At 49.6% G+C, this 69,203-nt stretch overlaps 3 protein-coding genes across 4 annotated transcripts; 1 reads left to right on the top strand and 2 right to left on the bottom strand.

Moving 5' to 3' along the window:
* The first annotated feature begins 1,815 nt into the window (after positions 1-1,815).
* On the top strand, positions 1,816-18,814 carry Spryd3 (SPRY domain containing 3). The gene is made up of 11 exons (XM_032884810.1): positions 1,816-1,913; positions 4,040-4,186; positions 5,785-5,860; positions 6,895-7,019; positions 7,274-7,409; positions 8,749-8,934; positions 15,726-15,875; positions 16,311-16,368; positions 16,822-16,941; positions 17,020-17,192; positions 17,609-18,814. The coding sequence occupies exons 1-11, from the start codon at positions 1,891-1,893 to the stop codon at positions 17,741-17,743; spliced, it is 1,329 nt and encodes a 442-aa protein (XP_032740701.1). The 5' UTR covers positions 1,816-1,890; the 3' UTR covers positions 17,744-18,814.
* Positions 18,815-18,915: 101 nt separating this feature from the next.
* Tns2 (tensin 2) lies at positions 18,916-32,989 on the bottom strand. Its single transcript, XM_032884818.1, has 29 exons — positions 32,202-32,989; positions 30,659-30,767; positions 30,202-30,239; positions 29,306-29,344; positions 28,980-29,018; positions 28,767-28,816; positions 28,378-28,549; positions 28,033-28,083; positions 27,622-27,744; positions 27,471-27,535; positions 26,397-26,480; positions 25,895-26,007; positions 25,755-25,815; positions 25,531-25,606; positions 24,869-24,998; positions 24,718-24,783; positions 24,527-24,640; positions 23,216-24,427; positions 22,929-23,076; positions 22,277-22,842; positions 22,085-22,174; positions 21,669-21,794; positions 21,368-21,460; positions 21,173-21,250; positions 21,007-21,084; positions 20,401-20,569; positions 19,676-19,744; positions 19,546-19,575; positions 18,916-19,454 (listed from the first exon to the last, which is right to left on the bottom strand). The coding sequence occupies exons 1-29, from the start codon at positions 32,274-32,276 to the stop codon at positions 19,316-19,318; spliced, it is 4,203 nt and encodes a 1,400-aa protein (XP_032740709.1). The 5' UTR covers positions 32,277-32,989; the 3' UTR covers positions 18,916-19,315.
* Positions 32,990-38,239: 5,250 nt separating this feature from the next.
* Eif4b (eukaryotic translation initiation factor 4B) lies at positions 38,240-59,261 on the bottom strand. 2 transcript variants are annotated; one of them, XM_032884798.1, is made up of 15 exons: positions 59,142-59,261; positions 52,738-52,875; positions 50,402-50,610; positions 50,019-50,135; positions 48,994-49,048; positions 48,410-48,544; positions 46,751-46,888; positions 46,481-46,654; positions 45,421-45,649; positions 43,984-44,081; positions 42,505-42,718; positions 41,994-42,049; positions 40,740-40,845; positions 40,477-40,549; positions 38,240-40,155 (listed from the first exon to the last, which is right to left on the bottom strand). In XM_032884798.1, the coding sequence occupies exons 1-15, from the start codon at positions 59,152-59,154 to the stop codon at positions 40,075-40,077; spliced, it is 1,836 nt and encodes a 611-aa protein (XP_032740689.1). In that variant the 5' UTR covers positions 59,155-59,261; the 3' UTR covers positions 38,240-40,074. The 2 variants fall into 2 exon arrangements, with proteins under 2 accessions (XP_032740689.1, XP_032740680.1); XM_032884789.1 differs by having other exon boundaries at positions 46,481-46,666.
* Between the last annotated feature and the right edge of the window lie 9,942 nt (positions 59,262-69,203).

Below are 69,203 nucleotides of genomic sequence, written 5' to 3' on the forward strand. Positions count from 1 at the left end.
GTAACTCCTTAACAAGAAAGGTGCTGGTCACCACACCTGACGTTACAAAGTAACTAAACGGGGCACTGCACAAGAGTATTGTGGCTAGGCTGTGTTTGCTCTAAGTTATCCTATATTGTGTAAAACAGGGGCTTTCAGGCTGTTTCAGTCAGGCCTTGCGTGACTCCTACAAGTAGTATTTGGCTCTACTTGGAGCTGGACTCTACACATACACCGCTAGCACCACACATGGGTCCTAGACTGGTAACTAAAAGTGAAACGGTGATCTGGAGAGACGGCTCAGCTGTCTGACTGTTCTTTCAGAGGACCCAGGATCAATTCCCAGAATCCATGTGGCAGCTCACTGTCTGTGTGTGTGTGTGTGTGTGTGTGTGTGTGTGTGTGTACAGGGCAACGCACTAAAATAGTTAATTTAAAAAGTGAAAGGTAACACCTTATAAATGTATCCAAATACAACTGATTGAGAACATATGCTCAGTAGGTGTAAAAAAATCACTTAAGTCTCATCAGGTTCAAGAGTGTATTAAACATACTCAGTCCAAGAAGAGGGTGCCACCCTCAGTTGGACTCCATAATGTTGAAGGTGCCTCCATAATGTTGAGGACACCTGGCTCCACCAACCACACTGTGCGTGCCTCAAAGAACAACAGAGAAATCCTGATCGTCTCTGGGGCTTAGCCTAACACGTGTCCACGACTGATGGAACCTACTCAGATTATCGGTTGCCCACACATTCATCCACATCCAGTCTTGCATTTTGCCTCTGAAGCTGGGAATCAGTCCAGAGACTCTAGTAAGGCCTCTGAAGTCCTGAATTATGCTGAGGCTTCTTTTACCCTTTTGTAGCCATGCTGTTGCCCCACATAAGTACACACGTGATGTGTAATCTGTGACCCAAGAGTTAGTAATTAAAATAAAAGTACATGTTCTTGCTAAGGGCCCCGTTATCAATGTAAATCAGGACTAATTGGCAAAATGCTGCCAACGAAGCCGACATAGCTTGTTAATGTACTGATATCAGTAGATTCAGACGTGGAGAGACACAAATATGTTCGTTTATGTTTCTGACACGGGATGAGTCTTTCTGGAGAGAATATTCCGTCTTAGGAGCAAAACATGGAAGTCGTCCAAGGATCCCAATTCCTTCCAAGGGCAATCACACCCTTTATAGGAGGTGCACGATAAACGTTAGTATCCTTTCCAGTACATTCTGACCCGAGCTAACTTTCCTACCAAGCCCACTGTTCCCAAACAGCACCGGGTTTCATCACTGTGCCTTTTGCATCTGAAGTTCTCTCCTGTTCTGGAACGTCCGTCCTGGAATGAATGAACGAACGTGATGCAAAGTGATGCTCCGGAGAGAAGAAAGCATATGGTACCAGACGAGGGAGGGCTGCCGATGTGGAGATCGGCCTCTGGCTCCTCCCCCGTAAGAAGGAGATAATATTAAGAATTTTTTTCCCCGAAGGCCGTTAAGTGGCTCCAAAGGACATTCCAGCGAGGCTTGTAGCATCACTTCTGGCTCTGGAAATGCGACGCTCACGCAGGCACAGGGGCCTGTTCTGCCCCAAGGGAGCCGCCCCTTGACCGCCTCCCTGAGCTCCTGGCGCCCGAGGTGGCGTCCAGGACGCCACGTCGCCTCCCCCACCCTCCCGACACCAGGGTTCCTACGACGCCGCCGAGTGTTAGGTACCCGGCTCACCGGGCCGCGCCCCGCACCGCCTGAGCCCTGCGATTGGATGCTGAAAGCGCCTGTCTTCAGAGAGCGCTGAGGATTGGTCGGATTCGGCGGTGAGGGGCGGACCTCACGGAGCAGAGGAAGGGCGGGGACCCGGATGTGTGTGGTGGCGGCGGCCGAAGAGCTACAGCGCGGAGCTGAGAGGCCTATGGATGAGGAGGACGCGGCGGCCCCGGTAGGCGGGGATCGGGGGCGGGGTCCCGGAGGCCTCAGTCTCAGCAGATCTCGAGGCGGGGGTCCTGGGCGACGGCTGCGGGCTCAGGGCGGGGTCAGGGTTTCCGGTCGCTGGCGTTCCTCCCGCCGCGCACCCTTCCCCAGTGCAGCAGGGCCTGTGGCGACGGGGCGTAGCCGCATTGACAGGTTAAGGCCGGGTGGCCCCGGTGTCACCTGAGAGAACCGGCGGTGCCGAGGCAGCGCCGGGACCCAGTGCGGTTGCTGCTACCTGGTGCTGAGGCTGTCGGGTTCTCGAAGATCCGATGATGCCTTCAAGTCTGGGGCTCCGGCATCTACCTGGGTTCGAGTCCTGGCCCAGGGCCCAGGGGGGTTGGATTCCACTGCTGCGCCGCAAGTGTCTACTCTTGTGGAGCATGTGCTGATCTGTAACTCCCGCAGAAGAGTCCCAATGTGCCCATTGGAATCGAACTCAGTTTAGCCCAGGCTTGCTAAGCACCTACTGTGTGTAGGGCACTGTGCCAAGTGTTTGGGGAGCGGGGATATTTCTTATCCATTTTTCCACCTTTGGATCTCTGGAAATTTTTACTCATTCATTCATTTACTAGCCTTGCAGGTTGCCGAATACTAAGAGAAGCCCACTGTTTTTCTGCTGTTTTAGGGGCTGTCATCCTCTGAGCTCTGTTACAACATGCCCTTGGAGTTAAGATCTGATAAGTTATTTTTTTCTTTTGTTTGAGACAGGGCCTCACTGTGCAGCCCTGTTTATCCTGGTGTTCACTATGTAGAACAGGCTGTTGTAGAGCTCAGAAATCCATTTACCTCTGCGGACTAAAAGCGCTGAGGTTGTGGCAGGAGAGAAAGGCTCAGTGCTTTGAACAGCATGGGCTTCAGTCAGGGTGGTGGTGGTACACACCGTTAATCCTAGCACCCAGGAGGCAGAGGCAGGGTGATCCCTGAGTTCAAGGCTAAGTTCCAGGACAGCCAGAGGTACACAGAGAAACCCTATCTCGGACAAACAAACAAATTATACCATTTCTTGTTTAAAATCCCCTAGAAGTTTCTCATTACCCTTGAAATAAAATTTAAAAGTCCCGACTGTGCCCTATTGCTTTTGTTTTTCGAGACAGGGTTTCTCTGTCTAAACCTTGCTGTCTTCTGGAATTTGCTTTGAGACCAGGCTGGCCTCATTCTCCTAGATAACCACCTGTCACTGCCTCTAGAGTGTTGGTATTAGGGGTGTGTGTTCCACACCTGGCTACCGTTTTTTTTTTTTTTTTTTTTTTTTTCTTTTTTTTTTTTTTTTCAGAGCTGGGGACCGAACCCAGGGCCTTAGCGCTTGCTGGCAAGCGCTCTACCACTGAGCTAAATCCCCAACCCCTTGTTTTTTTTTAAAGATTTATTTTTTATTTATTTTAATGTATATGAGTACACTGTTGCTGTCTTCAGACACACCAGAAGGGGGCACTGGATCCCATTACAGATGATTGTGAGCCACCATGTGGTTGCTGGGATTTGAGGTCAGGACCCCTGGAAGAACAGTCAGTGCTCTTAACCACTGAGCCATCTCTCCAACAAAACCAACACCACCACCCCCGTCTTACCTATTCTTACTCACTTTCCCTACATACAGTGGCCCTGGCCATCTGTCTTTCTCTGCCATGACACCTTTCTTCTTACCCATGGACCTGCGCCTTGATCGTTCCTTCTGTCTGGAATGATTTTTGTTATACTGTCATATTGCCTACCTCCCTTTAAATTCACAGACAACACCTCAGAGACTGTTCCTGGCCATTATTTTGTTACATCTCTTTTTTTTTTTTTTCTTCCACCAGTTAAAATGGCCATCTGTTTATCATCTGCCAGGCTCCCCCATGCCCACGTGCACTGAAACTCTATGAGAACAAGAACCCCATATACCTTGCTCATAGCTTTGTTCCTAGCGCTGATAACAGTGCACATGTTAAAAGCCCAATAACTTACCTATTGCCTGAGTGGGTGAGGCTGGGGCTTCTGATGCATTTCCATATCCAGCCTCAAGTCCGGGGCTCTTTGTACACTCAAGGTTGAGCAGGCTGAGGCACTCGGTGCTGAGCCCTGCTTCCTTCTCAGCCATTTCTCTTCTCATAGGTTTGTTCTCATGAACAAGATGGATGACCTCAACTTGCACTACCGGTTTCTGAACTGGCGAAGGAGGATTCGGGAGATCCGAGAGGTCCGGGCTTTCCGATATCAGGAGAGGTTCAAGCATATCCTTGTAGATGGTGACACTTTGAGGTGAGCATAGGAAAATGGTTCCACCCTGTCCCTGTCAGCTCCTTTTCCAGGTCTCAGACAGAGGTGTTTTAGAGGGTGAGGATTTTACACCCCACTTCGAGGGGCACCCCAGTTCCTTTGCACATTCCTTTCTGCCACTTGTCATGGGGCCTGTTGATGTTTTAATTTGTTTATTTAGTGTGGCATGGGGAGATGGCTGTTAAAGGACAGCGTGAGGAGGTTGATTCTCCTTAGGTCATGGGGACCTGGGGACCCAACTCTGGTCATTAGGCAAGTGCTTCTATACACTGGGCCATCCCACTGGTCTTTATTTTGTTTACGAGACAGCCAGGCTGTCCTAAGACTTACAGTCCTTCTCCTCAGCTCCCCCAGAGCTGAGATTACAGGCAGGTACCACCTCAGCCATCTTGACTCACTTTCTTCTGGTGACTTAGAAATTCCGAGCTGTAAGAGGCTGCCAAACTCTGCCTTGACTGTGAGTCTGTGTGACCTGCACCCCCCACCCCCTTCTTTTTTCTTTTTTTTCTGGAGCTGGGGACTGAACCCAGGGCCTTGGCTCAAGCTCAAGCGCTCTACCGCTGAGCTAAATCCCCAACCCCGGCCTGCATCCCCTTAAACTTGCATCTCAAAGACTGGGCTCAGCAGGGAGGGGCCCTCTGTAAGGCCGCAGGCCCTGTCTAGGGAGTGCCAGTTGTGTAGTATCACTAGTACTAACTACATAGTCACAAATACTACCTGAGGGAGTAGGGTAGTCACCCACTCCACATCTTTCTAGCCCTCCAGTTTGCATTTTTATGTTTTTTGCCTGGAGCCTTCCCTGACTCCTTCCTTCCTGCATCAGGTAGTTATCATGTAAAGGGAGAAGGAATGAGCATTATTTAGCCTGAGGGGAAGAAAGCTGAAATGTAGGAGACTGAATGACTCTTTCAGTCTGGAGAATTTAGACAGAGGGTAGAGGTCAGCTGTTCCCTCGCTCCGTGAGGCAAGGGCCAAAGTTGCAGCAGGAAGAATTGAGGTTAGCTAACACTGTGGCACCCCTAACAAGCAATTAGGGGAGGTTGTGCATTTTTTTTTTCTTCTGAAAATGAAGAAACTAGGCTGCACTGACCTAGTGTGGGTTGGACCCTGGCTGGAAACAGTGGGAAGAGGACATAAGGTACCTTTAGTCCCGTGTTTGTGTTCGTGTGTGCATGTGTGCGTGTGTGCGTGCATTCGTGCGTGCGTGCGTGTGTGTGCGTGTGTGCGTGTGTGTGTGTGTGTGTGTGTGTGTGTGTGTGTGTGTGTGTGTGAGAGAGAGAGAGAGAGAGAGAGAGAGGGAGAACGTGATGTTTTTCCTCTCTTTTTTTTTCAAGACATAGTTTCTCTGTGTAACCCTGGCTATCCTGGAGCTGACTCTGTAGACCAAGCTGGCTCCAAACTCAGAGATCCTCCTGCCACTGCCTCCTGAGTGCTGCCGTGCCTGGCTATCCGCAGATTTCCAGAAGTGTGCCCTGATGAGCTCTTTGTGCTAGCCCTCACAAGGTTGGGGTTTGGAATATTAGGACTTCCTCCCAACACCTGGGCTTATCTGCTAATAGAACCTTTCTATATTCCTTTAGTTACCATGGAAATTCTGGTGAAGTTGGCTGCTACGTGGCTTCTCGACCCCTGACCAAGGACAGCAATTATTTTGAGGTGATCAAGCAGTAGGTGGGCAGAGTTGGGGGGCTGGGGTGTGTTGGTGGGGTTGGTGATGAGGAGTGAATTCATGAAGCTCCTCCTCTATGACCCGGCCTTTTACATCTTTCACCAGGGTTGTTCTTTTGGGAGGAGGTGCAGGCCAGCATGTCTCTGAGAGACAGGTGCCCTGGAGTCTCCTCACTCTTGCCCTTCTGCTCCGCTGTCCCCTTGCCTAAGTAGACTTTGACCCTTGTCTCTCTTTCCTAACTCCTAATACATTGGTTCTCAGCCTTCCTAACACTGCAACCCTGAACACAGTTCCTCACATTGTGGTGACCCCAACCATAAAGTTAAGATTGTTGCCACTTCATAACTATAATTTTGCTACTGTTATGATTTGTCATGTAAATCCCAATGGTCCCAAGTGACCACTCTAAAAGGGTTATTTGACTCCGAAGGGGTCATGCCCACAGGTTAGGGCTATTGTCCTAATAGAAGGCCAGAGTTAATTCTGTGCTTAGCTTTTTAGTATTATTCTCATTAACTGTTTACTATAAATGTCTGTGTATGGGTACGTGCATGCGGTCATAGCACCAATGGGGACTGGGGACTAGAAGTTAGATCTCCAAGGAGTTGGGGTTACAGGTGGTTGTGAACTTCCTGATGTGGGTCATGGGAAGCAAACTTAAATCAGCATGTACTCTTAACTGCTCCCGATCCCTACTTTTTTTGTTTGTTTTTGTTTTCAAGACAGAATTTTTAGCTCTGGCTATCTCGGAACTGTGTAGACCAGGCTAGCCTGGAGCTATCACTTGCCTCTGCCACCCGAGTGCTGGCACTAAAGGCATGAGCCTTCATGCCCAGCTAAAAAGCACAGGATGGTGGTCTGAGTGACCACAATAAAGGGCCCTGGCTCCCCTGTGCTCCCTGTCAGGTCCTGCCCGCTCGTCCCCAGGTCTCTTTGAGCCGAAGCCCACTTTTTCCTGTCTTTTTCCGTAAGTTCATTCAGCTTTCTGTTCCTGTTCCTGTGTCCTATTCTTGTCCCTCAGGTATCTATTGTGGACAGCGGCGTTCGGGGCACCATTGCTGTGGGGCTGGTCCCTCAGTACTACAGCTTGGATCACCAGCCTGGCTGGTTGCCTGACTCCGTAGCCTACCATGCTGATGATGGCAAGTGAGTGGTCCTGCTGTGGGGTGGAAGTCTGGATGTGAGGAAAAAGCTACCTCTGAGTGCTTTTCTCCTCTACTTCCTGTCTTGGGTTTCCTCATAAGCTACCCCTGCTGGTGTGAGGACGGCAGAGAGGGTGACGTGACTAGTAGGACACAGGTGGATGCTGCCCAGAGAGGAGCTACTGAGAGGGGCTGGGGAGGCATAAGAGCAGGTACCACACATAGTTCTATCTATGACTTGTGCCACTATCTCCATAGGCTATACAATGGCCGCGCCAAGGGACGCCAGTTTGGGTCAAAGTGCAACTCTGGGGACCGGATTGGCTGTGGCATTGAGCCTGTGTCCTTCGATGTGCAGACTGCCCAGATCTTCTTCACCAAAAACGGGAAGCGGGTGAGTGGGCAACCCCGGGAGGGTTCCAGTGGCCGGAATCTGCCTGAGGATTTGTGGGGTGACCAGGAAGAGTCTGATGGTTTTGTTCCTATCTCCTTTCTGGACCCTTCCCTGCCCTGGGCAGTTGGGATATGATCCAGATCAGAGGCTTAGAGCGTCCAGTGACTCCAACCAGCAGAGGCAGAGACCTGTGACTGGAAGGAGAGGGAAAGCTCAGGTGATAGCCAGGAGGCTTGGCTGCCATGCCTGAAGCTCTGTGTTCAGTCCCCAGCAATACATACGCAGGGTGCTGCGGCCCTCAGGAGAGCCAGAAGGGCAAAGTCATTTTTACTACACAGTGAGTTGGGTCACATGGGCCACTATGTGTAAAAAGAGTTTTCTTTCAGGATGTGGCCCTGAGAGCCTGCTCACACTCAACACTGAGTCGACTCAGTGGGTTTAAACAAGGACCACGTGAAGTTAGGTGGGATCCATGGTGATGCTGGAGAGAAGGAATTGGAGCAGAGGAATGGGTTTGATCAAAGCACATTATATGCATATGAAATTCTCAAACAATAAAAAGATAAAGAGAGATGGTTCAGCAGTTAAGAGCACTGGCTGCTCTTCCAGAGGACCCAGGTCTGGTTCCCAGCACCCTCATTGCTTAGCAGCTCACACCTGTCTGTAACTCCAGCTCCAAGGGGATCTGACATCCTCACACAGACATACGTGCCGGCAAAACACCAGTGCACATGAAATAAAAATAAACCGTTTTTTAAAATGTGAAAGGGGAAGGATTATGGTGTGGCTGTATTAGGTGGAGGCTCCAGGGGCTTGATTTGATATTTTGGGGGATATGTCCTTTGGCTTTTTTCTTTTACTTCTTGAGCCCTTTTCTCTTCAGAGATGGTTGTAGCAGAAAGAGGGGGGCGGGGGACTGACTTAAAACTCTCTGCCTCACCTCTCTCCTCCCAGTCTGCTGGGGAAAGATTGTTTCTCAAGCTAGGCAAGAGGTCAGCTCCCTGTGTAGCCTTAGCGCTGTGCCTGTGTGCCTGGCGCTGCGGTGCTCACGCCCAAGTTTGCAGATCACTCGGCAGGAAGTCTGGAGGCTGAGGCTTGCCTTCCAGCTCCATGGAACTTGCAGGGGAATGAATACTTAGATCTTAAACCTCTACTGAGCCTCAGTCTGTGAGTGTGTACGTGGTAATTACTGGTCGTATCATCTTGCAAATGCCCTTTTGAGAATGGATGAGTTTTGGAAAAGTGAACCACACGATAGAGCTCTCTCTCTCTCTCTCTCTCTCTCTCTCTCTCTCTCTCTCTCTCTCTCTCTCTCTCTTTCTCTCTCTCTCTGCTGCAGGTGGGCTCCACCATCATGCCCATGTCCCCAGATGGGCTCTTCCCAGCAGTTGGTATGCATTCCCTGGGTGAGGAGGTGAGGCTGCACCTCAATGCCGAGCTGGGCCGTGAGGATGACAGCGTCATGATGGTGGACAGTTATGAAGATGAATGGGGCCGGCTGCATGATGTCAGAGTCTGTGGGACGGTAAGTAGAAGGCGCTGGATTAACGGGCTGGGAAGAACACACTAGACATGTAAGCACATTGGTGTTGCTTAGAATGAGGAGGAAGGACAGTGTATGTGCATGCGTGTGTGTGTGTGTGTGTGTGTGTGTGTGTGTGTGTGTGTGTGCCTCCATTCTTTCTTTGAGACAGGATCTCATTGTGCCTCAAAGTCTGGGCTGGCCTGGAACTCAAACTTGTCTCCTGCGTGCTGGGATTAAAGGCATGTCACTAAGCTTGGCTTTTTCTTCTCTTTATCTTGATATATCTCAGGAATGTTGCTTAGGCTGGCCTTGAATTTGCATTCTGCCCACCTTGGCCTCTTGACAGTCCTGTGACACTGTACCCGTACAGTGGCTTTTGTGTGGCTTTGGGAAGTGGGAGTTAGGGCCTTGATTTGGTTCTTGGAGTCCAGAGCTGTATTCTGAGAATAATTCCTTCTTTTCCCTTCACTTGGGAGCTCAGGTTGAATAAGTGGAATCAGCTTTCTCTTTCTTCAGTGTTTGAGGGCTGGTGTGGAAGCCCAGTGCATATGCTTCTGTTTTGCCTTGATTCAGGTCAGCTGGGCTTAACTTGAACTGCAAATTAACTTCTGGCTTCCAGAGGTTATAGAACTGAGGACAGAGGTGAGCGAGGGTTATTCTAAGAGGTTGTCATTGGTGGTGGTAGAGTGTGTGTGTGTGTGTGTGTGTGTGTGTGTCTCGCTGGGTATTAAACATACCCTTTCACATGCTAAAAGAGTCTTCTGCCACTGAGCTGTATCTATAGCTCTTCTCTTCTTTCTTTCTTTTTATTTTTGTGACCCGGCCTTGCTAAGCTGCCCTGCTGGTTCTGAACTCGGTTTGTAACCCAGGCAGGTCTTGAATCCACATGCCTCTGCCTCCAAGTAGTAGGGATTACAGGCCTGCATCCAGGCCCAGTTTTGGGATCTTGAATAAACATAAGTGTCAGTATCTTCTGACTTTTTGGATGACAAGGCAGTTGGTGACGAGTGGGGGGATCTCGAAGCCTCTGCACTGAGAACTCTCACTGCCCCCTCCTGGTTCCCAGCCTGTCCTCTTTCTCCACCGTTTGACTTTCTCACCTCAACACAGGCAGCTTCAAAAGTAGCTGTGGGGCTTGGGGATTTAGCTCAGTGGTTGAGCGCTTGCCTAGCAAGCGCAAAGCCCTGGGTTCGGTCCTCAGCTCCGGAAAAAAAAAAAAAAAAAAGTGGCTGTGATAGAAAAACAGGAGCAGTGGGGGAGAAGTGGGCTTAGGAGCAAGGCCTTGCCTCATGGAGTTCAGGGTAAATGAGCTCAGAGAAAGTGGCAGAAAGTCAGCCCTGTAAGGGCTATGGTGATGGCTGCTTCCCTGCTGGCCCTGGGGGTGAGGGCTGTGGTGGTTGTGAGCCAAGGCCTCAGATGCCCCTTCTCCCTCAATGCCCCTCCCCCCTCGATGCCCCTCCTCCTTAGGCTCACCGCTGCTTTCTCCCATCCGTTTTGACGACATCCACAGAGTTGGGCTTGGAACTGAGCCGGGCTGTGTTCCAGCCCTCATCTTTGACCTCTCCTCAATTTTCCTGGCGTCCTTTCCCTGCCTGGACTTGCCCCCTCTACCCCAGCTCCTCCCAGGCAGCTTTTCTGAGTGAGGTGGAATCCTGCAGACATTATAAATAGACTTCCTTCCTCCCTCCCCTCAGCATCCTCAGTCCACTCGGGTAGGAATAACCCCTTAAGCATAGTTGCAGAAGTTGGCTGTCTTAAACCCTCACCTCAGCCCAGAGGGCTGGCGGGGGGGGGGGTGTCCACTGCACTGCGATCTCAGGCTCCTGTTCCCTGCACTTGTGCGCTCTGTGCTTGTTTCTCACACTTTAGTCAGAGTACTGAGATGACAGATGTGAGGTACCATGCCTGAGTAGGCTAGGCAAGAGTTAGCCTCTTTCTCCAGCTGTCTAGTGCACCTTTATTCATTTATTACATTTATTTAATTTATTGTGTGTGTGCATGTGGACGTCAGAGGACAGACGTGGGAGCTGATTCTCTCCCTCTGTCACGGGGGTTCCAGGGATGGAATTTTGGTGCTCAGGCTTGGCAGCAGGTGCCCCCACGGAGCCACCCCTGTGGGCTGAGGAACAAGTCTCTTGAAGGACGTATGCCCTTTTAGTTTTGCCAACAGTCCCATCTTTCAAATGAGGATAACTTGCCCGGTCTCTGTCCTCTGTTCTTTTGTACTATCCACTGTATTTACAATCGGAGCTGTGTTGTCCTAGAAGGACCCAGGAGAGTGTATTCCTCTAAAGATGGCTAGCATACATTTTATTCTTTACTCTTGCTGTTGGGGACCTGCCATTGGATCCACAACCTTCTTCCAGCCAAGATGGTGGTCTCAGTAGGGCACCCCAGAAGCCTGGAGACCTGGGAAGGTCTCAAATCTGTCTTAGCCTAAGGTGTCTCAAAAGGACATAACTGGTATTTCAGTTAGGACAGTTGTTTATTATTTATGTGTGTGCCTGCGCATGGGCACATACCATGGCATGCGTGTGGAGTGGAGACCAGGGTTAATTTGCAGGAATCGGCTGCTTCCCCACCCTGTGGGTCCTGAGGGCCCGACTCAGCTCATCAGGCTGGGCAGCCAAACCTTCGCCTGCTGAGCCACCTCGGTGGGCAGCGCAGGGTGACTGACGGTCAGCGCCGTTAGGTTCCAGACACAGGTTATCACTGCTGTGACAGCCCGGCAGGCACCACGCTTTCATTCTCTGCTTCTGTAGAGAAGAGAGAAGGGACTTGCTTCAATTGTCACACAGCCATGAACAGGGAAAATAGGCCCAGGTAGTCATTCCCTGACCCATCTGTGCCCTTTTTGACAGTTCAATACCGATGGTCCCTGACTTAAGGTTTTTCATTTATGATGGTGTGAAAACTACATAGTTCAATAAAAGCCATACTTGAGATTTTATTATTATTTAGACATGGTCTCACTCCGTAGCCCTGGGTGGCCTGGAGCTCTCTATGTAGACCAGGATGGCTACATAGATGGCTCACAAGGGTCTTCCAGCTTCTGTAAATGTCACCCTGCTAGGCCATATTTCAGATTCTGAATTTTGAGCATTTTAGTGGTCAGACTCTTACCTCACATGCATGAAGCCCTTAGTTCATCCACCCCCTAGTAGTGCAGAGGGCACAGAAGTAGGTGTGGATTGTGATCTTTTCCCCAGGTTGTGGCATTGGACACTGACTGCAGCTTCCTCCCACCTGCTAACACAGAGGAATCAGCTGGCACACTGAGCAAAACACTGCGTGTTGTCAGCTCCAGGCAGTGCACTTTGTTTTGGTTTTGGTTTTTTGAGACAGGGTTTCTCCGTGTAGCCCTGGCTGTTCTGGAACTCACTTTGTAGACAGAGATCTGCCTGCCTCTGTCCTTGAGCACTGGATTAAAGGCATGCGCTCACCCGTGGCTTAGCCACCCATGACTTAGCCAGTGCTTGCTCTTATTCCTTTCTTTTTCTTCTTCTTTCCTGTCTGGCAGTAGTGTCTCATGTAACTCAGGCTAGCCTTGACTAATCCTCCTACCTCCACTTCCTGAGTGCTGGGACTATGACCACACCTGCTTTGTGTGGATGGCCGGGGATCAAACCCAGGGTTTCCTGAGGGCTAGGCAGATACTGCCAACTAAGCTACAGTGCCTGTCTGCCTGCCTGCCTGTCTGTATATCTGTCTCCTGTTTCTGTCTGTCTGTCTACCTCCTGCCTGCTTGCCTGCCTGCCTGCCTGCCTTCCTTCCTTCCTTCCTTCCTTCCTTCCTTCCTTCCTTCCTTCCTTCCTTCCTTGCTGTTTTGCCTGTGTATATATTTGTACCATGTGGGTATCTGCTGCCTTTAGAGGCCAGAAAAGGCAATGAATTCCCTGGAACTGGAGATGGTTGTGAACCAACATGTGGGTGCTGGGAACTTAACCTGTGTTGTTTGGGAAAGCAATAAGTGCTTTTAATCACTGGGCCATCTCTCTAGCCCAGAATTAGCTCTGTTTGAGTAAATTCTTCCCTTACCTGTGGCCTCAGTTTACCCTCCTTTTAAAGAAGCCCTAAGTTCCCTTGCCCCGGAGGACTGAGGGTGGTGAAGAATTGCTGTTGCCCCCAGGGCCTGCAAAGTGAGGTAATATGTGCAGAGGGTTGTGGGGTCTGTCTGTACTAATCTTATCTTTGTTCACTGTTCATGGCTTTCGACACTCCTTACAGTGGCAGCTTTGGTACACAAAAAGAGGGGATTCTCCCCAGACTAAACTCAGGAGGAGACTGTGTTGGGGCCTGAGCTGGGAGCTTGTATATGATTCCTGTTTCAGCCACTTCTGGGCTTTCTGGGCTTGCTCCTTCTGAGAAGACTTAGGTTTTGTTCTGGCCAGTGGTAGGAGAGTGGGAATCAGCAAGACAGAGGAGTGCAGGAGGGCATGGAGTGAGTGCAGACTAAATTCTGATGTGCAGCTTCAGTGAAACACTAGGTGGTCTGCAGTAACGTTGCTGCTGCTGCTGCTGCTGCTGCTGCTGCTGGAGGTGGAGGTGGCGTGGGTGGTGGTGGAGGAGGTGGTGCTGCTGCTGGTGGTGCTATACTAGAAGGTCCTTTGTCCTCAGCTAGGATGCACAGGAGGGAGGGATCATTGCAGCTGTAGCTAGTTCAGTGGTAGAATATTCAACCCTCCTGCACAGAGTCCTGGGTTTGATACCCAGTACTACAAACATCCATCCTGGTTTGCCTAAGGATTGGCCTAGTGGGAGGTACAGGCTGAAAGGTCATGTCCATTGGGATTGGTAGTTGCAGTAGAACCAATCCCCATTTCCTGACAGATTGTGTGTCTCATCAGCTGGGCTGTCAGGCTCCATTGACACTCTGATCACTCACTCACTTCATTTTATCTTTCTACCTAATTTTGATAACTCCATTTCACTGATGAAGCAATTAAGGCTTACAGAGGTGAACATGCAATGTTCAAGCTTAGTGCAACTAAGCAATATTAGTTAGAGTTTGAACTGGGTCTTTCAAACTAAGAGGCAACTGAGGCTTAGACTGAAGGACCAAGCCCGCAGACCTTGGCAACTGTAACTCTAGACCTAAATTCCCAAGTGTGGTGCCCAGAAAGGATCTGTCAGGGAGTGACTCCTGCTCTGGCCTCTGCTGAAGGTCCAGGAAGGCTTGCTGAGAGCAGAAGAGCAGCCTGTGTTTGGGGTGTCTGCCCTGGGTTGGGCTGGTTCCACTCTTGAAGACGACCTGGTGCTCAGGGCCAGGGTGTCAGCACACGGCCTCCGTGCTTGTCAGGAGCTGGTGGGTGTGGGTTGAAGTCCCAGGTCAGGGCAAGTCATCCTCATGGCCTCTTGCCCTTAGGAAGCATCCCCACCCTGTCAGAACCGAAGCAGCTGCCTTCTGTGGGCTGAGGCTGAAGGAACGTTTGGGCGGGCCTTTCCCAAGAAGCATGATCTGGATGGGCTGTCTTTTGGCCATGGAGCTAGAGAACACCCTGTTTCCAACCTAGAGAGGCCAGTGAATAGAATGGGTCAAGGGTAGCTGTGGGTTCCTCGTCCAGCTCTGCAGTAATGGGCGGAAGTGGACCGTAGGGTGCTTGATAGATGAGGCTCATAAGTGTCAGGGCACACTTCTCCAGGCTGTGGGGGCTGGGGAGCACTCTCAGTGCTACAGACGAGTACAGGGGTGGGTCTGGCTTCTCCCCATCTGTCCCCACTTGTCTGTAGAGTATGGGAGGGTAAATTTGGAGGCTCTGGAGCTGAGTGAAATGAGATCTTCTCTTCCACTCTGAAAGCGGACGAGTAGGGTTGGCTTCTGCAGGAGATGCCCCGGGCCCTCCCAGTGGTGCAGGCTGAGGCAGGAACATCAGTGGGGTGAGGCCATTGTCTTAAGGCTTGCTAGGGATTAGTGGAGAAGGCCCCAGTAAGGGTGCTTTTTGTAGGGCTGCAGGGCTGGGAGGGTAAAGTTGAGGGCAGTTGGGTTAATTAAAAGGGAATTAAGGAATCTTAGGTAATGGTGGGTGGGTGAGAGAGGAGATGGACTGAGGCACAGCCCCAGTGTTACCATGCATCCCATAAGATCTGCATTGGGGGATGCTACCCGCTGTGTGGGACCTGAAGAGTCCAGCCTGCCAATCATCTCTCCTCTGACCTTCACACCCCATGCCAGCCTGAGTGAGGGTTGGGAACAGAGGGCCTGCCATCTGTCTCTACCGTGACTTTTGCCTGTGTGACAGGATAGGTGGAGTTGCTGTCCCTGGGCTCTTGGCTCCCTGGGGCAATGAATGACCCAGCAATGAATAGGTCTGTTCAGAGCCAAGTAGAACAGATCTTGAGAAACTATGTCAGTCCCATCTGTGCATAATGAGCTTCTGAGCCTGTCCTCTCCCCTCAAATATCTGGGCTTGGCTCCTGAGTTCTATACATCCCTGTTCTTAGGCGGCGTCCTGGAAAGGCCTGGGAGGCTGGCTTGGGGGTTGCTCAGGGAATGGATGTTCCAGCCTAAGGACCCCCAGAGAGCTTCCTGGTAGTGCACCTGGAGATGTGCGTGCAGTTTTCCAGTGTCCTGACAGTGGCTCTGAAGGAGCAGACAGACGCATCCCACACCAAACACCTGTGTCTGTTGCCCTTGTCCTTCTCTGCCTGCCTAGAACTTGGAGTCCACTTTGCTTTTAGAATCCTTTCTCATTTACCAGGGGATATGGGCAGACCCAGAACACTGGTACCCAAGTTACTTTGGACCCAGTGTCCAGGGCAGTATCACCTGACGCCTGACTCTTACCCCACAGCTGCTGGAGTATTTGGGGAAGGGCAAGAGCATCGTGGACGTGGGGCTGGCTCAGGCTCGGCACCCACTCAGCACCCGCAGCCATTACTTTGAGGTGGAGATTGTGGACCCCGGAGAAAAGTGCTATATCGCCTTGGGGCTGGCCCGGAAGGTGGGTAGGCATGCGTTTCTCCCTGTGGATTGATTGCTCAGTGTGGGGCTGTAGGGAAACCTGCTCATTGAGCCTGTAGAGGAAAGTTCTGAGCTGAGGCAGAGCACAGTTCTTTTTTTTTTTTTTTTTTTTTTTTTTTTTCCGGGGCTGGGGACCAACCCAGGACCTTGCGCTTCCCTAGGTAAGGCGCTCTACCACTGAGCCAAATCCCCAACCCCTAGAGCACAGTTCTAAGTGTTCAGTGGACAGTCGTCGTAGCAGTGTCCTGAGCATCCCCCACCCTGGTCCTGAAACTGAGGCCCTTCCTGTCCTCCTTGCTCCTGTAGTCCCTAATTCTTGGCCGTGGGCTGCCAGCCATCTGGGTTGTCAGATACTGCTGACATCTGTCCTCTGTCCTGTGTGACGTCACAGATTCCTTTTGTCCTCCTGCTGCAGGATTACCCCAAGAACAGACACCCTGGCTGGAGTAGAGGGTCTGTGGCCTACCATGCAGGTGAGTGGAAGCTGCTGGAATGGACTGGAAGACAGGGAGGCAGGGTTGCTCACACGCGTGTGGTCTCACTACCCTCTTCAGGCAGCTCAGGCACAGAGGCACAGGACTGGGGCAGGAGAACTGGGCCTAAAGTGGACATTCCAGGCCTCTGACCTGGCTCCTCTGTGCCCTTCCTGAAGATTTACAGATCCCTTAGTTTCTTCTTTTTGGTCTGATTTCCTGTAGAGCTTTCTTGAATACTGAGCCTTGGTTCCTGGACCCTCCCTTCAGCCCCTTCTCTGCCTGATCATCCATGCTAGGGACCCTCTCCTTTCTTTTGACCAGTTCTTCAATCAAATGGACATTGTGTTCTTTTTAAAAGCCCAGTGTTTTTCCTGCATCTCCCTCTCACCCTTGTCTCTGAGGATTGTAGAGTCAGCCTTTCAAGTGTGTCCTTTTCCCTCTCTCCAACAGATGATGGGAAGATATTCCATGGCAGTGGTGTGGGGGACCCCTTTGGGCCACGCTGCTACAAAGGGGACATTATGGGCTGTGGAATCATGTTCCCCCGGGACTACATTCTGGACAGTGAGGGTGAGTGAGGTTGGGCAGCAGCCAGACTGCTCAGGGCAGGGGACAGTACCACAGGAGCTCATGTTTCCTGTCTCCTAGGGGATAGTGATGACAGTTGTGACACAGTGATCTTGTCCCCAACTGCCCGGGCTGTCCGGAATGTCCGAAATGTCATGTACCTGCACCAGGAAGGGGAAGAGGAAGAGGAGGAAGAAGAGGAGGAGGAAGATGGGGAAGAGATAGAGCAGGAGCATGAGGGCAAGAAGGTGGTGGTAAGTAGGGAGGTTTGGGCTCCTTCTGGGGTCCTGGGGCCAACTGCCACTGGGAATAAAACCAACGGTGGGTCTGGGGAGGGTGGGGAATGTGGTGGGTCTGGGGAGGGCGGGGAATGTGGTGGGGCTGGGGAGGCGGGTCTGGAGCACACGGGCTGCCGCTCACTGTGCTGACAGATCTCAGGCGCCCAGGCTATAGCTCTGGCCTATTTTCCAGCCTCAGCACACCCCTTGTGGTTGCTTCCCGTATCACCTCAAGTGACTCCTAAAGCCCTGCTGGAAGTTGTGGGTGTTGGGCTTCATGCCTGAGTCACTCAGGTATCCCCAGAGAAGGGGCCAGAGGCTACCCTCTTCTCCCCACCCCCAGGGCAGGAGCCAGGCCCACCCTCACCCTCCTCTCCCCACCCCACTCCCAGGTCTTCTTCACCCGGAATGGCAAGATCATTGGGAAGAAGGATGCTGTTGTACCGTCTGGAGGCTTCTTTCCTACCATTGGCATGCTCAGTTGTGGGGAGAAAGTGAAAGTAGACCTGCACCCCTTGAGTGGCTAGCAGGGCTCCCTGCACATCTGCTCTCTCCGTCTGCATCTTCCCTCCAGGCCTCCCCCAGGATTTGTTCACAGCAGGCCCTGGGAGGGCATCCCCCTGTTTCTGTCAGCTCAGGCTACACCTCTCTGTCCCTGGGCCTGAGAGCAGCGGTAGGAATGGGCCCAGAGGACAGTGTTGACATGCATGGGAGGGTCCCCGTGACTGGGTTAGTGGGCACCTGGATCTCCTTTACCTCGCTGGGCCCTGAGCCAGTTGGAAGGGATAAGCCCACCTGCTTACGTGGTGGGCATGGTGCTCTGCCGAGGGTAGAGTAGAGGCAGCCTGTCCCTACTTACCACATAGCTCCCTGAATTCTCTTCATTCCCTCTCCTCGTGTGAACCAGTTGCTGCTGTCTCCCCCTGGCTGGGCTAGGGGGCCTATCTTGGCCATCTCTCCTTTCACTGGCTGCTGTCCTAAAATACATCTAGGGTCTCCGTTGTTTCCTGAGAGATGGTCCCACCCACAACCCACCACAGAAAGCCTGAGCCTGGCGTACTGCCTGCTCACATGCAGATGCTGAGTCTGTGTGAGAGAGAGGCTGTGTGGCAGTGTGGGACTGCAGCCTTAGCTGCCATCTCCTTGTCTGCACTCTTCTTCAAGGCACCTCTAGCCCTGGCTCGAGATGGAGCCAAGGCATTAACTAGGGCATGTGTTGTATTGTGCTGTTTGCCCAGAGCAGCAGCTCAGCCCCTTGTTTCTCCTCACCTGCCCACCCCCACCCTGTGCCCCAGCTTGCTGCCTGTGCCAGTTGACTGTTTTTGCTTCAGTGTTTGACTCTAGTGTCTCCATAGACCCCCCCCAACCAGCCCTCCTCTTCCCGTTTCCTGAGCTCCTCCACCCCATGAACGGGGGACGAAGACGCCGGAGCTCTTGGTCTCAGTTTGCACAGTGGGGACTGGGGAGGGATTCGTTGTCATGCTGCTGGGGCTCCCCTTGCCCCTCCTTTCGGGCCCTGCACTATGATATATGAAATGTATGTACAGACAGAGATGTTTATACAACCAATAAAGACGGAGTTTCCGTATTTATCAGGACACACAGAAGGGGAGTCCTTCCCAGTACAGAGGGCCAGTGAGGCCAGCAAGGGATGTCTCTGAGAGATTTTTCTTCTTCCTATGAAGAAGGCATCAACTCCTCAAGAGTTTATAGAAATTCTTTATTATTACACAAAAATAGACTCTCTCTTCCCTCTGTTTATGTGACCCCACTCTGGTCTCTGTTTAGAGGGGAGGCAGGAAGCTCCCAAGCCTCTCCCCTCTCCCTCCATGATGGGCCCTACAAGCTGGGTGGAGCTGGCAGGGTCATTCCCCTCCAGGGCTCCACTTACTGATGCCTCCTCACCCCTCACACCTGTCTCTGCCATCCGCTCACGTGCCAGGTCATCTCAGGGGCCCACTCATTAGCTTAGCAGGCAAAGGGCAGGAAAGAGCAGTGGCCCCACTGCTGCCACTCTCTCTCATAGGGGCCAGGCCAGGGTAGTGAGGGCTGTGATGCTGGGAGGGTGCAGTGTTGATGTGGACTTGGAGCTGGTGGCTTCATTTTCTCTGGCCCAGTAGAACTTTGGTGATGAAGGTGACAATGGCACTTGCAGGTTGGTCTGGGTCAAGCTCCGCAAAGAGGTGACACACATTTTCCCAGGGACTTCCTGGCTTCTTGGCCACGAAACCAAAGATCCTGCAGGGACAAAGCCAGGGACAGGAGGGCCTTGTAAGCTATGCATGGTGGCTTGTGCCAGGCCAGGGCTGGGCTCAGCAGCAAGACTTACTTGGAGGTGGTCCCGTCTGGGTTGGTCCATCTGTAAAGAGAGAGAACATGATAGAGTGAAACCTGGGGTACAGCTGAACGGGGAGCTGAGGCTGGCAGGACCCCAGGAAAGGGGTCTGAGGAAGGCTCACCTGCGGTCCTGGGGGTCAGTGCTAGAGAAAGTGATGCTGTTCACTGGGTAATGGCGGCGAAAGAAGACCCTGTGAGGGCAAGGTAGGGAAGGAAAGTCACACTCAGAAATCTAAGATTTTGGGCTGGGGAGGTAGCTCAGAGCTTAACCATCCACACAAGCAAGAGAAGCAGCTTGAGAACCCAGATCCCAGAACCCGTGTTAAATGCTGGGTACGAGAGGTGGCCAAGATAGAATTCCAGTCTCAGAAAGCAAAGACAATCCCAGGAGTAAGCCGGCTGGCAAGACTAGATCTCTGAGCTCTGGGTTTGATTGAGAGACCTGCCTCAAAAGGGTGAACACGCAACCCGGAAGATTCTTAATTCTCCAACTGGAGCCCACACACATAGATGCAAACATGTATGTACACACACACACACATCACACACCCACACACATCACACACACACCCCCACACACACCACACACACACCACACACATACACACACCACACACACACACACACACCCACACACACCACACACACACACACACACACACACACACCACACACACCACACACCACACACACCCCACACACACACACAGACACCACACACACACCACACACATACCACACACACACACACACACACACACACGAAAAGAAAGCCCAAAGCCCCGCCTTTGCTCCCTGTGGTCTTTCCCGGAGACTCCAAAGAGACAGGACCTGTGCCCAGGCTTACTTTCTCTGGTTGTCTGTCAGTGTGATGCCTTGAGCTGAGACCTTGAAATGGACAATGGCTGGCACTGGGACAGGGCTGCAGCTCAGAGCTGCAGAGCTGGCCCTGGCCACAGCTTGAGGGCCAGTCAATGACTCCGTCTCCACCGAGGTCAGGTAGAGCACACTGCAGGCTAAAGAGAGGAGGTAGGTTAATGAGCTACATGCTTTTGCCAGGACCTGGATCTGTCACCCATTAGCTGCTTATCCCACCATCTTGGGCACTTCCCTGACCAGTGCTGCCTGAATGCACTGGAATCACACACTGACAAATTAGAAAGGCAACTTCCAGACTCCAAGGGAGCCACAGCCAGTAACACTGGGGGGAGGACTGAGGAGACACACTTTAAGTTCTTGCCTGTTGCCGCTGTGATTCCTGTATCATAAACCCTGAGAACTTGGTCAGTGACCCCCTTCCTCACCTCCTGAAAACACGGGGCTCCTCTGCCTTTGCAGGTTAAATATACCTGCTGGGTCTGCCACCCATAGCCCTTTCAGTGCCCCTCCCTGTACCTGGAGTCCATGGTATCCTCTTAACTACCAGGGAGAGGAAGGGGAAAGCAAGCTCTACCTGCTCCCTGTCGTAGGAGGTCTGCTGCCGTGCTCATGTTGGTGGGCACTGGGGCCTCTGAGGTTTCTTCCAGAGGATCTGAGGAGACGAAGGCCACCAAGGAACGTCAAGAGGGAGAGGCTTTCCAAGCCACCCTGAAGTAAGGTGGAGGAGACGGATCACTCACCTTTACTAGGAATTCGCAGACAGCAGGGCAGGGAGATGGGAGAAATGGAGTGCTGTGAGACCAGGGCAGACAGGCTTCCTGTAAGGGGTTGGGGGGAAACATCATAGGGGTCCACAGTCAGGGCTTTCTCTTCCTTTCTTGAGGTCTCTCCTTCAACCATCCACCCTGGAACCCCCTCAGACTCTTGGTTCTCACCAAAATAGGGCTCAGTGGGGCAACCCTTGATCTTCACGCCTTTGGGCCCAGTCTCAATGAGGAAATGACGGACCAGCTGTTCTGAGGGGTCCCCTGAGAGGAATGAGGGGTTGTAAAAGTAAAGCTTTATGGGACTCCAGGATCTCAGTTTCTCCCCACAGGACTCTTTCCCAGGCAGCCGCAGGCTTGCCTCAACCCTTCCCCACATGGAGATGTGCTGTGCACCTCCTCACTCCCACTATCCCAGTCCTGCAAATTCTCCCCTCTCCATATCTGCACCTTCAGCTTGAGAGCTCTGTACCTTTCCATGGCTGGGTGCTGGGTGGGGGTGTGGCCACTTTGAGGGCTAACCCATAGGCTCCCTGGAAAGAGTGACTGTCTCTGATCAGGAAGGCCCCAGGATCCTTGTCTTTCAGCAGGGCAATGGCTGCAGGGCAGAAGTTTAGAGATGGCTGTCAGCCTCACACAGTCCCACTAGCAGGTTCCCAAGTTTCTCACTCTGACAGCCGTGGGGGCTGCGGGAGTCTGGGGCCTTGGGTCATAGGACTTTGAATAATATTTAGTCTGAGGCCCAAATTTAGAATCTCTTTTGGGGAGTAACCCAGCCAAGAGCAGAGACAGAAGGAACCAAAAGCCCTACCAGGATGACAGACTTACAGCCAAGATGGGCCTGGGAAGTGGACTGGGATGGGCACATGATGTTTTCTGGCTTCTTACCTTGGTCTCGGGAAAGGTGAGGCTTGTACCAGAACTTTGATGTATCCTGGACAAACTTGACACTGCTTTGGTTCTCTTGTAAAGGGTGCTCTAGAAGAGGGAGGCACTGATTCAGACACCAGGGCTTCCCATGGTCTCTCTCTGGACGGTGAGATTCTTTAAAGGACACCCGGTCCTCCTAGAGCTTTATACCTGGGGGTTGGGTGACATCTGGGAGAGGAGATGCAAAGGTGACATGCTGATTGGTGCCTCTGGCTGGTGGCGATGACTGCTGCCCAGACCCCGGCAGGTGTCGTTTTTCAGGAAGTGGAGGCTGAGTGGGACCATTGGCCTCGTAGGAGGTAGCCAGGGGGAACGCAGGGGTGGGTGAGCTCTGAGGTGGTTCTGGGCTGCCCACAAGCCAGGGCATCTGGGTAGGCACAGGAGTAAGAGGGGAGCCATCTGGGCTATCCGAGGGGCCCTGAGGGCCCTGCCATGGGGCATGGCGGAGTCCGGGCAGGGTGGTTGGCACAGGGCTCCGAGGACTGGCACTGTTGGTGTGGCCCCCTGGGCTCCTTTCTTGAGGCCAGCCATTGGGTGAGCTGGGTGCAGTGGTCTGGGAAAAGGGGCTAGGGTCCAGTGGCTCAGGCCTGCTGCTTGCCAACAGCTCAGGAGTCTTTTCAGTGACTCCCTGTACAACAGAGGGCAAGGCCTCGCCAGGACTCAGTCTCTGAGTGGGTGCCAAGGAGGGAGACCTGGTGGTGTCTTGCCGTCGGGTGCTGCAGGGAAAAGTAAGTGCTCAGCCCCCGTTTTGGGCTGCGGACACCCATACAACATACCCAAGTAGCCTTGGCCCTCCGTGTACCTCTCCTTGCCCTGAACTGGGCTGCTGGTGTGCAAGGGTGTGGAGGGACCGGACAGCTCTGAAGAGGCACTGCACTGGGCATCTCGGGGAGAACGAGGCAGTGTGCTGTGTCCACTGGAGCCGTCCCTCCAGGATGGTTCAGGGGACTCTGAGATAGTAGGGAAGAGCTCTGTGAACAGGAGCCTGCTTTTCTGTCTGGTTCAGCTCCCCCCACTCCCCGCCCATGGCATCCCCAGCAGCATTTAGAACCCTCTCCACTCTGGACATTCCCACTCGAGGTTCCTCACCTGTAGAAGCCAGGGGTCCTGCTGAGGCCAGGGGCCCAGGAAGTGAGTACTTGTCTCTCCCATCCTCCGCAGGAGCCTCATAACCCAGCTTCCTGGATTGCAGGTAGGGTGGACTTCCCGGGGACACAGAACCAGCCTGTGGTGAGTGGGCACCAGGGCTGGGGTACCCTCTGCCTTCACTTGGGGACCCACAACTGTGAGGCGCCCGGCCATATGCTGGGCAGTAGCTGGGAACTGCTCCTCCGTAGCCATAGGTTACCAGGGCAGGGTACCCTGGATGCCCGTACCTGCCTTCAGGGCACACGGCATAGGAGCAGCCCTCATGCCCTTCCTCACCCACCTTGGGTGGCTTCAGGCAGCCATAGTCAGGCACTGGAGCATGGTGGTGCCCACAGGCAGGCACCAGCAGAGGCAATGGGTGTCCAGGCCTCACTGGGTGCAGGAGAGGCTTGCCAACCTCACTGGACCACCCCTCTCCAGCCTCTCTCTCTAGTCGCAGTCCATACAGGGCTGCGGTGGGCAGTGCCATCTTCTCCTCACAGGCAGGGCATGAGCATAAAGCAGGCACTCCGGGGTCCTCCAGGATCACCACCTCCCGGTAGCCTGCTGGGCGGTAGCCAAAGTCTCCATTGGCTGGTTTCCCCAGCTCAGGTGCATAGGGGTACGGTCCTTCTGACAGTGACCTGCAGAGACGCCTCTTCTCCACAGAGGCTTCTGTGTAGCCCTGGGGGTGTCCCTCATAGCCCCCATAGGGTGGTCTTCGTCTCTCTAGGGTTCCCTCAGGTCGGTAGTAGCCCCCATTGGGGACCCCACAAGGCTCCCGGAAGCCCTGACGGCAGGAGCAGCGGCGACTGAGGCCAGGCCTGTGGCCCGGATACATCCCAAGGTGCAGGCCTCCACCCACAGAGGGCTGCTCTTCATCATCTAGGATGGCTGTCTCTCGCCCAGCACCACGGCCCGCACCGGCCACTCCACAGCCTCCCAGCAGACGATCCAGCTCCTGTCTCTCAGCAGCAGTGGGGGGCGGCCGGCCAGGGGATTCTGCTGTGTGTTCTGTGGTGAGTGTGGATGAGTGGCCGGAGTCACTGCTGACAGAGAGCATCGGGGGTGGGGGAAGCTCTGGAGAAGGTGCCGGTGGTGTCTGTCGGGGGACCCGCTGCACCTGGGCATAAGGACTGCCATCCAGGGGGCCCCTTGTGTGGGCCAAGGAGCCTGAGCAGAGAGGAATTTGTGAGTGGGGACAGTACTGACACTCAGGGTGCCTCTCCCCACTAGCCACACAGTTCCCACCTGCCCTGCCACCCCACACACCGTCCACGCTGTCCTCATGGTGCTGGTTGAAGTTTTCATAGGAGTCCCAGCGTACAGCAGGCTCTGTCATGTTGTAATCCACTGAGACAGAGGGATCGTTCCGTGGGGTGTTGCCTGGGGAAAGCCATGGGGTTACTGAGGAGTAGGGGACCCCCCCCAACACCTTCAACACACCCAGCTCCCACTCTTACCTTTGACCTTCTCAGGGCTGGAGGAGAAGACAAACTCCACCGAGGCTTGGAAAGGGAACCGCTCATCTGTAGAGGGGGTGGAGATGAGGAGCCATGCCTTGCTGGCTTTCCTTACCCTACCCACCTGCCACTTCCTTGGCCTCTGACTCACCAGCCCAGGCCTCATCTAGCTGGTCCTTGGGGAAGTTGAGCCGTGGCCCATGGATGGTGCACGTGTGGAACTGAACGCGGAACACAAGGGTCCGGTCTGTCCCCTGACCACCCTTGTGGTAGCAGGTCACCTGAAGGAGGGCAGGAGGCTGGGGTCAGGCCGTCATTTCCGATTTGCCTTACCTACACTTTTACCCCAAGGGCCACCTAGTCACTGGCCACTGCTTCTGTTGTGCCCCAGCCTCAACATGAACTCTCCTGGGATAGCAGGGGTGGGGTTTTCTTTTGGCCCTCCGCTCTGGCTTACAGGCTGTGATGGTGTATATATGCTTGGCCCAGGGAGTGGCACTATTTGGAGGTGTGGCCTTGTTGGAGTAGGTGTGTCACTGTGGGTGTGGGCTTTAAGACCCTACTCCTAGCTGCCTGGAAGGGAGTCTTCCACTAGCAACTTTCAGATGATCCCGCCTTGATGATGATGGACTGAACCTCTGAACCTGTAAGCCCAGTCACAATTAAATGTTGATCTTATAAGAGTTGCCTTGGTCATGGTATCTGGTCACAGCAGTAAAACCCTAACTCAGACACAGGCCTTGCCAGTTGCCTACATGGCTAGAAGCCTCCCACTCCGTTGCAATCCCCACTCAGTGTTACAAGCCCCCTCACCATGACGTCGCCTTTGAGGAGAAGGGCCGGCTCCAGGCTGATGCAAAGCTGCCGGGGCCCTGGACCTGCGATGTGGCTTTGGGTAGAGAGAAGGCAGAAGTCAGAGGCATCCAGGGAGGGCACAAAGCTAGACACTGTCAGCCTCTCCGGCTGGAACCAGAAGGTTGGGCCTGGAAAGACTGGGCAAGCAAGCTGATGTCAGGGCCTGGGAGCAGGGCACTCACTAGACTCCAGATGTGTAGACCAGCTGCATAGACTGGTAGATCTTGAGGAAGGGCTGGAAGCCTGGAGGGGTGGAAGAGGCCATGAGGGGTGTGGGGTAGGAGGTGGCTATCCCTATGGGATACAGCCCGGGGGGACTCACCTGTGTTGGGCTCAAAGGCTGGCAGCACGGGTACAAACACATAGTGCAGGAAGAGAGGGCTGCTGTTCATTCTGATGGAGCCAGACAGCAGCCCGCTGAAATAGCCGACATAGCTGGCGAGGGGGTGGGGGGTGGGGAGTGCCAAGAAAACATCAGTGTCTTCCTCTAGAGGGCGCCTCACACCAACCTGGCAGCTCTTGAGAGACCTAGAAGGCTCTTCTAAACTTCAAGGAGGCAAGCCCTGCGCATCCTGTGGAGTCTTACAAGCCTCTGCTTTATTCCTGTCACAGACCTTACTGTCAGCCAGAACGATCTAGTCTGTTTACGCATGGCTTCTTGCCTTCTACTCTACTAGCATATAAATACCACGAGAGCCTGACCTTGTTTGTTCTGACTTCCCAGAACTTGGCACAGGGCCTGGCTCACTGGGCTCCCGTACACTGTGGGATTCAGGTGTGCTACCTGAGAGGGAGAGTCAGCCCTTCCCCACTGGGGTGCTCACCGGTGCTGGGAGGGCTGCAGTTCCATGGCCGCCTTGTCCTCACAGAATTTCCTCATGGTGAGGGTTGCCAGCGCTTGGTCTGCCCTGGGGAGAGCAGGGGAGGTCGGGGGTTAAGGACCAGTCCCATTCCTGCCTTCCATTCTTTTTTTTTTTTTAAAGTTTTAAAAAAAAGTTTAAATTGCCTTATCTTGTATTCCCATGAATCACTTGAACAATTACAAACTAAGCGCATATATATACATATATATGTGTGTGTGTGTATGTATATATATATGTATATATCGCCTTTATGCTATTGCTTGTCACTCATACACTTCTAGGAAGATCGCCTGCCTTCCATTCTTAAACCCCAGGAAAGGAGGAACCACCACGAGATCGAGATCCTCTCTGTACAGAGGAACTCCCAGTGGTGGTGAGGAGAGCTAGAGACCCTCCAGCATAGCCCAGTTGTTGGGCCTTGGGCAACTGAACCTGGCTTTCCTCACTTGTAAAAGGGGGCAGTTAGACAACCTGATGGGTTGAACTGTATCCCTCCCCCAGAGAAATGTACCTCAAATGTGACCTTATTTAGAAACAGGGTCTTTGCGGATGTGGTTAGATAGGTTAAGATGAGATCATACAGGAGCAAGGTGGGTCCTTAATTAGGGTGATTGGTCCTTAGAAGAGGAGAGACAGAAACAGGCGCGCAAAGAGAACACCACGTGATGACGGAAGCAGGGGTGGAGGGATGCCGCTGCCAGCCAAGAACTGCCAAGGACTGTCAGGCACCACCAGAAGCTGGAAAGAGGCAAGGAAGGAGTCCGCCTAGAGTACCAGAGAGAGAGCATGGCCCCACTGACACTGACTTTGGACTTTTACTATCTCAGAACAGTAAGACAACTGAGCTATATTATTTTAAGCTAGTCTATGGCACTTAGCTGGTGGCCCTAAGAAACTAGCCCAGCTCCTCTGCTGTGGTGTGCTGGGCCCACAGCTGGAGATAGACAGTACCGTACCAAGTGTATAGTCTGACTAAGGAGAGAAAAGCTCAGACAGGGCTGGACGAGGAGGGGTCACTGAAGCAGAGCAACTCACCCTGCAGAGATCTTGCTATAGTGCATATAGGCAGAGACGATGACTCCAAGCTTGCCTTTGCTACCCTAAGAGATAAAGAGATGGAGATGGAGAACCTGCAACTTTTAGGCTGAGGTTGTCCTAGCTTTGTTACCCCAAGGTCCTGGCTCACCTTGCAGTATAACACGACCACATGCTGAGGGTCGGCACTGAGCCACGTCTCCATGGCTTTGCAGATGGAACACAACTTGTCCAGAGGTGGGGCATGTAATTCCGGCCAGCCAAAGTCATGTACCTGGGGAAGTACAAGTACAAGTGTGTGTGTGTGTGTGTGTGTGTGTGTGTGTGTGTGTGTAACAAAGGGAGGAAGATGTGAATACAATACAGGGACCTGGGGGCAAGGCGCAAACTTAGTAGTTGTCCACAGTAGCTTGGATACTTTTTTCCGCCATACTGTGAGCTGATAACCCCAGCACCTCGTTTTATCTTAAGTAGTGTGAGAAAAGTGGATGTCAACAAGGAGGCAGAGCCTTTTCACAAGGTTGGCTCGGAATAAACGGCAGACAGACCATTTCCCTCCTACCTTGGGGTTCAGGCGGGTCAAGTCATGCCGTTTCTCTGAAAGGTTGAAGAGCTGAAATAAAGGGCAGAGTTAGATGACGGTGACTTGAGACGCAGGTGCTGGAGGTGAACCCTCATCGAGCATCTTGCTCTAAAAATAGTAAGATTGTAATCCGCTGGAGCTGAATCCTCTGCACCCTGCGGTGACTGGCTAACCTCCGGCTCCGCCCCGCCCCGCCCCGCCCCTACTCGCGAACACCGCCCCCTCGCCAGGCCCATCTCAGGTATTGATGGGGAAACAGTAGCCTCGCCCCATTTGAATCTCCCAGCCCTCTCATTGGTTGGATCTGGCCCACCCGCTTCTCACCAGGTACTTGTCTCGGTGCTTGGATTGAAGCACATGGGCCAGCTCTCGCAAGTGGCCTCGGTGTCGCTGCTCGTCTGGTCGTGCAGGAAAAGCTGCGGCCAGGATCCGCTCTGTTACATAGGTGAGGTCCAAGTCCCAGCGACGCTCCATGAGCGGATCCAGGCTGAAGCTCCTGGGAGAGGACGCAAAGCCGGATTTAGAGAACAGAGAAGCGCGGCGGCCCAGGGGCTAAGGATCCTGGGGAGCTCTGGGCGACCTATTAGGTCCTTAGGGTGGGTGGCCCGGAGGAGGAGTACTGTCCTGGGGGCTTTATTGGCGGCCACTGCCATAACCTGAGTAGCGGTCCAGTGGAAAGTGCCTACCTGGGATCACCGGGCGTCCTCACTCACCTGGGTAGAGTACTGCGTTGCTTTGAGTGGTTCAGAGACTTGGTGGACCCCTGGTGGATGAGAAACCGTATGCCGACAACTGTTTGGATGCATCGCTTCTAGGCTTCCGGGTCAAAAGTTCTACAAACCGTGGTCTTCTGCAAATGTAGGTCCCTACTCCAAGAGCTACCCACATGCCCGCCCCTCCCCTCTCAGGCTCCTAGCATCCCTTACCAGGTGTTCTATGCGCCGGACTGGGGCTGTGTTTCTCCGCTAGAGTGAGGAGGTGGGGGAGGAAATGGGAGTGGTTAGGCAGGGGCAAGGACCAGTCTGGACCTGGGGGCGGGGTGGGAGCGCATGTCAGTGTCCACTCCCTGGGGACAGGACTCTAGCCCCCAACCAGCCCTAGAAGACAGTCACAACGAAGGGCTCGAGGATAACTGACCAATAAACCACAGCACTCAGTTCTACATAACCTGGCGACCCACTTTGAGACCACCAGACCCCGGGATATTAGTCAGGTTCCTTGCCTTCCCTGCCCCATCCTTGAGCACACTCACCAGCTCCGCGGGGGGCAAGGCCTGACAGGATGAAGTCACCTGGAAAGAGGTGGGAGTTTAAGGCTGAGCTGGTGAAATGGGGTGCTCAGCCTCAGGGAGGAAGATGCAGGGGCTGTCACCTGATGAGCACAAGCTCTAGCTGAGGTTCCTCTATTTAAGGGAGCCTTGTTTCTGCCTCTCGGTCTCCCACCCCTCAGGCCCCCTGCTTGTTGCTCTTGGCTCTCAGCCCCCTGCCCACACAGACCCCCATTCATCCAGCTGCAGGACAGGAGTTATATATAGAGCCAGCCAGCCAGGCAATGGCCAGGGGTGGACACTAGCCTCTTTCACCGTTGAGACCCCACCCATGGGGCACATAGCTCCCCCAAGCTAGCTTGAGGCCCTGGGACTATCCCCTGCACTGATGGAGGACCAGGAACGTTCCTCAGGGATGGGGGGCTGCCTCAGGGTCTCAGTGGACAGTGGGTACCACCTACAGGGTATACCCAAACAGGCTCAGCCTTCACCACCCAGGATAAGACCAACTCAGGCATCCTGAGGACCCTTCCTCAGAGGGAAGGCACGGCCCATCCGGGTGCCTGGTCTCTGAAATCCTGCTCCCTCTCTATCCACCCCGCCCTTCCTCCCCCACAACTCACCCCCCCCCATCCTCTCGCCAGCTGCAGCCCGGGCACAGCACCAAGACAAACGCTGTCTCACTGTCCACCCTCCTGGGCCAACCCTCCAGGGGTGGAGTAGGGTGGTTCTTAAAGAGCCCAACACAACACCTTTGCCACCCAGGAAGGGGTCTCCAGGAGTGACAGGGGACTGGGTGGAAGACGATGCCAGTGTGGCTGAAGAAACCTGTTTGGGCAGGGAAAGACACCGTCCCCCATTAGCTAGGACTGGATACCCACCTTTGCTTCACATTTTCTGTGTGTGGCCACCTTGCAGACTAGAGAAAGGAAGGGGAGGATAGAGGTTAGCAGAGGCTATGGGAACAGTCAAAGTAGCTGTCCTCTAGTCCTCCAGGCCTTGGAAGCCAACCCTGGGACCCTAGTACACTGGGTCACTGGAGTCGAAGAACAGAGCTGGTTATCAGCAGGGAAGAGGGCCAGAGGTTGGGGTCTAGGATGAATAGAGGTGAGGAGGAGGAAGAGGAGCAGGAGGAGGAGGAAGAGGAGGAGGAAGGGAAGCCCCTAGTCACAAAAGGATGGGAAGGTGGTCACAAATCTCCTGGGCGGTGGCAAGGTGGGTGCCAAAGGGACTGAGGGCATTTGTTTCTGAATTTGCCCGTCTCTAGAGCTAGAGTCACACAGCACAGAAGTGCTTACTGGAGGGCTCAGCACCATAAGAACAGCAAGAGCCCCTCACCTCGGCACGAGACACCGGTCCCATCGATGGTCACCTTACACACTGCACACACTGGAGCCTTCTTCCGGAAAACCTTCTCCCGGAAGCTGTGCGGTTCTGCTTTCCTAGGCTGCGAGCGGGATGACAGACAAATAGGGTTATGAGTTCCTAGAGGGCCCATCTCCAAGGCTGGGCAGGGACCTTTCCTTAGAGCGACTGCATCCCTCTCTTCCAGCCAAAAGTCTCTGAACTCTAAGGCACACTTGGCCACAGCTGTTCCAGGGTAGTCATGAGGCCTGTCCTCTACAGGGCTTGGAATGTGACCCCTTGCGTCACCTTGGTTGGGTTAACTCCTCCCTGAGGGTTCACTCAGGCCTCCTCACGTGGAGGAGCTATGTGATGTCCTTGTCACCCCCACTTCAAATGCTAGGGCTTTCCGAGAATCTCGGCTGAGTGAGGGGGTCTGACTCTCCTCCCATCTTGCCCTCCCCACATGAGGCTCATATTCTGTGAGCTGACAGGCCGGCCCAGACACACAAGCGCTGTCCCATAACACCCAGACTGACTGCAGCCAGTCCTGAGCCCCTGACTCTCAAGGTCTCTAAGCTCCCGGCAGCTGATTCGGCCCCCTCCCCCACAGTCAGAACAACATGTTTACTCCTTGTGCATGGAGACGGCAGGCTGCAATTGTCTAAGACTCGGGTGGCAATGCTGGAAGGAAGAATGGCAGCGGGGACAGACGTGCAGCAGCTGTCTCACTGCCTCTGCATGTTATGACAGGGGCGGCCAGGTTCTCTGGATGCCCGAGCCCCCCCACCCCAGGTAGTGAAGTCAGTGACTGGCTGGGATGCCACAGGTTGTCCAGGTCCCCCCTCAGTCCTCACTCACTAAAAGTTCTCTCTGCTACTCTGACCCCTCCCACCCCAATTCATCTCTCCTGTCCTCCAGTGTCTGTGGACAATCTCCCTCATGCCACAGTGGGGGGGGGGGCTCTTCTGCACAGTCTTCATCCCTGTGTTCAAGCTCCTGCTGTTCCCTCCTCTCCCTGGATCTGCCCACCACAGTGTGGAGAGGAAAAGAAGGGGGAAGGGGGGTTAGACAAGGTTGGACAACAACATGGGAGCAGCTTTGGTCCGGTAACTGTCCTAGAACTCCTCTGGACTGGAGGTGAGACCCACCAGGACACTTGGACACACTTGTGGATGATGTCATGTGCAGATTACATCAGTAGAAGGCAAACTCCCTGCCTTTCATTGCTTTCTTCCCCTACCTTTCCCCTCAAGCTTCCCGGGAGGTCAGGGCTTCAGCTCTTAGCTGAACCCTCGGGGCCTATTCAGGCTCAAGCCAGTAAACACATAGAAGAAGCAAGACAGATGGTATATCACACTGCTACCCTAGCCACCCACATAGGGAGCCAGGGGAAAGAGGAGGGGGTGCTGAGGCAGGGGAAGGGGTGGGAGAAGAGGCTGAAACTAGGAAGAGGGTCTGGCCTGAATCCTGGCCCTCCTGCCTTGTCCGCACCTCCACCCTGTCCCACCTTTGCCCAGCTGGTGGGCATTCCTACCCTGCTGGTGGCCCGGCTGCTGTCCCTCCTCCCCAGGGCTCTGAGCAACCTTTCCACAGGGCCGCTGGACTTCATGGTGTCTGGCTGGCTGGGCTCTTGGTTGCTGGGCCTGAACAATGCTGGGGCCTGGCCCGGGGCTTCCTGGAAGCAGCCTCGCCGAGGCAGCCGCTTCCCTTGGGTGGAGGGGAGGCTGTCTGGCTGGTGTGTGGAGAAGCCTGGCCCTGGAAGTGGAGGGAAGTGCAGGCGGGAAGGGGGCAGGTCGCTGCTCCAGGAAGTGGGGTGGGGGAGGATGTGGGGGAGGCCAGGAGATCAGATTCCCAGGATCTACCCTGCTGGGAGTGTCAGCCTAAGATCTTTGGCTCTCCCGAGCTCTGGTGCTGCCTCCCACCCAGTGGGCCACCGCATGCAGGGGTCTGTGGTCCTGAGATCCAGCCCTGGTATCAGCCAGTGGCGCAGGGTGGGAATTCAGGTCTCAGGGCAGGGCTCAAGGGCCAGTGGAGAACACTGTGTCCCCAGCCAGTTTCTAGCCTGAACCCTCATGGTCCCTTGGGACTTCCTGTGGGAAGGGAGTGTTGCTGGGAACCAGTACTCCTGATAGCCCAGCACTCCATATCCTCAGGGTGAAAGAAACTTAGGGATGAAGGTTAACTTCCCTGTCAGATGGAAAAGGATCTTGGAGTACTCTCCTCTACGCCAAGTTCCAGCCAGGAGAGCTAACCGCTTGCAGGAGTGGTCCATCTTGCTGTAACCCAGAGCACTGGAGGCTCCTCCTGAAGACCTCAGCAGCTACTCCCCCCCAGATACAACCCACAGTTCCAGGCTCAGTTCCCAGACCCTGCACCTGAGGCTCTACCGGGGACCCCACCCACCCATCGAAAGCTGAGCACTACCTTCATGGCTCTTCTGGCCTGTCTCTCCTTCCTCTGTGGCTGTCACTGGACCCGAGGACTGGACAGGAGGCCCCCTCCCAACACATACTCCACCCCCCTCTAGGGCCTCCTGCTTCCCTCCTGGGAATAGGGCCAACTTCCTGTCCCAGGAGTCAAGGGAAGGAGGTGGATGATGGGGCCTTGGAAAGGATGGAACAACCTTCCTAAAACAAGGGTCAACGGCCTGGGGGTTCTCAGCCCAAGCCCTTGACAGCAGCCTTTGGAATGCCGTAGCTGTCACTTGAAAGAATGTCACCCTCATGTGCATGGTATTTACTGAATGTCTCCGTGGTAACTCCTCTGGCTCTGGCTTCTCTTGCAGGGTTCCACAGGAGTCTCCCCCTCTGCCTCATGCCCACCTGACAGATGAAGGGCGGGTCTAATCCTCCCATGGACACTAAAGAAAACCTGTTAGACTGAAAAGTCCGATGCCTCTCCCTGCATGCTCCAATTCTCTAGGAAGCCTGTTACCAGCGTACCCTGGCTAGAATGTAGCATGAGTGGCAAGGGGTGGGGCCCTGTCCTGTAACTGGAGAGGGCCCCTGGCTCTGCAGTCCCCACCTGAGTTCTGGCTGTGTCCCAGGACATTCCAGGCTGATGGCCAGGTGGGCGACTGGCTGTCCTGATTCAGCACCCAGCCCTGCTGGGGGAGATGGGTCACTGCAGTGCCTTCCCCGATCCATTTTTTCCCTTCTGCTCCTATACAGAACACAGGCCTACTTCTGCAGCCTCTGGTAGGACTGTCAGTCTCTTCCTCTGGAACAGGTCCCCAAACATCCTCTACCCTCATTGAACTTACACTGCCCACCCAGATCTAGAAAATAAGTGTCCACTTGGCTCCGCGTGTCCCTGCCGCAGGGAGTGTGGAGTATTTCTGAAAGGAGCTGAGAGCAAATTATGCCTGAGGGACGTAGGGCGGCATTACCAGATCCCATGGATCCTCACCTCCCACCTCCTGCCTGGAATATTCCAGAGCTTTTTTTGCTTCTCCCCAGCAGGGCCCCCTCTCACTCTGAAGCCTTGGGTTTGTTTGGAGAAACCCCTCCACCCACCCACACACCCCTCCTTCCTGGAAATAGCTGTGGTTGGATGAGAAGCTGGGAGCTGGGCCACAGAGGAGTGAGGCCCAGGAAAGGAGGGAGGGAAAGGGAGGTAGGATTCAAGGGTGTGTCCAGAGGGACCTAGGGGGTATCTAGGCAGGGCAGAAGTAGAAAAGGGCTAATAGGGTTTCATCTGTGTCTGCATTCTGCCTTAGCGTCCCCAGATAGAGAAAATGAGAGGAAAAGGCTTGCATGCCAGGCCAGGGCCACAACATTGCTGCCAGCTGCCTCGGGCATCTTGTGTTCAAGTGCGCTTGTGGCTCCAGCTAGAGAGGTACGCAGAGTGGCCTGAGCCAACAGTAGTGCACAGTGGGACGCAGGAAGGCGTGGCGGCCTTAGCTAGGACCACAGCCGTGCCCCGCCCCCTGGTCACCTTTAGTTATCTTCAACTGCCCCCTAGCTCACCGTGACTGGGAGAGGAGAGCGCGGGCCGCGGGCCCAGCCTCGGGCTCCCGCCGCGCCCGATGCTCCCGGACCCCCATTGGCTCCGCGCCCCCTGGCGCCCGCCCCTGGCTCGGACCGCGCGGTGTGACGCAGAGGGCCGATGCTCGCCCGCGCTCCCGCCCGGCGTGGCGCGGCCACTCACCTGTTGGGGGCGCCCGGAGGGCTGGGGGCGGGCGGACTGGGGCAGCAGCAGGGCGCCCCGGGCCAGCCCATCCCGGCCAGCCGCGCCGCGACACGCGGAGGCGGCGGCGGCGGGATGGGCGCTCAGCTGGCTCCCTCCCGCCGCGCCCTGCGCCCGCTGCCTCCTCCCGCCCTCCGGCTCCCTCCTTCTTTCCGGGCTCCAATCGCCACCTTCCACCCGTTCCCCGCCCGCGCCGCCTCCTTTTTCCCTCTTCTCCTCCCACTGTCCTTCCCCGTGCGCGGCTCGGCGCGCCGAGGCAGGCTCCGGCTGAGACTCCCAGACTGAGCAACAGCCGGAGCCCGGGAGGGATCGCACGGGGAAAGACAGCTCCGGGAATCCTCAGATCGAGAGGGCCCGAGGAGAGGCCAGAGGGACAGGGCAGGGAGAAACGCGTGAGCTGCATAGATTCCTAAAGGAAGGTGGACACAGAGGCCTCTTTACTGACCCTAGTCCAAACTAGGCCTGGCTGGTTGGGGGCATCGGACTTAGACACTACAGTTACTGGTGTCCCAGGACTTAAGAGAACGCTTCCTGGAGCTTTCTGTCACTTCTCCCAAAGGACTCAGAGCTGAGGACCCACAGCAGGTTCAAGATTCCTGATCCTCAACTGCTTTAGTCATCGCCCCGGTGTTCTGAAGTCTTCTCAGTGGAAGTTCTTTTGATGGTGTAACTTCATTCCATTCTTTTAAAATCTGATATTAGATAGGAACGTCTGGAATTAAACTATGGACCATGGTGTTAGTTTGAAGGAGCGAAGGTGAGAGTAGGGACGTGGTCCTAGAATCTTAGAACCTGTTTTCATTCCCCGTTCCCAGAATTCCTTAGCAGATCCTAAACTGTTCTGCTGTTACCCGCCCCACTGGAATTTCCATGATGGAAATTGATGGAGCCGGGTATCTCGATGTGAAGTGGGAAGTGCCAAGAGTTCAGTGCCAGGGTAGGTGCTCAAAGCAGCACTGTCTGCTCAAGCCCTCTGGGCCTGCCTGCCCCATCTCTCAGCAGAGTTCTCTCTACTTATCCTTCCTCCTGTTCTGGCAAAGGCTGGGCTTGGGCGGTCTGGCTGTGATTACTGAAGAATGGAGCACCTGATTCCAATCTGGAAGCCAGGAAGCGGCTGGGAAGCATGGCTGGTGGATCTCACTGTCCAGTGGGCACTTTTACAGCAGCCAGCGTCCCAAGGGACTACGGAGGAGCTGGAGCGGCACTAGGGATCGAAGGCTGCCCGGGCAGTGAAGTGAGAGTTGGATGAAGGGCCTGAGAGAGGCAAGGATTGGAGGCTCATGGGAAAGGGCAAGGCTGAAGGTCATGCTGTGTATTTTGGCAAGATTAGATTATGTAATTAGCATGGAATATGAAAATGTTTGCTTGATGCCTGCAGCTAGCTCTTTTTTATTTTATTTATTTATTTATTTATTTATTTATTTATTTATTTATTTATTTATTTATTTATTTATTTTTTGCAGCTAGCTCTTTTAACACCCAGCCCTTCACAGCCTATCCCCGGCTTTGGCTGGATGTAGCTTTTAATTTCTAAAGTCACCACTGAGGTGAACCAGATTGATTGGATTCCCGAAGGTGGGCGGGACTATAACTTCACATCAGGTTGGTATCCTAACCTGCCTGAGCAGTCATTACATTAGGAAGAACTTGAAAGGTTCCTAGGAATTGGAGGGGGAGAGAAGAGTCACCTAGATGTACAGCTGGATCCTCAGCTCAGGTTTGATCACTACTTACTCTAGGGTTACCGATCGAGGGGAGGGAAACCTAAAGCAGGATGCTTGGTGCCGATAGCATTCTGATTGCCAGCTCAGCATCAGGGAAAGAAAGGGGAGGGGGAGAAAACCAGGCACTATGGGTAAAGGTGGACACCCACTGACATCCCTTCACAAGGATGTTCTTACCTTGACAATGCAGAAAGAAGTCCATCTCGGTACTGATGGAAGAACTCCCTCCTCCACAGCCTGAGATCTCATGCCCATGACTGATGGATGCACTGGATTTTTTGAGGTGGATCTTGAGAGTGTGGGGCTGTCTTGGCTGGAAGAGCACTGGGCTCTAGGAACTAGGAGCAGCAGTGTGGGGTAAGGGGTAGCACCAACTTCAGAGGCAGACCTCCTGGCAGAGGACAGAGCAAGCATTGTCCAACCAGGAGGTTGCTGCAGCTGGGCGGGAACAGAATTCTCTTCCAAACTTTGTTTTGTGGGGGCGAGAAGGCATGTCCCCTTCCCTTGTAGCCCTGGGGGGTTAATGGTTGCTGAGAAACGGAGCTTATTTGTCAATTGTTGTTTCCCAGAAGCAGATGTGGAGCTCGGTCTCTTCCTTAGAGTATATGCTTGGAGCTAGTGAGGCACTTAACACTTCACTGCCTTGGATTCCAGAGTGGTGCCTGGTTCTGTGGAGAAACTGCAGCAGTGCACCCAGCCCAGAATCAAGTCTGTCATGTCCTTTTTGCATTCTGCCAGCTGAGGTGGGCAGGTAGGTAGGCAGTGAGGACTGACTAGTCTTTACAGATATGAGGCGCCATACATGGTTATGTACATGTGGTCATGATACATGGCCTTGCTTCTTTAGAGGGCACTCCTGGAACAGACTCGACCATCTTTCTCTTCTTTGTGTCTGTTTCCCCTTTGCCAGATGCTGGCTGCTCGCAGCTGGAAGGCCAGGGACTGACTGGCTTCTGAGGTAAAGCCTGGGAAGCCTTTTGCACTGAAAAGCTCCCACAGCACAGCCGCACATGGATCCCAACCCGGCTCTGCCAGTTTTGGCTTTGGTCAGGCAATGGAGAGTCAATCCAGGACAGCCAGGGATACAGAGACACATTTTCTCAACAAAAAGCAAAAAAAACCCCAATCAAATCAAACCAAACCAAACCAAACCAAACCCTAGAGAAGCAGCTGCCTTGATGGCCAGTAGCCAGTGTTGCATCACATCATCCCTATCTTGGACACAAGTCCCTCAGATGTGTTCCAGTTCCTTGTGATGCTAGAGGTTGCCTAGCCTAACCCATTTTCGTTTTCAGTGATGACCAGCTTTGGGTAACTACCTTAAATCTGAAGTATCTCATGAAGTGGTTTCTGTATCAGTGCCCCATAGCAACTTGGTCTCATGGACCACAAGGAGGCACAGCCTGCAGTGTTGACACTAGGCAGAAACCTGGGGGTTGGAGCAAGTTAACTAGGACAGCAAGCTGTGGGCTTCATGTACAGAGGTCCATTTCCATCCGCTGTTGATGAGCCTGCCCCCCTGCCGTACAACAGCTCCTGCCCTGCTGTGCACAACTGAAGGAGTGGAGATGGGGAGAGGAGAGGGGAGGCGAGGCATTCGGAAGGGAGGGGAGAACAATAAAAGCACAGGAAGTACCTGAAAAAACTGCAACATTAACCATCAACTTTAAAGACTGGATTTATTTGGAGAAAAACAAAAAACCCTCAACCCAAAGGATGGGATTTTACATCTCAAGACATCTCCCAAGTAATGTCTACAGATTACAAATCATTTTCATAGAAGATATTTTTGTACAAATTTTACATGTATTCAGGAGCGGGACATAAGTCAACCCCTGTTCTTATTTTAACAGAGGAGGAAAGTAGGAGAGTGGGACAAAACAGCTGTCTTTTGGATGCAACTATCTGGAAGGGAAATAGACATGAAGAGGGCAAACTACCTTCTCACTGTCTACAACAATGGTTTAAAAACCCATTCAACCTGGGTATCTCTGCAAAAGCCCTCCTAGCTACTAGCCAATCAAATCCACCGAAGAAATTTGCTGTGCCTACTGCTGCAGCACGTGACGTCAATGCTCCTGCACAGCAGGCCTAGGAACTTGTGCTAAGACCAAGGTCTCATCTGTCTGCAGGTACCTGACTACCCACAACAGGGAAGCTTGCCATCCTCGGAGCTGAGCTACAAAGATGCACATCAAGACAGGCTACAGCGCTGCACGAGGAACTCGGACCCTGGCCAACCTTTGCATCCTCCTTTACTCTGGAGGGGAGTAAAGACGCCAGCCCTCCTAGGCAGAAAAGCAGTGACAACTCAAGCACCGGTGTGGGGTTCAGTGAAGGAAACTTATAGACAGAAACCTTTAAACACTCCAAGGCTGAAGGCTCCAACTCACCCCGTCTACACCCCATTCCCCACCCAAGCCCATCAGTCGGGGATGACAGCAGCAGATAGGGCAGGAATCAAAAGATAAAGAAAGCACAGAGCTGGTCTGGCTGAAAAAGCAGTGAGTCCTCAGGCCCTGCTCTTGTGGCCAAGACACAATGTCTGTGGAGGTGTGTGACTCAGAGACAGCTCTGGGAGTCTAAGTGTCATGGAGAACATGAGATGGCCAGAGTGACAAGGTTTTCAAAGAATGTGGATATGCTCAAACCTCTAGAAAGGACAGTTTAGAAGGGGCAAAACCAGGACACACAAGACTAGAACTTCCCACTACCTGTAAGTGCTTCCTCATCCAGAAATGACCACTCTATTCATGTAGTTACTGGAGGTCACACCATTTCCCTTACTACCTGGTATAAAATATAATCGATCACCTCCCCAAAGCTTTTCAAACCACGATTGAGTTTCCCATTCATTTTGGTCCCCAAGCGGTGCTACTGTTAGTGGCCTGTAGACTCACTCCCAACTACCCCCTTGGGGGGTAAAAAAAAAAAAAAAAAAAAAACAAAAAAAAAAAACAAAACAATTCTCCCTAGGCTGGCCCCACTGAAGTCAGAACTAAAATAGAGGGGTTGGCAGCCTCCTGGAGACTAAAACAGCTTGAGAGACTAGAGCTACCTATCTAAGGATGGGAAGTTTGTTCAGGTAATGTGTGGGGGTTCACAGGTGCCACCTTAAGATAAGAATTAGAAGGTAGAAATCTCACTTCTCCCTGCGTTCTCTACTGCCTAACTGTGTGTCTGCCTCTCTGTCACTGCATTTCTGCTGAATGGAGCCCCAGGCACTATTCACACAGGTAACTGCTTGGTATCATCAGACACAACTTCCCTGTTCAGAAGTGGTAGCCGCATCTCTGGCTACGATGGTGATTCTCCAGTTACTCCAATACTTTAAAAGGCTGCAGCAGCATGCAAAAGAATTTCATTTCATTAAAAAAAAAGTTTAGAAAGGTCTTCAGGAGATGGTGAGTTTATTTTGTCTTGTCTGGATAGAGGTTTGATTTGCTCTTGAATGTTCCAGGGTGGAGACAAGGAGAAAGCACAGGGTGTGGAGGTCTACTCAGTGCAGTCGTCTCCCTCATCCTCATCCTCACCGTCCACAGACAGAGCAGCGTACTTGCTTGCAGAACTGAACTTCTGTGACAGAGGAGAGAGGACAAGGTCATGGACAGAGTCCAAGATTCTCCTACCCAAACCCTAAAAACACAACATCGATGTCATGGCACATCCATTCTTCTGGAAGAGCATGTTCTGGTACAGCGGTCAGGTAGGGTCAGGGGCACGAGTGAACTCAGCCACACATCTCCTCCTTATGGGAGCCGAGAAAGGTGGTTTCAACAACAAATGCCGACCTTAGCTTTTTCTCACTGATCTGAACAGTACCGATGCCTCACTTCCACTGAAGAAAAAGGAGTCAGACACAGAACTGAGAAGCAGAGGCATGTGCATGGTACTTACAGAGGCTGGGTTCTCCTCAGATTTCTTTGGCTCAGGTGCAGATCTGGAGTCTTGATCTTTTTTGCCGTCCTTCCTGCAGAGACACAAGCATCCTATTCAACACTGTGGCCAGGACAGTGCATCACTTTAGCTCTGCAAATCTAACCGGGACTCTAGTTTGTTCAGAAGTAGACCTGGAGTGCTTGAGAAAGCCCAGAACCACTTCATAAAGATCCCCGCATCTAATACCAGATTCATAAATGGTGAGGAAAAAATATACACACCTATCCAACTCCTTCCAGTGGTCTCTGCTCCCTCCATCCCCAGGACCACGGCTGGAGTGTCCAGTCTGGCCTTTGGTGGCGCTCACCCCATCCACTTTAGTTTCATCTGTTCAAGGAGAAACACAACACCAAACTCAAGGCTTATACAGAAATCCATCTCCCTGTCCTTCTTACATGAAGAACTCATTAAGGGGAATTACCCCCACTCCAAACCAGCCTAAGGCCTTTCTTTCCATTAAAAGTCCTACTGTAGTGACCTTGGTTTACTAATGGCAACGTTTTGAACCTGGACAGATACGTTTATTCCTGTCCAATTTCCCCACAAAGGCAGGCTTTACCATGAAGAGGCAGCTTCAAGTACTCTTTGAAGAAGTCATTCCTGCCCTCTACTGGCAGAAAAAGCTAGCTCACAGAACATTAGTATAGCCACTCCAGCAGGCCACTCCCTCACAAAAGCCATGGAAAGTAGAAGCTGGCTGGGAAGGGGTAGAGAGGCTAACGGGGCTACATCGATGAATATGACTGAAATACATCATGTACATGCATCCAAGTGCTTGACCAAAAGAGCTGAAAAAACGCTGCAGCTTTCATTAAAGAATGTCTCTTGCTAGGTTAGGTAGTGATGGCATACATCTTTAATACTAGCACCCAGGAGGCAGAGGCCAGCCTGGTCAGAGTTCCAGGACAGCCAGGGCTACCCAGAGAAACCCTGCCTAGAAAAACAACAAAAAAGAAAGATTCTTTGGCAAGGTGTTTAATCTTGGAGTTTTTCTTTACAGTTATTTTAACCCCTTGTACCGGCTGGTTTTGTGTGTCAACTGATACAAGTTGGGGTTCTCACAGAGAGGGGAGCCTCCTTTGAGGAAATGCCTCCATAAGACCCAGCTGTAAGGCATTTTCTCAATTATTGATGAAGGGGGAGGACCCAGCCCATTGTGGGTGGTGATGTGGGTGGTCTTGGGTTCTATTAAAGAGAGAAAGCTGAGCAAGCCTGGGGAAGCAAGCCAGTAAGTAACATCCCTCCATGGCCTCTGCATCAGCTTCCAGACCGGCTTGAGTTCCAGTCCTAACTTCCTTTGGTGATGAACAACAATGTGGAAGTGTAAGCTGAATAAACCCTTTCCTCCCCAACTTGCTTCTTGGTCATGAGCATGAGGCTTGTGCAAAATAGAAACCCTAAGGCACCACTGGATGTGTTTGCACTCAAAGATTTAACTGGATTAAAAATCTACTTCTTTCCTGGCATGGGCTCACCTTTCCTTGATGGTCCTTCCTCAGAGGGCTGAGCTGGAGCAACTTTCCCTCCACCACTGGAATAAAGCAAGTCATCAGCCATCAGTTTTTACAGAAAACACAACACAAGCTTACACTATTTTCCTAATGTAGTAGGTATCCCACACTAAAGATATTAGAATACTGGAAGGACAACGAAACAGTCACTTCTGTACTAAGTTTCAAATGCTTTGGAATTCTAGCATGGTTAGCTGGAGTCTGGGAAAAACTGAAGAGACTCACTGAAGTGAGCAGGGTTACACTGTATGTCCCAGGGCAAAGCATGTCTATGTATTTCTGGGGTAAATACTCCCACCATAGTTGATCCTAACCCATCAAAGTGATGTCAACTGGCTAACAAAAATCAGGAAAACATATGTTTTGAGACAACAGTGTATGAATTATATAGGAGGCAACCTCATCTGCCACATCACACAGGCTACACTCCCTCGGGGCACCTCCAGCTAAGCAGCTGCTGTCACAGGCCACTCACCTTGTAGGGGACGGCTGCTCTGTGTCTGAGCTCTGAGATCGAGCAGGAGGGTTAGAGCTTCGCTTCACCCACGCATTCTCCTTTGGTGGAGGGGCTGGCATTACCTTTAGAGGCTGGTCAGGTTTAGGAGGCTTAGAGGTTGGAGAGTGACAGTCGTCTTCTTTATTGAGGGTTTCATTTTCTAGAGACTTCTCACTCTCTCTCCTTCGTGTATCTGTGGGGGAAGAGGGACTTGCTGTACAGAGCCCACCTACAGTGTAGCAGCAGGGGACAGGGGGCATCACCATGTTCTTTTCCATCAGCAGACACTAACTGGTTCCTGATAGCTACAGTTACACATAAGCCAATGGTTTCCAGGCCCCTGGAGAAAAATGCTTCATGGATACAGAAAAGGGAAAAAAAGCTATTGAAAGAACAGCAATCTTGTCTTTAAAGGAATGGGCATTTTTTTTTTTTGAGTTATAACTTGTCTGTCTGTCTGTGTGTTAGGACGGCCATAACTGGGGATAACATGCTCTTGTGAATGGGATTCAGGACCAAAGTCCAGGAGCCACTGCTTAGCTCCAGCTCAGCTCAGCAGACAAAGGCCTTTACATGGGAACTAAAGCCAGACACATCTGTATTTGAATAAAACTCTACCGTGCCAGGTACCTCCGACATTTGAAGTACAAGCTCTAGCAAAGTGGCTACACAAACAGACACCACACTTTCACCAGGCAGAAGGAGCACGGCATTATGTTACAGGGCTACTACAAAGAAAGGTGAAAGGTTTCCAGAAAACTCGTACAACGCTGGGTCAAGTGACAAATCTCCTTGGCTTTGGGATGTTTTAAAACATCGAGTACAAGCAAACTTGGAGGGAGGAGAACCTCTATCTACAGCAACCCACAGTGAGTGAGAGGAGGAAGGGGTGCTGTGGTCAGTGTCCAGGACTGCGACAGTACACACAAGGAAATGAAATCTACCCTCAAGAACACCACTTTAAAGTTGCCTAAACAGCATCAAACAATGCCACTACAAGGTCAAAAACCAGTGCAGAGTAAGGCGGCTCAAAAAATAACTACACTGATGAGACAGACAATGGGCTGGCGAGCTAGCACGGCAGGCATGGCTGCTGGTTACTAAAACCTGCTGGGGTCGATTGCGAGAACTCTCCCTGGAGGAAACAGACTGCTCCAAGTTTTCCTCTGGCCCTGTATCATGACGTAAGACCCCACTCCTCCACAAAATAAATGTTAAAAAACATAAAGACAAGACATCTAATGGTCAACATTCTCTTCAGTGACAATTATCAGACCAGTGAAGTCCATTCTCGAGGAAAGAACCCATCAGCCTCAACAACTCAGGAGCTTTTGACCAGTCTGGTCCACGTAAGTTTCAGGACACCAAAGGCTACATGGGAAAGAGACAATTTAACCCTGCAAAGTGTTTGCATATCTGGGAAACAGGGACACCGATATCTACCCCAGTCCGACTTACTTCTGCCAGATGTGGCTGAGGTCCCAGTCTGCGATGACTCACTTCCTGTCCTCGACCGTTCTCTTTCCTGAGTTTCTTCACTTCGCCAACTTGGGTGTCTGCACACAAGAGATAGAAAAAGAAAGGACACTTAAAGCCACAATGAATCTGATAGAACTGTTTATAGAAATTAACATCTATTAATACACGGTCTTGGTGAGTACAGGCCAGAGGACAATCTTGGAACCGTTCCTTAGAAGCTATCTACCTTGTTTTTATTTTATGTGTGTGTTGCCTGCATGTATGTCTGTGTACCATGCATGTGCTTGGTGCCTATAGAGGCCAGATATCACTATGAGATCTTCTGGAACTAGAGTTACAGGTGGTTGGAGGAGGGGGGAATCAAAACCCGGGACTTTTTAAGAGCAGGCACTGTTCTTAAGCAATGAAGCCATCCCTCCAGCCCTGACAAGCCTTAGACTGCACTAGAGTTTACTGAGCAGGCCAGTGACTAGCAGGCGACCACTAGGGTTTATGCTTGTCTCTGCTGAGCCCCCTTTCCCACATAGGTCCTCATGCTCTGCCACACAGACCCCCATGATTAGACAGCCCTGAGACTGCATCACATGGCCTTATCTTCTTAAACTATTTCAAGGCAACAGCAGGGTAAATACGTTGTTCTAAATACCTCAGGGTCCCACGTTAGCTTCTACTCTGAATACAACTGTAAAGTCGTTCATATAGAAAGTTGAGCTTTTCTTAACTCCCCCCCCCATATATATTTTGTGCTGGTATGGCGGCACACACTTTTAATCCAACAATCCTAGGAGGCAAAAGCAGGTAGATCTCTGAGTTCAAGAGGCCATTCAGGTTCTAGGACAGCCAGAACCAGAGACCCTGTCAAAAGAAAATAAAAAGGCTTTTCTACCAATTTTTATATTAATACAACATACATACAGGAAAAAAATGCGAAATAATTCCTAACTATATTCAACAAGAAAAAAGCATTCTGTACTTTACGTAATAAGAGGAAAACAAATTAATGCAGTTGGCTGAGGGGTCATACTGGCATCTGCAACACCTGGTAGCAGCTTGACTGGGCTCATAGTGACTTCTAGCATGACTTGGTAAGGACACTTCCTGCCAAGGCTGAAGATGCTCAAAATTGTCCTCTGACCTCTTAGGCACACCCACACAAGTAGAATAAAGAATTGGGTCAACCTATGTTTACAATAGGCACAATTTATTTACTTCTGTCCCAAAGTGCATCCAATTTCTATATGTCAGGTGTAGCACAAGTCTTTTTGAAAACTTGAGGGTACAGAAGTCACTCTTACATTCTGCAGACTGGTCCACTCCACCCAATAAAAATTATCTTCATGACAACCAGTAACTACTTCCATTTCCCAAGTGCCCAACTTGGCAGTAGGGAAAAGCCCCTGGCTGAAGACACCTTACCTCTCCCGGGGCCGGCGGTCTAGTTTTGGCTCATCCAGCTGACGCTGCAGCTTCTCCTGCTCCTTCTGTAGCCGCTCCTCTACTTCTCTTTCTCTAGCAGCTGTGTCAACAGGCTTCGCCCCTCCAAAGATAGAAGCCGCTCGGCTGGACTGGGAGGTGCTAGCAGAGGAATCATCTTCTTTAGGAGTACTCCGAGGCTTTAGATTCAGTTTGGGTCTTTGGGGGGGACCTAAGTTAAATGAAACTCTAAGTAACAGTTTCCAAATCATCAGAAGGTGACTGCTGAAAGCCAGACTCTAGACTCTTAGGAATCGTGTTCAAGGATCTGGTCTGAAAACGAACATCTCCAACAGGCTAAAAAAACCTTGTAGCAATATGACATGGAAGGTTGTAGGTGTGTATATTATAGACACGAGTGAATATGCCCATCAGCGCTGGAGATCTGAACCAGTCTCACTGCCTATATGGCAGGCATGATAAGACTAAGCCGTCTGTCTCCCCAGCCAAGGGAGGCCCACTTAGCTCTTACAGTCTTGTATGAAATTCTAAGTAGTCCAATTTCTTTCTCTTTCCTAAGTATCAGAGTACTTTCAAAACAGACCTAAAATTTAATCAAGCTGTGTCACCTAACAAGACCATTTTTCATCTTGATCAAAGGTAGAAAAAACTTTCAGATAGATGGGGTTGCCACCCTTACCCTAGGTGGTGGTTGTTTATTCTTAACACCTGTTAGAGCTGAGTGTGACAGTGCTTTGTTTTTGCAATTTGTGGCATAATTTTCAGAGTTAACCACTGAAAATTAATTTCACCATTAATAAAATTAGTAATAATTCCTGGCTGGGACTTTGACTTTCTCATTGATAGAGCAACAGAAGAATGTTTCCCCTTTCCTATTGTTTGTTAAATTGTAACTGAAGATGGATATGGAAAGGCATTCAAGATGAAGAGATCAGTTTTCTTTTCATGCGCCATCCACATCCAGCACCTACTGTGCTCTGCTGCCTCCTTTACCCAAGAAAACATCTTTCTAGTTTTTTGCTCCACGAAGAAAGATGAGTACCTCTGTCATCACGCCTGTAATCGTCCCGAGAGTAATCGTCCCTGGAGCTCCATGACCGATCGTCCCGTCTGTCATAGCGATCTTCATAGCGGTCCCCACCTCCTCTGTAGTCGTCATCCCTCCGGTACCCACTTCCAAATGCTCTTCTACCACTGCCTATCCTAGAGTCATAGCCTATCAACAGATCTCAAATTGTGGTCACACAGATAGGGGAAAAAGCAAAGTAGAAAATTTCGAGAAGTGCTTTTCACTGAGTATCATTGTGACTACCTCGGTCATAGTCTCTGCTGCCTCGGTCATCATAGCGATCCCGGCCCCCATAGCGGTCCATGTCTCTGCGTGGGCCGTCCCGATATCCGTCCCTATACCCATCCCGATACCGGTCTGACTCGTAACGATCTCGATACTCTAGAAAGAAAAGAAAATAGGTAACAAGTGCAGCAGCTCACTAAATCAACTTGAGTTCCATTCATGATGATCCAGTCTTAACTACAATCCCAAAGCAGAACCACTTGTACCAACTTATAAATCCTGATGGTATTAGAAATGGAGCTCCCGTGGCAGAATGCTCACCCAGCATACATGCGGCTCTAGGTTTAGTTCACAGGATCACACCACACTACCACTTGGGATGGAGTTGAAAGTCATTTTTTTCTGTCAAAAAACCAACCCCACAACCCCCATAACAGGTATAGGATATCTCCCTGATTCACTTTTGCTGGTTTTACATGCTTTTTCATGGGTGGGCGAGGTGATAAAAGCCTATATATTCTGTAACAAATTCTAGAATACGATGTTTAAAAACATTAAAGCACAAAACAGCATACAGTTGGGACTTTCTATGCTTGATACCAATCAACTAAAGATTGCTTCAAAGTCTGGCATGAGGGCCAGAGACCGCTCAGCAGATCAGGCTCCTTCCTGCCTCTAAGCCTGACCACCTGAGTTCCATTTCCAGGAGCCACATGAAAGAAAGAAAACACTCTCAGAAGCTGTCCTCTGACCTCCATGGTTAATCCCTTTATCCATAAGGATTTTTTAACCCTCAGACTTGAGTGACGAAAGAGGCTGTATTTCATCTTCACTCTCGTAACACACTGTCCAGTCTTTTCCACTGTTGCCAATGTTCAGTGAAAAGGTTCTTTGTATCCTGTCTTCAGCATAAAGTAGTCATGGTATTTTTTTTCTTAAAATTTATTTATTTAATCTTTTCTAAGTGCTGTGTCTGAGTGTACACCTATGTGCCAGAAGAGGGCATTGGATCCCATTACAGATGGTTGTGAGCCACCATGTGGCTGCGAGGAATTGAACTCAGGGCCGCTGGAAGAGCAGTCAGTGCTCTTAACCACTGAGCCACCTCTGTAGCCCCAGTCATTGTATTTTTAAGCAAATTAATTTTAAGTTCTCTGCAAGCCTCCCTTAGAAACTAACCACAGCGACAGTCACACAGCAGTTCCTGGCTGCTCTCCACACAGGATCCTGCTGATGAAATGTTAAGTAAGCACTTAGCCTTTCCTTCAGGTTTCGTGTGTCTGTGCGTGTGTGTAGGTCTGTGCTGAGATCTGCTAGCCTCATCTCACCACACCTGTTTTTTTAAACACGGCAACTAGGAATCCAACGTAGCTCCCCCCCCACTTGTTTGATAAGGACATTAACATTTAATTTACCTCTTTTGCTCCAGTTAGTCCTAACCCTAACCCTTATTAACAACTGTGTCCAAAGAGAATGCCTGTACTTTCTGTTAAGATTTTTAAAATTAGGAACGTATCAAATTCCTTTTCTGCATTTGTCATCAATTTATATTATCAAAACAACTCCCCCAGAAATCCAGAGAAACCAAAGAGGATTTATAAGTTGTTCCCCAACTTCTAACTGCCAATGTTCCATTGTCAAATAGATCTAAGAAACAATGAAAAAACCTGAACTTACTATCTCCGAAGCTGTCATCACCTCGTCTAGGTGGGTAGTCATCAAAGCTGTCTGTGGCAGGACGGGCCCTCCAGTCTGTGTCTGTCTTGTCAGAATCCCGATTTCTATCTCGACCAAAAGAACGGTCATCCCTGTCTGGAGACAGAAACTAAACAAGTTAGCTCACCCGAGACACCATTTCTCACATGGTTCTTCACATCCCACTTTCCCACCCAGGGCTTCCATTTTCTATTGCACTGGAATCCCAAAGCAGCCCAGGTCTTGCAGTTGCTCTCTCCAGGTAACTGATCCATTCTTTTCCTGAAATGTATTTTAACTAATGTTTATTTGTATCATATTAAAGCTCAAGCTGCTAGACAGCAGATCTAGTTAGAGTCAAGGTCCAAGGAGAGTCAGTGGTTTGAATTTGAAGGAGACAGGATGAATCTCTGGACCGTACTTATTAGGTATCAGTAGGAGTTCCTTCGTCTGAGGTATTATGCCTCAAGCTCCCTCGGAACAAAACTGGCTGAGAACTGATTACAGGACTCACTACCTCCCTAAGACCACTACACCAAACTGGGCAGTTCTACCAGCATCCTTACCTTTATCCTGTGCTTGATCAGCAACATCCACCCGAATTCTCCTGTTACCTAGAGACTAAGAGCAGAGGACCCTATTAACTGACTCATTAGCTTAAAAAGTTATAAGAACGCAAGGAAAATTTTGAAATAAATTTAGAATTTAATATGAAGTTAATTCTTCTATTTTTCCAAAGCTCACTTCATACACTGGAGCTAACTGTCAGCTTAAATGAAAGCAATTATTAAGCAGTTAACACGCTTATAATTATAGCCCTCAGGAAGCAGACAAGAGTCATTCCAAGTTCCAGGCTAGCCTAGAATATATAGGAAGACCCAGCTTCCAAAGAAAAGACAATTAAAATACCAAAGCAATTATTTATTCAAACAAACAGGCCAACAACACAGCAGCAGAACACTGACAATTGCTGCCTCCAGGCCCTTTCACGCAGTATTACTCTGTAGAGCTCAGTTCCTGACTTCCCCTCCCCAAATTACCTTTAAAGTACTGACCAACCACTGATCTGAGAGCACAGGTGTGAACCAGGCCGTCTGGCTCTACCCATGAATGTTAACCTTATCGGATACGGATTATGACATTCAATCATTTCTAAGAGCTGTTCACAATCATACCAAGTGGTAGATTAGACTGTGGAATTCTGGAGTTTTAATACCCCAGCCCTGAAAAGATACACTTGAATAGAACATAGTTCACTTTTCTCTCTGCATTTATAAAGGCAGTTCATTTTTAAAAAGTAAAACCTAGAGCTGACATAGAAATCTGGTATGTGTTGGGTTTCTTCCCTAGAATTCCACTGAAATCACTGTACCTCAAATGATATCAGAAGTGACTTGGTTTTGGTTGCTAAAGATCGCCCGTCCTTCACCCTCAGTTTATGTCTGTCTGAGGAAGGCGTCAGATCAGTTACTGATGGTTGTGAGCTGCCATGTGGGGCTGGGAATTAAACCCAGGTCCTCTGAAAACAGCAACGCTCTAAAAGCTGAGCCCTCTCTCCAGCCCTCCTCTCTCCAACTCTTAATTTCTCTACCTCTTCATTGAGACTCAGAGCACTGAGCAGAGAATCCAGATCCTCAAATTCCGCATAGCCAAAACCTTTCAACCTGTCTGGATTGCTGGGTTCACGTGGTAAGCGTACAGCGCTGATCTGAGAGAATAAAGAAACAAAAAATAACAGGGTCAAACCCAAACAAAAGTCATCAGTATACATGTAACTGCTCTGAAGAACATAGGAAGAACCTGGAGGTTGAGGGATGGAAGACAAATTGCTCTATAGTAATCTAACCCTTAAAACAAGATTCGGGTAGTCTTTGCATCTTGTATTCTGCTGTCTTCCTGTGGCCCATCCCACAATTGGTTTATTTAGCTATTATCCTCACTATCCCACACACAGTCTGACACAAAGACACTTACATTTAATCCTCTAAAGAAATCCTTAATAGAGTCTTCTGTCACATCATAGGGCAGATTCCCTAGGAAAGCAGTGTAGGGTGGTGACTTGGGAAGACGGCTCCGATCAATATTGGGTTCCCGAGCAGCCCGTGGAGCAGTGGGAAGGATGGAACGGTCAATAGGAGGTGCCCTGTACACATCGTCATCGTTACTATGCCAAGTTGTTGACACTAGGACAGAAGAGCAGACAAAGGAAATCAAGAAGCTGCATGGCAGAGACAGTAGGTCAATGAGAGTAAATCCAGCTGGGTTACAGGTCACGACCATCCCCAAACAACCCCAAATCCAGCAGGTATAGTGGTAGAGGCTGGCTCAGTCTGAGACCAGCCCAATATTCAGTGAATTCCAGGCCAGTCAGTACTATATAAAGAGATTCTGTATCAAAAAACACATGCTGGGAGGTGGTGGCACATGCCTTTAAATCTGAGTTCAAAGTCAGTCTGGTTTACAGAGTGAGTTCCAGTACAGCCAGAGGTACACAGAGTATTGTCTTAAAAAACCATCCCCCACAAATCTACATACATATTAGAGCCAGAGATTCATGTCAACACCAAACAAACCAAAACAAGGCCATGTCACTGAAGCAAAAGACAAAAGAAAATACTTCCAAGGTGTTATAATCAAGAGCAAACATGGAGGGGGCGGGAGGGGGCAGTGTACACACTAGAGAAATGGTTCGGCAGTTAAGAGCACTCAGGTCTCAGGTTTAATTCCCAAGCAGCCATATGGTGGCTCAGAACCACCTGAGCTCCAGGGGACTCAACAGGCACAGTATTATTACACATAACGTAAAAACAAATGAAGAAAAGGTGAACAAAGAGAGAAAACAGAAAGTAAGGAACACTGAGGTCTGTTCTCATGGACTCAAAGGCTGTCCTTTGAGGGCTTTGACTGCCTCTCTCATTTTACTCATTAAGGACGGCCACGAACCAAATCCTTCAAAGCTTTATTGCACGCTGTTATCTGGACAAGCCTGCGACACAGCTCTATGACAGAAAATGCAACTCAGCCACAGACAATGACTGACAGTAAAGCATTAGACCAGGATCCTCTCTACCCCACATGCCAAGCTCCCCATAGCTCTCACACTCCCACCACTGCGCTGTCCGGCCTTGTGATCTCTGTCCCCTCCTCTCTTTTTGAAGACAGAGCATCTCTAGACAGGGCTTGAGGCCTTCCTGTCTCTAACTCCCAATCCCAGGAATTACAGCTATGCACCACCTCACCTTCTTCCAAGTTTGTCTTCCCCCAAAATCCAAATAAACAAAACCAACTATTCTAGTCCCCGAATTCAGTTTCAACATTTAGAGAATATATAAGCTATATAAAATTTCCTATTTTTATTATAAACTAGGCCACACATAAAGTAGTCAGTTTGTAATAAGGTTTTTATGGGGGGTGGGGTAGGGTGGGAGAAAGTGGTTAGACTGATGAAGAAGCCCTAATAATAATTATAGAAAAAAAACCTTCTGAGCCAGGTTTGGTATGCATGCCTGTAATTCTAGCACCAAGGAGGTAGATGTAAACACATCTCTGAAAGCTTGAGAGAAGCCTTGTCTAAAATATACGAATCTAGGTCAGATAGGGCTATAGGAGACCTTTTCTGAAACACACACATAAGTCAATAACAAGAAAAACAGAAACACATACACCCCAGCCGAAACCAAGGCCAGGCATGGTGGTGTAAACCTTAATCCCAGCTCTCCAGGACAGGAGATTTCGATGGGTACCAGGTCAGTCAAGGCTTCACAGTGGGGGGCGGGGGAAGCCTCACAGTGAGATCATACTCCCAAACACCCAATCAACAAAACAAAACAAAACAAAACATAAGACTTTTAGGTTTTCCGTATGAGTGATATCATAATGCAATCGACTAAGCCGTGCATACTCAGCTGCTGGCATCAAGCTGAGGTGAAAACAGGCTGAGGCAAAGAAACAGGAATTAACTAATTATGTGGGAATACAGAACAGTCATGATGTGTCTCTTGGCTAGTCTTGCACATTCAGAGTAGCAAGTAGCAGATGGGAGCTGGGACCAAAGGACCCCATCGCCACATCTAGCTAGTCAGTCTCAACAGATAGGGAGGACTAGCATGCGATTATTCTGAAAGTTCATTTTGGTTAGAGTCAACCAGAGATTAAACACAGTACCACAAAACATACAAAAAATTTCAGGCTGCACAAAATAAGATTCTTTCCAACCACAAATGACAGAAACCATGGAATACTATTTTATCTAGAAAACAGTGAACTTTTAATATTAAGCACAATAGTTCCAAGGACAGCAAGGGAATTACCATCTCCTTCCAGATCGTCTGTTTCATCAGCCCAGCTGACTGGTTTGGGGACATAGGTGCTTCCTCCACCAGTTCCCCCATCCTCAGCTAGAAAGTCTGTTAGGGAGATGGTCTTCCCCTTCTTATTCTTCTTTTTTGCTGAAAGAGAGAAAGATTACTCAACGATAAGTAAGTACTTCAGACTCATCCTGAACCATTAAAGACATTTAAAGAGATCAACAAAGATCTACCAGATGACTGGACTGTGGAATTCACATCATAAAAGAATTGTTATGCAGATACAAATATGGAGAAAACACAAAGTCAAGAAGTCAGGCATAACATCTGAAGCAGGAGGGCCATGTGTGGGATAATTAGCTCAGCTGCTAGCATAGGTAGCATGAAGTCCTGGGTTTAATTCTTACCACTATATAAACTGGGTGCAGCAGGATACACTTGAAATGCTGGACTAAGTAGGTAGAGGAAGGAAGATCAGAAGTTAAAGGCCACCCTCAACTCCAGGGTGAGTTTGAGGCTAGCCAGGGATACATGAGATCCTGTCCCACAAAACTACAGTAATGTTAAATGCTATGTATACATATTCAGGCATAGAAAGGGAAAGGTATCCATTAACACCCCTTGGACAACATGGCTACGATGGAGACATCCTTCATTTATTACTAATAAATAGACAGTAAGGCAAAGGCTCTATAACAAACTATACTCTCCAGTTCCATTTGAAACTTTTAGCCAGGTAGTGGTGGCACACGCCTATAATCCCAGCACTTGAGGAAGAGGCAGGAGGAGGCCAGCTTGGTGTAGAGAAAGCTTGAAAAAACAAAGAAAGGTAATTTAGAAATGACTTACAACATGAATAAAGGTTGCTATGTAAACCAAACTAGCATTAAGTTCAGAGATTCAAGTGTTTCTGTTTTACCATTCCTGTAATAAGTGCTTTCTAAAAAGTAAAACTAACAAGACTGGAGCAGTGGCTCAGCCATTAAGAAGAGCCATTTGTTGCTCTCCCAGAAGACCCAAATTCAGTTCCCAGCACCCTTAACTCCAGGGTGATCTGGCCCCTTCTGAATTCAAACATGCAGGCAATACACTTATATAGATAAAACTAATCTAAATGTTAGCATGCTAGCACATTCATGGCTCCTTAAATACAAAGATAGAACACAACTCCCGCTAACAGTCCCTAATGGCACTTGGTGTATTGTCTACTTGTTAAATAACCACAAGGAAGACTCCTAAAATCTATCCAGAGAGAAAGAAGGAAAACCTCAGGTATTTTCCTAGCGCATAAAGGGCTCTTCCTATACAACACCAAATAGGGGCTAACTTCTATGTCAAGTGATCACAGCCATGGTAAAATGCCTGCTGCCCTCAGTGGCATGTGAAAGCACACATATAACTGGAACTCTGTACCTTCAGAGCCAGCAGTCAACAGTGAACTCAAGGGACCAAGAGTTCTAGAACTGACAGAGTCACCACCAGACCATTAAGGGGGAATTTCCCCTAACTAAACCAAGAACATCCTACACGACTGGGTTGGAATTGCCTGTTACTCTCCCAAAAGTTAAGAGCTTTGCTTTACCACAAAGGCTTCATAGTTGTCACTATGTGGTCTTGGCTGGCTGCATACTTAGAGATCTGCCTGTCTCTGCCTCCTCAGGTGCTAGGAATAAGGTGTGGTTCACCCAGCAGCTTCATGGTTTTTAATAGTCAGGAATCCTTTCAATTCTCACCTAGTTTCCAACTCAGGAGAATATTCTAACTTGATACTCTAATGCTTAATAGAAAGTTACTTTCTCAAATTCACAAACTGTTGGAAGATGAAGGTGCCCTGTTTTGCTATGAACGCTACAAACAGCATTATGTACACAACAGCCTCAAGTGTTAGAGGTGGAAATGATCAGCTCAAATGAACACGCTGCAAAAGCACAAAGACAGCTATTAATCCGTCTTTTCTTTTTAAGTGACTTACTGCTAATGTGACTCTAAAACTGACAGTGTATCAGCCAGATCACATGATCCTTAGTCCCTTCTGTTTCTCTGAATCGGTTGTTGGCTGTGCCATATCTTAAATTCTAAGGTTAGAGTACAGTTAACTTACTGTTTGAAAATAGTTCACCAGAGGCTGGGTCCTAAAGCACTCGCTCTGCTCCAATTGACACGTAGACATGTTTAAGTTTTGTGCCCCCTGTTCATGCATCTTTAGTGGACCGCAAACTGCCCAGGTAGTCAAGAATGACCTTGAATTGATTCTCTTGCCTCCACCTTCTTCCTCAGTACTGGGATCACAGGCATGCACCAACAAACCAGGGTACATGATGGGTGCTGGGGATTCAACCCAGGGACTTTGTGCACTCTAGGCCACTGAGTTAACCAACAATAAGATCACGTGATGCAATCAATACAAGGTAGACAATCTTTAAAAGACTACATGCATGAGCATTTTAATGATTGATGTTTGCATTATGTGAGTGGTACTACAGATAATTATGAGCCACCATGTGGGGGAAGGGAATTGAACCCAGATCCTCTGCAAGAGTACCAACCACTCTTAACCACTGTCATCTCTCTAGCCACATTATTTTAGTCTTTATCTTCCACCACTACAGCATAATCTAGAATTAATCTACCCCTTGAAATGATGTCTTAAATAAACCTTGTAGATTAGTTTCTCAACTCCTAACCTCTTAACTCAAGTTTAGAAAAACAAATCTCATTCTTCATTAACATTACTTGTTATTTCAAAATAAGCTAAGAGCATCGATAAAACACTTACAATAAACACTGCTACTTTCAGTCTATTTTGAGTAATTACTTCCCCCTTTAACATCCTCACTACCCCCCCTTCCTTCCCCCACCGAATCTAGTTGAGAAATCATCGATAGACATGTGGCAAGTCTTCAAGACTAAAATCTTAGATCTCTCACAGTAGCTCAGTCCTACACAAGCAGTAGGTTTGAGAGGCAGACTCTAAAGCGGGAGAGCAGTGTTTGTCCCACTCCTTTTTATTTCACTGAGCAGTTACCAAAGTCCTCCATGCCCTTTGATCTTCCAACATCTAGGGCCTTGCATGTTTACAAGATGTCAACCATGGGGGGCTGGAAAGATAGGTAAGTTGTTGAGACTGTGGACCGTGTCCATATTTAGACACATACACAATTAAAAATAAAGACTTTAATTTTGAGGCCAGGTGGGTTACATATACCTTTATTTCCAGCACTTAGGAGAAAGAGGCAGGATGATCTCTGTGTTCAAGGCCAGCCTGGTCTACAAAGAACCTGTCTCAAAAAATAAAACAACAAAAAGATTAATTCTCTTGTTTAGTTCTTCAAGAATATAGTCTTGGACACACATTGATTTAACCAGTTCAATTCTTTCATCTCCTTTCTGACATCTCCTTAAAACAAAGTTCTCTCTTAAATTATAATTCAAAGCTATTATTAAAGTAAACAATTTTCAATCTGAAACACTGTTTTCCTTCAATTGACAATACTCAGTATTTGACTTCTTGATCTAAGTATCCTTGTAGAGCAACAAATACTGTTAAAAGGTAATCTATATACATATAAACTAGTTCTTGAAACTGTTTCACTATGAAGATCAACACTGTAAAAGCAAGCAATTAATACATCTTCTCACTGTAAAACAAAAGAAACACTTCACAGCATTCCTGTCATATCAATTAAGTCCTAGACACAGCTTATACATACTAGCTACAATTTTAAAGCAACGTGTATCAAGCATATAATTCCTTACTTGCAGATAAACTGTACAAATGAAGAAAACTGAGGTAGCTCACTTTAAAACTCACATAGCCACAATAAAAACTAAAAGGCCTTTTTCTGAGGCAGGATCTCACTAGTCCAGGATAGCCTGGAACTATGTCAGTCCTCCAGCCTCAACCTCCTGAGTACTGGGATGACAGGTGAGCTAGCTTGTTCAGCTAAACCCTTACAGACTTAAGTCTTCTTTTAAAGACACAACTAAGAATTACCTACCCAGGTTCAAGTTTTCCAGAAATTTAAAGAATCCTCATTTGTCTGTCAGCTCTGAGACGTTAACAAACTAGAGTCACAAGTGGGTCACATGGAAACTGATATTGTCGCAAATATGTTTTCACTTTACCAAATACTGATTAAGTTGTATCTGGTATTTTTACAGAGAAAACCTGAGACCCTTTTCCAACTCTGGGAACAGAGGCCACTCAATAGAAGAATTGTCAATTCCAAACTCTTTAAAGGCCAAGTAAGGTAAACTTGTGCTGAGGTAACAAACCAACCAGCATTTCCTGAACTGAACTGAAGCTGAGGACAGGACAATCTATTGAAGAGAAAGTGAAGGGCACAACACTAGGGGGCACCACTAGGGAAACCTTGTAAACCAGTGGTCATAATCAACAGGATAAAACCAAACACAGCTTACCAGGATGTCTTTTTCTGTTTTAACTAATTTTTTTTTTGAAACTGCACATAGTTTGGTTAAAGGACAACTTGCAGGAACCTGCTCTTGCCTCCATCAATAGATTCTTTGAACTCAGGTTGACAGCATTGGCACCAAGTGCCCCAAACCCTGGCCGTCTCCCCAGTTCAGCTAGGTCCTCCACCACTAAGAATCTCACAAGAGGGAAATTCATCTAGACTTTTCACTTAGTTAAGACACTAAACTGTAGGCTAAGGAATTTTTTTTCACTGATTAAAACACATTCTTGTGATTTGGAAATGATACCTTTTGTCTACAATCCCAACTTAGTACTTACCATCGTACTGAGCCTAGAGGCCTGGAGTTCCCAGGATTGTAACCCCGATCTACTACCTGCAAACAATGTGACCTTCAACAAATCTTTGAGCAATTTTTCCTCAGCTGGAGAAACCACCAATTCTTTACATGATCTCACAGGCTTGTTCAATTAAGTGCTATACTAACAAAAGCTGTTATACCCAGGATTGGGGATTTAGCTTAGAGTGCTTGCCCAGCATGTCCCAAAGCTCTGGTTCAATGTGCAACAATGCAGAGGGAGGAAATAAAGTTCTTATGGTCAAATGCACCTTAATTCAGCGAGAAAGTTTCACAAAGACATAACCTTAACTCCTTGTAATATTAGAAAAGATAGACTTCTGGTTAAGATATTGAATGTTGCCAGGCGTGGTGTTAAAAACGCCTTTAATCACAACAATCTGGAGGCAGAGCTTGGTCTACATGGTTAGTTCCACGACAGTCAGAGCTAAATAATAGAGACCGTGTCTCATAGAGACAGCAATCCAAAAGGTACTTTTTTACAGGTCATGCTATAAAACAAAACAAACAAACAAAAAACCCCCAGTATTTCCTAAACTAAAACTAGGTGTTTAAAAGTCCACTGGCTTTCACAGAGGTCCACTGCAAATGCAAAACAAAACCAAGAAAAACAAACACAAAACAACCACAGAACTCCTTGCTACTATTTCTGATAGGACCTTCTGGAAGTTTCCCAGTTATCTGGGAAAATGGCAAAAGCTGAATTCTGACACTAAAACTAACTCCCCAAAATGGAAGCTCTATATAATGCAATGCCCAGATCTCATTCCCCACCTCTGCCTGGCATATAGTCTGCACTCAGCAAAAACTGCTGGTTGAATCAGAAGTGCAAAGAAAAAGGTACAGGAGATTCTAGGTGTCCATCCCTGCAGCTCCTCCCTAACACGTGGGCGCACACTGGGTTCCCTACCCCCAACTATAGTAGGGCCAAACCTAATATGCATTCGCTTGGAGTACAGCGGCCAAGCCACGCTCCAAAACCAACTACAGCTTAAAGTACAAGGTCATAAATGAGCGAAACCCAGGTCCATCCAGGCTTCCCATCTGGAGTCCAGCAGCGCATGCTTCAGAGGCGCGCCTTCTCCACCTCGCCTCGTCTCGTCTCCCGTGCCGCGCACGCGCACCGCTGCTTTCCTCTGCCCCTCCACGGCCTCGCGTTCGCGTTCCAACTGCCCCCCCACCCCTGCCCCCACTAGGGTCCGCAACGGCCTCGCGCCTTGGAGACCCGGTCTAATGTGTTCCGGTCCGCGCGCCAACCGCCTCCTTCCTTCATCCGCGCCTAGGCGCGGGCGCAGTGCTTCACGTCTATGAGAGCCTCGCGCCTCCCGCACATCTTTCTGTGCTACCTTCTCCAATTGAAGGCAGAGTCCACCATTACTGCCTACTCCAACCTCGCGCAACGGGGTGAAAAGGGTGTGAGGGGGAGGGGAAGGCTTCCCCTCCCCCTAAACATCCCGAGGTGGTAACCTAAAGCGGCCATGCCGCCAGCCTGCCGCAGCCCCCAGGTCCGAAAGGAGCCGGTGCCTCCTGCCCCCCACTTCCAGCAAGGAGCGGACCAAGCCCGGAGGCTGTTTCCGAGCCTGGTCTTTGGCCACGCTCGGCCGCTCACTCACCTGAGGCCGCCATGTTGGGAGAGGGAGAGAGAACGCAAAGGACCCGGATGAGGCAATCACGTGATTATAGCGGGCGCGACGGGCTTGGAGACGCGAAACCAGGAGGGGGCGGGGAGCTGAGGACGGAGGCAGGAGGCGGGGCGCCGCCGCGCTAGGTTCGTAAAGCAGCGCGAGGAGGTGGCGCGGCGTCCGACGGGAAGACCTGCGCGACATGTGGCCGAAGGGGTGGAGTCTGAGCTGTCGCGAAACCCTTTGCTTTACGTTGGGCCCGGCGCGGCCGTCAAGTCCGATCTGTGCCCGGGGCGGGGTCTCCTGGCGCACAGACTTCTGGGTGCTGGGTAGGCGCGAAGGGCGGGGCCGCACTTGCTGATTCTATGGAACCGAGTGGGCTTGGATTCTAGAATGGGTGTGCCACAATTGATTTTTTTCAAAGGGAAGATTCTGAGTTTCTTTTTAAATCAACTTTTTGTAAAGGCAAAGCAAATCCAACGTTCTCTAGAATGGGTTCAAATTAAGAAGGTAACATTTGAACAGTTACAGTCATGGGCTTTTGCCTCATTTAACCCTCCCAATTGACTGACAAGGTCCAGCACGTAGTGCTAGACACATTTCTTCCAGCGAGTGCCTCATTTTTATTATATTTCACAAAGTGAAACTACTGAGCACCAACCATGTGCCAGGCGCTGTTTAACAGACATTTGTGGAATAAATAAAGGGAATAAAACTTCCTTGAATAAAATATTACAAATGATAAACAATACAGGTAAATAGGATAATAGAGTAAAAGGTAGTTGGGTACAACTCCAGATGCCTGCTCCTCTACAAAAACAGGGAACATTCTTAGCCACTGAGCCATAATTCCAGCTCCTAAAATTTTTTAATCACCCTAAAACATTGTCATAAAAAACAAACAGGTATTTTTGATAGTTCTCCTAGATCAGAAATTTATTATTAAAATAAATTTGCATGGGGGTTGTAAGGGCTCAAAGGTTAAGAGCACTGACTGCTCTTCCAGAAGACCTGGGTTCAATTCCCAGCACCCATGTGGCAGCTCACAACTGTTAACTCCATTTCCAGAGGATCTGACACCATCATACAGACATACACGAAGCAAAACAGCAATGCACATAAAATAAAAATAAATATACATTTAAGAATTATTTGCAGAGGGGTTGGGGATTTAGCTCAGTGGTAGAGCGCTTGCCTAGGAAGCGCAAGGCCCTGGGTTCAGTCCCAGCTCCGAAAAAAAAAGAACCAAAAAAAAAAAAAAAAAAAATTATTTGCAGAAACAGGCATGGTGGCACAAACCCTTAATTTATTTATTTATATTTATTTTGGTGTTTTGAAACAGGGTCTCTCTACATAGCCCTGGTTGTCCTGGAACTCACTATGTAGACCAGGCAAGACTAAAAACTCACAAAGATCCACCTGCCTCTGCCTCCTGAGCACTGGGATTAACAGTATTCACTACCATCCCTAGTTGACAAATACCTTTAATTCTTACACTTGGAAGGCAAAGGCAAATCTCTATAGAGAGTTTGAGGCTAAACTGGTCCTTTATATCCAGTTCCAAGTTAGCCAAGGCTATACACACTAAGACCCTGTCTCAAAACAAAACTAAACAAAACAAAAATAACCCCAAAACCAACCAAAGAAAACCAAAACAAGACAACAGAACATAAATTGCTTAGCTGTGTGTGGAGCACCACATACAAATTTGTAATCCCAGTGCTTGGTAGATTGAGATATAAAGATTGAGATAGATTGAAGGCTACCTTTGGCTACAAAACAAGTGAAGGTCAGCCTGGGTTACAAGAGACGAGATCATTTGTTAAGATTCAATAGCCCTGGTACCTAATCCCTCTTCTCTAGTTTTCTATTGCTTTTCCCCAGTGTCTTTCAGCCTGACCACTGTATTAACTTCCTAACCAGGTTTCTTGCCCAAGGCTTTGTCTACTGCAATGCACCTAGTACATGGCTGCCACACACATTTTCCTGAAGGAGAGGTCTGAACAGTTGTTGAGACACATTGACCGAATTGACATGGACAAAATAAGACTTTTTTTTTTTTTTTTTTTTTTTAGGGAAAGGGTTTCTTTTCTGTAGCTTTGGCTGTCCTGGACCTCACTGTGTAGACCAGGCTGGCTGTAAATTCTGTAAATTTCCAGAGATCCACCTGCCTCTGCTTCTTGAGTGATGGAATCAAGGCCAAATAGGCTTTCAAGGCCATGTGCACCCCAGTTCCCAATCACTAATCCAAACCAACTTACTTCCATCCCTTCCTTTCTTCCTTCCTTCTTTTCTTTCATTTTGTTTCGGAGAAACGGTCTCACTACTTAGCCCTGGCTAGCATGGAAATTGCTATATATATGTCAGGCCAACTCAGAGATCCTCCTGCCTTTACCTCCTAAGTGTTGGGCTTAAAGGTATACAACTCTACACCTGGCCCTTTCTTTAAAAAAAAAAAAAATTCATTTTATGTATGAGTGTTTTGCTTATAAATATGTAAGTGTGCTGAGTGCAGCCCATGGAGGTCAGAAAAGGGCACCAGATCCCCTGGAACTGGACTCACGGCCTGTTTTAAGCTGCCACGTGGAAGCCGGGAACTGAAGTTGGGTCTTCGGCAAACGCCGGAAGTACTTGTCTTAGTTTGGGTTGCTGTGAAGAGATACCATGACCAAGGCAGCTCTTACAAAGGAAAACATTTAATAAGGGATGGCCTATCGTTTCCGAGGTATAGTCCATTATGGTGGGAAGTATGGCAGTGACCAGGCAGACATGGTGCTGGAAGAGCCAAGAGTTGTTCTACATCTGGATCAAAAGGTGGCCAGGAGGAGACTGGAAGAGACTATCTTCCACACTAGGCAGAGCCTGGGCATTGGAGACCTCAAAGTCCACCGACAGTGACGTACTTCCTCCAAAAGGCCACACCTCCTCCAAGGCCACACCTCCTTCAATAAGGCCACACCTCCTAACAGAGCTACTCCCAATGGCTAAGCATTGAAACACAAGAATCTGTGGGAGGAAACCTTATTTAAACCACCACAGCGCTTACAATTTCTCAACTATCTCTCCTCTTACCTCCCTTGACTTTATTTATTTATTGAGGTTCGAGAAAATCCCAGCACTTGGGAGGCTGAAGTAGAAGACTCAGAAGTTTAGTGTGATCCTCAGCTGCGGAGGAAGTCTGAGGCCAGCCTCAGAATTCCCCGGGGGTGGGTGGGGGTGGGGGTGGGGGCGGGGAGGTTGTAAGCAACATCTACCATTCTTCCCAAGGTTTAAATGGCAGACTGAGGCACACTTCCTCCAAACTTCACACTAGGGGACCAGTGAGCCTATTGGGTTTCCTTGTAGAGAGAGCCTAGGTGAGGAGTTATGCACAGGAGTGCGGATACTTTCCACCCCACAGCATCTGCAAAGCCTTACCTAGCAATGGGAGGGCTTCCCTGTAACCCTGCATAGATGGAGCTCCAACCAGTTTTGCCCAGCCTAGTCCTTCCCTAGGTCAAGTGCAGAGTTGCCAGGTGGTTGGGAGCACCTGGATTCCCAAATGTGAATCTCATGCCCTACTCTGCCCTGCGTGTGTGTGTGTGGGGGGGGCGTGTAGGCACACACGTGCGCAAAAGCATGCATCTGCACACACAGACTAAAAACTATCTTTTATAAAAATAAAAAATTTAAGTAATCATTAAATAAATGAATAAATCTTGTTATCAGCTTCGGCTGCAAGAGTACTCTGAATTGTTTAAAGTTTATTCTCGAATGAACAGATTGAAGGCTTTGGCGGCTCAGTGGGTAGAGCACCTGCCACCAAGCCCGACTACCTGAGTTTAATTCCTTGAGCCCACACAGTGGGAGGAGAGAACAAACTCCTGAAAGCTTTCCTCTGTGCTTCTACACGCCATTGCAGGCATGTGCACACAGATAAATGGATATATAAATTGCAATTTTAAAAAATAGATAGATGTGGGAAAGCTTTGGGTGGCCTCTGAATTGACTTCCGAATAGACCACAGTGTTTTCTAACAAGTAATCAAAGTGTGGTCACTGGGAACTTTGAGTTTATTGTTAAAACTGTCCTAGCTGGACATAGATTGAGGCTTAGCCTGACTGTTCATCAACATCCTGTGTCCGAAGAAAGAAAGGAATTCCCCTCCTCAGGGAATATTTTATCTCTGACCTTATTTAGAATGGCCCACATAGGGACAATAAAAGACAGTTTGGGGGACTGGAGAGATGGCTCAGTGGTTAGGAGCACTGACTGCTTTCAGAGGTCCTAAGTTTAATTCCCAGCAACCACATGGTGGCTCATAACCATCTGTGATGGGATCCAATGCCCTCTTCTGGTGTGTCTGAAGAAGTGTACTGACAGATACAAAATAAATCCTTAAAAAAGAAAAAAAAGAGTGACTTTTAGTCTCTTTTAGTATCTTAAAATTCATTACAGATAAAACAGTCTCACATTCTCCAGGTCAAGACAGACTCTCTGACGGTCCCCGAATGACGCTACTTGCTTTGTTAAAAAAAAGATGGGATATCTTTAGGAATCTCAAGTTCAAATACCGTCAAGTGTCTGTAGGCGAGTGTGTATGGGGCTGTAGTGTAGAGTGTGGAAGTTGGAAAGCACTCACATTTAGTCTTCTTGTTTGACACCCGTCCACCAGGAGAGCTAACAGGTTGTGATGATGCTGACTAATCCACTAATTCAACGACTTCAGAACTTTCTCTGCTAGGCCACTTAGTCTTGGCCAAACCTTCCATTTTATCTTTTGTATCATTGGTCACCAGTACCTATTCCCACAGGCTTTAGAACAACCCAGTCATCCTGGTGCACCAGAAGCATACGGAGCAGCCGATCCGTATCAAACAAGTGAGAGCTGGGGATTTAGCTCAGCTGATACAGGGCTTGACTAGCACACACGACACCCCAAGTTGGAGCCCCACAAGTCCAGGGTCATCCTTGACTACATAGTAATCTTGAGCCCAACCCGGGCTCTGTAAGTCTCTGTCATAGAAATGACACAAGTGATAACATACAGAACATTATACAGAGATTTCTAAGTATGGTTTGGAAATGAACACAAGAGTAGAACAGCCTTGTTTTTACGCTAATGCAGGAGGTAAAATCAGATGGATACTGACTGATTCCTGCGACAGTGAGAGACAGCAAGAAACCTGAGAATCCTGGGAAGTAGAAAACTGGAGTAGACCGTCCTTAAATGAGGAGTGACTCTAAGCCACTCTGCTCCCTGGTATGCGGGCAAAAGAGATGGACTGCCCTGAACAGACCCAGTCTGAAAGTGTGGCTGTGTGAGTAGCCTCACAGTTTGTATCAGATCACCATACTTGAATGGGCAACAGTGCTTTCTGCAGGAACATCTGCAAAACAACCTTTAAGTGGCCAGAGGCCAGTAGGGGATGAATCTCAGTAGCAGAGTGCTTGCCTAGCATAGGAAAGTTCCAGGCTCAAACCCCAGGACACACATGTGCATGTGCATACACACACACACACACACAGCCAGAGAGATGCTTGTTGAAGTTCAGTTTTTGATGACAGTAGATTAAAAGCATTATAAACATCCCCAAATAAGGACCAGTTACATAAAATTATGTGACATTCATTGAGGGGATTCTGTTCAATCTTGAAAGAAAATATTGTTAGGATCTAGTTAGATGAGGCTTCATATGAAAAGATGCCCGGGGCTGGAGAGATGGCTTAGCGGTTAAGAGCACTGACTGCTTTTCCAGAGGTCCTGAGTTCAATTCCCACCAACCACATGGTGGTTCACAACCATCTGTAATGGGATCTGATGCCCTCTTCTGGTGTGTCTGAAGACAGCTACAGTGTACTTATATATAATAAATGAATAAATCTTTTTAAAAAAAAAGAAAAGATGCCCATGTTTCATATAAAAGTGGGATACAGTGGATCCAAGTCAATTTTACCTTTCTGAAATAATGTTCAATAATGCTAAAGATTAGCATAAAATTACAATGTTAATAATGTTAATAAACGTGAATGTTAGTTACAATTAATTATTAAAGAATTAATCTATAACATATACTTGCCCATAACATAAATATATAATAATCATAACTACTAATTATATGATTAATTAATAATGTTGGTAAACGTGTTAATATGTTAAAATGTAATCATGTTTCCTTTGTGAAATAATCAATAATCAATAATGTTAAAGGTTAAAGATCTTCTCTGTTAAAGGTCTAGGCATGAAGGCTAGAGAGATGGCTCAGCTGTTAAAAGTGCACACTGGGGGTTGGGGATTTAGCTCAGTGGTAGAGCGCTTGCCTAGCAAGCACAAGGCCCTGGGTTCGGTCCCCAGCTCCGGAAAAAAAAAAAAAAAAAAAAAAAAAAAGAAAAGAAAAAAGGAGAAAAGTGCACACTGGAGGTTGGGGATTTAGCTCAGCGGTAGAGCACTTGCCTAGCGAGCGCAAGGCCCTGGGTTTGGTCCCCAGCTCCGGAAAAAAAAAAAAAAAAAAAAAAAAAGTGCACACTGCTCTTCCAGAGACTCTTTTGGTTTCCAGCACCCACATGTGGCAGCTGGCAGCTGCCTGTAACTCCTGCTCCAGGGGCTCTCACCACTCCTCTGGCTTCTGCAGCCACTGCACTAATGAGCACAAACCCACACAGAGACATACATATGTACATAATTAAAAAAATAAGAAATCTAGGCATGGTGGCTCTTGCTAGTAATCTTTTTTTTTTTTCTTTTCTTTTTTTCGGAGCTGGGGACCGAACCCAGGGCCTTGCGCTTGCTAGGCAAGCGCTCTACCACTGAGCTAAATCCCCAACCCCTCTTGCTAGTAATCTTGAACGTCTAAGTTGGAGGCAGGAGAGTTGCTCTGAGTTCAACGCCAGCCTGGGCTACAGAGTGGGGCCCTGTCTCAAAAAACCAAAGAGGGAAAAACCAAAGATCTTGAAAGACAGATAGCACAGTCTTAACAATACTTCTTCCTGCTAGGTGGGGTGGTGTATGATTTTTATTCCCAGCACTTGGAAAGCAGGGACAGGTGGATCTCTGTGAGTTCAAGGCCAGACTGGTCTACATAGTGAGTTCCAGGTCAGCCAGAGCTACATAGTGAGACCTGGTGTCAGAAAAAACAAAACACAACAAAGAAGCCACATTTCTCTCTAGGTGACAGCACCCTGGAGTGTAGGGAGCAGCACATATAGATAAAAAGATGGCACATATAGGTAAAAAGATGGTCGTTTGTGGTAAACCTTATAGCACATGTGTTGGCATACCTCCGGCATCTACAAGGCTGGGGTGATATTCATGCTAATGAGGTATTTCATGCTCCACCAATCCCTAGAGGACAAATATACAGCCATAGCCTGTTTTGTATATAAGGTTAGTGCCTTTGTTGCTCGGGATCCCCATATCAACAATGAGGTGTTCCTACAATAAAGGCTGTTGAGAAGAATCCGACAGTGTTGCGTCTTCCTTACTGGCCGAGGAGGGCGTGACACTGGAGGTCCTTGACTTCTCTATTTCTGCTCATCTGTGTTTCAGAGTTTCCACGGTGAACATGTCCTGCTTTTGTCTTTTTTAAAAAAGATGTATTTATTTGTTATATATAAGTTAAGTACACTGTACCTGTCTTCAGACACACCAGAAGAGGGCATCAGATCTCATTACACATCCTTGTGAACCACCATGTGGTTGCTGGAACAGTCAGTGCTCTTAATCGCTGAGCCATCTCTCTAGCCCCGTGAGATCCCATCTTAACAATATTTTTTTATGTGCACATGTGAAAGTCCTAGAACAACTTTCAGGAGTTGGTTTTCCCCTTCTGTTGTGTAAGTCCTAAGGGTTGAACTTAGGCCATCAGGCTTCGTCGTCAATGCCTTTGCCAGCCGAGCCATCCCCCTGCCTCTGCTTTTTTTTTTTTTTTTTTTTTTTTTTTTTTTTTTTTTTTTTGAGCTGGGGACCGAACCCAGGGCCTTGCGCTTCCTAGGCAAGCGCTCTACCACTGAGCCAAATCCCCAACCCTGCTTTTTTGTTTTGTTTGTATGAAACAGCCTCTCTCATCTCTCTATTTAGTATTGGCTATCTTGGAACTCACTCTGTAGATCAGGCTGGCCTTAAACTCACAGAGATGCTCCTGCCTCTGCTTCTTGAGTGCTTGGGGTTAAAGGTGTGCACTTGGTCCTGGCCCCTGATTTTGTAATAAAGAACAAATAAGGGTATGGCAAGGTGGCTCAGCTGCTCTTGCAGAGGACCTGGGTTCCACAAGGCAGCTCACCACTGTCCATAACGACTCTGCGGGTACCAGGCACATGCTTGGCTCACACAGACACTCCTACCCATAAAACTAAAATGTAATAAACATTTATTCTTTGTGTGGCGATGGCTCGGCAGCAGTCAGAAGCTGAGGTAGGAGGGCTGAGGTGGACTGGGAAGTAGCAAGGTGGACATACAGGATGTGCCTAGTGCTGAAGGAAGGTGGGAGGTGCTGGAGGGGACAGGGAACAGAGAACCTGGGATAGTTTGGGCACAAGTGAGATGACAGAGATTGGGAGTCATAGCCAGTTCCTTGGTTCCTATTCACATCTCTAGCACAGCCCTTCATGATAACCCAGCATGGATGAAGCTCTGGTGGGGGCTAAACCTATTGACATTCAGCATTTGACATTACCCACATTCATCATACTCGCAGTGGAAGATTGCCGATGAACGCGAGACGGAGCGATCGCCTCTTAGTTAAAACTTTCCAAATGGTGGCGCTGTAAGCCAGGAAATCAGAGCACAGCACCGCGGCTGCTGGTTAGAAAGAAGCCGCTGCGTTTGCAGCTAGAAGGTCACCAGGGGGCAGAGAGAAGTAAGGACGGCTAAATGCCGGAACTGCTGGAGTCAGGCCACTACCTCAATTGCCATCAGTAAAGTGGAGACTGCTGATGAAGCTGTGAGGACAAAACAATAAGCAGGTTTGGAATGAAATGTCCGAAGAGACAGTTCGAACAGCTATCCAAAGCGAAGCTTCAGACTTCCTCTGTTCCCCAGACAAGATCTGGTTCTGGGCCTGGCTCTCTCAGATGGCTGATCTATCTCCCTGTTTCTTCCTTTCTTCATATTAACACCGCTGGTCTGTCACCAGGGCCCTGAGAAGGCAAAGGAGACATCCATGAGGACGAGGTTGAAGGGGATTGTGTGTGCGCATGCGCGTGGTGCCTGAAAGCGGGTTGGGGAGGAAAGGCTTTATTTGTCTTACATTTTCAGCTATCAATGAGGGAAGTCAGACAGGAACTCAAACAAGGCAGACTCCTGGAGGCAGGAGCTGATGTAGAGGCCAAGCTTACTGTTTGCATAGCCCACTTTCTTACAGCACCCAGGACCACCGGCCCAGAGATGGCACCACCTACGATGGGTTGGGCCCTCCCACGTCAATCACTAATTAAGAAAATGCCCTACAGTTGGATCTAACGGAGTCATTTTCTCAACTAAGGCTCCCTCCTTTCAGATAACTGCAGCTTGTGTCAGGTTGACATAAAACTAGCCAGCACAACATGTCTAGTGAGCCCCAGAAACCCAGGAACATGTCTAACGGCCCCTGGACGGGATGCTGGAGGGCGGGGGGGAGGAGGGTCCAGACCTTTGCCAGGTCTTTCCTCTGGCCTAGGATGCCCTTCCACACTGCGTGTGCATTCATTTCCAACAGGTTCCCTACGGGCCAACTCAGAGGTCACCGCTTTCCTGATTCTCCAAGACAACTTTGTCTCTCTTTTAATAGCTGGATCATAGTTTCTACTACTGGATACTGAGGGTAGCCGCCTCTCAGCCGTGCCAGCACGGTGTCTGGCCTAGTACAGACAGGATAGACAGACGGACTAATGATGTGTTGACTTCCTTCACCTTTCTTTTAAAAAGACTTATTGCGTTTAAACTGTGCCTCATATGTGGGTATTTCATTTGAACAAAGGCGCTCTCAGAGACCAGAGGTGTTGGATTCCCCTAGGCCTGCAGTTGCAGGCAGTTGTGAACTGAACTTTGAGAGAGCAGCAAGTACTCTTAACTCCTGACCTCTCCAGCCCTGACTTTCT

The sequence above is a fragment of the Rattus rattus genome, chromosome 1, assembly GCF_011064425.1.
Source record: "Rattus rattus isolate New Zealand chromosome 1, Rrattus_CSIRO_v1, whole genome shotgun sequence".
NCBI classification, from domain to species: Eukaryota; Metazoa; Chordata; class Mammalia; order Rodentia; family Muridae; genus Rattus; species Rattus rattus.

Excerpts from the sequence above, each read along its gene's own strand:
- Tns2 (XM_032884818.1), bottom strand. The coding sequence starts at position 32,276 with ATGAAGTCCAGCGGCCCTGTGGAAAGGTTGCTCAGAGCCCTGGGGAGG. Across the intron at positions 28,817-28,979 it reads TCCGGCGCATAGAACACCTG|GGGTCCACCAAGTCTCTGAA; the intron begins GTAAGGGATGCT and ends CTCATCCACCAG. Across the intron at positions 22,843-22,928 it reads CCAGTTCAGGGCAAGGAGAG|CACCCGACGGCAAGACACCA; the intron begins GTACACGGAGGG and ends TTTTCCCTGCAG.
- Eif4b (XM_032884789.1), bottom strand. Across the intron at positions 50,611-52,737 it reads AGACGATCTGGAAGGAGATG|TGTCAACAACTTGGCATAGT; the intron begins GTAATTCCCTTG and ends CTTCTGTCCTAG. Across the intron at positions 42,719-43,983 it reads CTCAGCCACATCTGGCAGAA|ATACACGAAGGAGAGAGAGT; the intron begins GTAAGTCGGACT and ends CTTCCCCCACAG.
- Spryd3 (XM_032884810.1), top strand. The coding sequence starts at position 1,891 with ATGAGGAGGACGCGGCGGCCCCG. Across the intron at positions 8,935-15,725 it reads ATGTCAGAGTCTGTGGGACG|CTGCTGGAGTATTTGGGGAA; the intron begins GTAAGTAGAAGG and ends CTTACCCCACAG. Across the intron at positions 17,193-17,608 it reads ATGAGGGCAAGAAGGTGGTG|GTCTTCTTCACCCGGAATGG; the intron begins GTAAGTAGGGAG and ends CCCCACTCCCAG.